Source organism: Coffea arabica, chromosome 7c (genome assembly GCF_036785885.1).
Source record: "Coffea arabica cultivar ET-39 chromosome 7c, Coffea Arabica ET-39 HiFi, whole genome shotgun sequence".
NCBI classification, from domain to species: domain Eukaryota; kingdom Viridiplantae; phylum Streptophyta; class Magnoliopsida; order Gentianales; family Rubiaceae; genus Coffea; species Coffea arabica.
Window position 1 is genome coordinate 24,341,094 of NC_092322.1, and position 72,089 is coordinate 24,413,182.

The 72,089-nt window shown below is 37.1% G+C and overlaps 2 protein-coding genes and 2 long non-coding RNA genes across 4 annotated transcripts in view; 1 reads left to right on the forward strand and 3 right to left on the reverse strand.

Moving 5' to 3' along the window:
• Positions 1-8,399: 8,399 nt before the first annotated feature.
• On the reverse strand, positions 8,400-12,556 carry LOC140010160 (uncharacterized). The gene is made up of 2 exons (XR_011817425.1): positions 8,962-12,556; positions 8,400-8,861 (listed from the first exon to the last, which is right to left on the reverse strand). It is a non-coding gene; the product is annotated as an uncharacterized lncRNA (long non-coding RNA).
• A 3,104-nt stretch (positions 12,557-15,660) lies between these two features.
• Positions 15,661-34,519, reverse strand: LOC113700066 (protein PSK SIMULATOR 1-like). The gene is made up of 13 exons (XM_072056654.1): positions 34,350-34,519; positions 32,391-32,746; positions 30,249-30,532; positions 30,072-30,164; positions 29,827-29,911; positions 26,932-27,025; positions 23,540-23,622; positions 22,602-22,671; positions 19,338-19,441; positions 16,992-17,108; positions 16,651-16,727; positions 16,503-16,547; positions 15,661-16,381 (listed from the first exon to the last, which is right to left on the reverse strand). Exons 2-13 carry the CDS (start codon positions 32,706-32,708, stop codon positions 16,060-16,062), a joined length of 1,692 nt encoding a protein of 563 aa, XP_071912755.1. The 5' UTR covers positions 32,709-32,746; positions 34,350-34,519; the 3' UTR covers positions 15,661-16,059.
• Positions 34,520-44,650: 10,131 nt separating this feature from the next.
• LOC140010241 (uncharacterized) lies at positions 44,651-51,214 on the forward strand. Its single transcript, XR_011817538.1, has 2 exons — positions 44,651-45,370; positions 45,821-51,214. It is a non-coding gene; the product is annotated as an uncharacterized lncRNA (long non-coding RNA).
• Positions 51,215-66,876: 15,662 nt separating this feature from the next.
• The window catches only part of LOC140010623 (uncharacterized), a 5,526-nt gene continuing 313 nt past the window's right edge, over positions 66,877-72,089 (reverse strand). The window contains exons 1-4 of the mRNA XM_072057928.1: positions 71,013-72,089; positions 69,225-70,966; positions 67,745-68,874; positions 66,877-67,573 (exon numbers count right to left, since the gene is read on the reverse strand). The exon at positions 71,013-72,089 is cut by the window's right edge and continues 313 nt beyond it. Of these exons, the coding sequence (XP_071914029.1) occupies positions 66,877-67,573; positions 67,745-68,874; positions 69,225-70,966; positions 71,013-72,089 (4,646 nt within the window). The remainder of the gene's footprint in view (positions 67,574-67,744; positions 68,875-69,224; positions 70,967-71,012) is intronic.

Sequence of the window (72,089 nt, forward strand, 5' to 3'; positions counted from 1 at the left end):
TATAGAACATTGCTTACCCTGAATTCCTAAGAAAAGGTCATTCACAATTTTTGCTGATTTAAAGGCTATCTTTTGATCTTTTCGCGGAAAGAAATAGGTCCCAGCCATAACTACCCCATATACTAGTGACCTTTTGCGCTCCCATATAGCTTTGGAAGTGAACACAAAATCCGTCACATGCCTCTCGAATCCGTCACGTGGCGCAAAACGTTCAAACAGAATATTTACGGCGACGCCCTGATCTGACCCCCGTAGCACGGACTCTTTCAATCCTATAATTTGACAAAATTTGGCCTTGTCGGAAGCAAACGGAAATACCAAGGCAGTTCCACGTGTGGGTAAATCAAGGAGGCCAGCTACTTTCTCGAGTGTTATAGTCATTTGCCTATTGCCCATTCTAAAAGCAGAACACTCTGGGTCCCACAGATGGACTAAAGCCTCAATCAAATAACTGTTGGATTTGATCTCCTTAAAGTCTCCAATTGGTCCTAAAAACTGGGCTACTTGATGCAGTTCACTAGGTAACATGAAGATGGGCCATTGTTGAACCTCAGTTGACGGTATTAACAATTGATAGATGCGGCGAGGGCAAGCCATCTAAAATGGAGAAAGTAGTTCGTCAATTACCTTACCTACGAGTCTCATTCCTCCAGTTATGCGATAACTTAAACGTGCAGTCCCTTGAAGGGTTAAATACCCATGGGACACAAAAGGGTTGGTTTTATTCCTAAAACGGGATTCCCTACGTGGCGTTCCCTTTCTAGGGTTTATGCATAATGCCATTTTATTAAAACAATAAAATATGCAATTTGAAATGAAACGTGACCTAAGGAACCCTTTATTTACCAGGGTAGGCCTAAAATGGTATGGCATTATGAATTTATGAACAAAATAAACGTGCAATAGCCTATCTACAAGGGTAGGTCCTAAAAGAAGGTCATGCCAGACCTTTTATGTTTGTGAATGCAAAAGACAAAAGACAAGGAAACGTGAGTTCAACACATAATCACATAACACATTTGGACAATTAGATAATATAAAAAAGCAATGAAGACAAATAAGGAAAGAGGGATGGGACCCCTCCCCTCGTGAATAGTGTTTCCTAATTTAGGGTAAGGTCGACTCTACCCTAGGCAATTCTAATATGGATGCATGAGGTTGGGGTTCGCTATTGCATCTAGACTCGATAAGCTCAGGTTCCCGAGCCTTCAGACTTGGAAACCAAGGGTCATCAATCCCAAGATTCTTTGTCGGTGGCTCGAGCGATTCCCCAAACACCGCTACGCACACATCGTGTCACGGCTACGTGTTTGAGTGAATCTATCAAAAATCCTCAACCTTCGACTAAAAGCTAAAGGCTATCAACCCAAAGCTTAAAGCGGAAGATTGAGTGACCCATCGGATCGTGCTACACACACATCGTGTCGTGATCACACGTCCAAGTGGGTCACCTAATCCTAATAGGGTGGACTGGCGTGACAAGCCACTAAAAGAAAAATACATGAAGGGTGAAAAAATTAAAGCGTATGCACGTATGCTAGTGCTCGTTTGGAGGGGAGGGATCAAGAACCAACGCGAGACTCTAGGGTGACACACCCCCCTAAATGCAATACAGGCGCAAAATAAACAAGTAAACATACATCCAATCAACCAATCATACATTCGTGAGCGAGGGAGTAGTTTGAGACGCGAGTGAGGCAAAGAGTCCTAAAAAAAAGAAAAAAAATGCAATCCTAATATCCAAAATGCAATGCATAAAAGGGGTAGAAAAAAGAAAAAAAATGGCTAAATCAAATGCTTGGACCCACTTAGGACATCCCCAGTGGAGTCGCCAAGTTGTCGCGCCCCACTTTTTGATGGTGTGTGTGTGTGGTGTGGAAGTAGTGTGTGTAGTGTGTGAACGTGTGTAGAAGTGAAAGCAAAGACCGTGGGATTGTAAAATGCGACGGTTTTGGTCAAGTAAAGTTCAAAAGGGTTTTATGTATGAAAAATGGAGTCGCCACTTGGTATAGAGTTAGGGTGTACCAAGTCACCCAAAAATGATTTTTGTTTTTGAATGAAAAAGTAAACAAACCCTTTTTGAAAACTTTTAGGTCTACGTAACCAAAAAAAGGGATCGGGGGTCACGTTTGGTAGGGGAGAAGGCAAAGGCGGAGCCTAAGGCACTCCCTTACCCTAGCCAAAGCTAGTTGCGTGACTTAGCCCCTCGTTTCCTAATTTTCTACTCAAGGTATGTATCGCATGTTGGATATGACTAAATGGATGCAAAACCTAGACCTAGGGGGACATCGGGGGGAAATTTCTCTTCAAAACTTGAGTGGTGCCATGAGTGACCCATCGGATCGTGCTACACACACATCGTGTCGTGATCACACGTCCAAGTGGGTCACCTAATCCTAATAGGGTGGAGTGGCGTGACAAGCCACTAAAAGAAAAATAAATGAAGGGTGAAAAAATTAAAGCGTATGCACGTATGCTAGTGCTCGTTTGGAGGGGAGGGATCAAGAACCAACGCGAGACTCTAGGGTGACACACCCCCCTAAATGCAATGCAGGCGCAAAATAAACAAGTAAACATACATCCAATCAACCAATCATACATTCGTGAGCGAGGGAGTAGTTTGAGACGCGAGTGAGGCAAAGAGTCCTAAAAAAAAGAAAAAAAATGCAATCCTAATATCCAAAATGCAATGCATAAAAGGGGTAGAAAAAAGAAAAAGAATGGCTAAATCAAATGCTTGGACCCACTTAGGACATCCCCAGTGGAGTCGCCAAGTTGTCGCGCCCCACTTTTTGATGGTGTGTGTGTGTGGTGTGGAAGTAGTGTGTGTAGTGTGTGAACGTGTGTAGAAGTGAAAGCAAAGACCGTGGGATTGTAAAATACAACGGTTTTGGTCAAGTAAAGTTCAAAAGGGTTTTATGTATGAAAAATGGAGTCGCCACTTGGTATAGAGTTAGGGTGTACCAAGTCACCCAAAAATGATTTTTGTTTTTGAATGAAAAAGTAAACAAACCCTTTTTGAAAACTTTTAGGTCTATGTAACCAAAAAAAGGGATCGGGGGTCACGTTTGGTAGGGGAGAAGGCAAAGGCGGAGCCTAAGGCACTCCCTTACCCTAGCCAAAGCTAGTTGCGTGACTTAGCCCCTCGTTTCCTAATTTTCTACTCAAGGTATGTATCGCATGTTGGATATGACTAAATGGATGCAAAACCTAGACCTAGGGGGACATCGGGGGGAAATTTCTCTTCAAAACTTGAGTGGTGCCAATCACATTAGTTGTGATGCCCAATAATGATCCTTTGGAGAGGTCACGTACAATCCTAAATGACGTAAAAATGAGTGGAATGAATGCATGCCATGTGAAAATGTGAGTTTGTGTGTAATGAAAAAGTAATAAAAATAAGGGTTAAAAACAAAAAAGCCCCCTGTGCTAAACCTAATACACAACTAAGCCCCCTATGGTTTCAAAATATGCAACGCGACATCTCGTGCTTTGAACTAAGTTGTAATACTGACGGAAATCGGTAAAATTAACGGGAACTGATGAAAGGACCAAAATTCCCTTGTATAATACCCAAAAGGCAATTGAGCGGACTCATTTCTTCCCTTCAAACCCTACGAAGAGAGAGAGAGGAAGTAAATCGAAGGAGACGAAGGAGACGGAATCAAGTAAGAAAATCGAAGGAGACGAAGATTTATTCCAGAAAATCGAAGGCAAATGGGTATGTATGCTATACTTCGTTCATGTTATAATTAATTAAAATTAGTTCATGCATGTTATAATTAGTTTACAATTTAGGATTACCCATCTCAGATTTTGAGGGCTGATGATGTTATTTACACCCGTATTTGGGTGTTTACCTTAGAAAATTCCTGATTTTGTGAGTTTTGAAACTGGTACTTTGGATTTAAAATGAAGATTTTTTGCTGTTTTGGGACTACGACTTTAGTTTTGAAGCCGAGATTTTTTTAAAAAATTTTGGGTGTTGGAACTAGGAGTCATGCAAATAATTTCTGAAATGTCCATTTTTTATGGGAGATTTTTGCTGATTTGGGACTGCAAGTTTGGATTTAAAGTTGAGATTTTTGTTGATATTTGGGTGTTGACTAGGTGACGCAAATAATTTCTGAAATTTCCATTTGTGATGGGAAATTTTTGCTGATTAGGGGTGTTGAGTAGGATCTGTTTCTGTTTGTGTGTGTTTGTGTGTTTGAGTACAACTCAGTCACTTGCTATTACAACAAGATATTTAACAAAGAATTGTAAGTAAAATTTCTATAATTGTTACTGTCTTCTCTGGTTTAGTGGTCCAGAATGCTATTAAAATTGGTTTTCTGTTTGTGCTTTTATGTTTATTTGGTTTTCTGTATATCAATGATGGAGACATAGTAGTTGGGAGACTAAAGCATATTTATTATATTTCTTGAAACATTCAACAGAAGAAGACAAGTCAGAGGAGACAGTAGATATACATATGTATTTTGATGGAAAATTTAGAGAATATCCTGCCCTCCACTACACAGGAACCCGTATGGCTATCTTTAAAAATAGACTTGAGGACCACATCTGCATAGTTAGCCTTTGCAGAATGTTTAAAAAAGTGGATGAGGATGCAACTAGAGTGACTTTCTGGTTTTGTGCTCCAGGAGTAGACTTAGATGGTGGTCTACATCCAATTAGGGACCATGATGATGTTAAATTAATGAATAAAGCACATTGGGGTTTGGCAACAAGGATAATATATGCCTGTAGTGGGGATGATCCTTTTGACTGTTTACTAGAACATGGTGGGGACAATGTGTTGGAGCCAAATTCGACAATGGATTCATCAACAACAATTAAAAATGCAGATGGGGTACATAACACCAAAATAGACAGCAGAGATGGTGGGGTACAAAAAAAAGATGATGGGGTTAGTAATTGCAATCCAAATAAGCCATTTAACACTGATGATGATGATGATGATGATGAGCCTGAATGGTTGAAGGAGGGGTTGGAAAAAAAAAGAGGATGAGGACATTTTCGCAAGTAAAAAAGATGTGGACAGAAGTAGTAAACCAAAAGGTGGGTCCATACTACATTCCACTCATTTTAAGCCTTATCACGTGTTCTCTTTCCCTGAGAAAGTGGCTATCAAGAGCCTTGCCAAAAGTGAAACTAGTAAGGAAAAAAAGTCTAGTAAAAATAAGAAGCAGTCTGCAGGGCCAGATAGCATTGGAGAAATTCCACCTCATATCTCATTTCAGAATTCATCTCAAGCTGCATCTCAAGCTGCTGACCAACACCCATCTCAGATTCCATCACAAGCTGAAGCAGGGAACAGTAAAAAGGCTAAGGAAAGTTCAATAGAAGAAGGAGCACCACATACACCCAAAGAGGATTGGCAAGAACCAGTAATTTCTGATGAAGAGTTGCTGGACAAGTGCGGATCTAATGATGAAGGCCATGAAGAATGTCATGACTTTAACCCTGAAGTGGAGTTTCTCAAGCCACATTTTGAGTTGAAGGTTGGGCAAAAGTTTTCCAATTTCAGAGTTTTTAGATATGTGTTGATCGAATGGTTGGTAAGAGAGGGATATGAGGTTGATTGGGTAAAAAATTACTCAAAAAAAATTATTACGAAGTGTGCAAAGGGCTGTTCTTGGAGGATTCGTGCAACACCAGTCCAAGGTGAAACTACTTTTCAAATTAAATCATTGAAGGGCCAGCATGTTTGTGCTAGAGATTACAACAACAAGCATGCAACAGCCAAGTATTTGAGCGTGAAGTACCAAGACAAGATAAGAGGTGACCCGCAGTGTGCTGCAATAGGATTTCAGAATGATATTAGAAGAGATCTAATGATTAACGTGTCCGTTGCCAAGATACGCAGAGCAAAGAGATGTGCAAAAGATGAGATGCTTGGCACGGATATGGAGCAATATCACCACCTTTGGAGTTATGCAGCTACAATTAGAGAGACAAATCCTGGTAGCACTGTCAAGATTAAGCTTGATACAGCAGAAGAAGGTTCACAAGGGACATTTCAAAGACTGTATTACTGTCTTTATGCTTGCAAACAGGGGTTCCTCAATGGCTGTCGACCAATAATTGGTCTTGATGGGTGTTTTTTGAAATATGCATTTGGTGGTCAGTTGTTGCCAGCAATTGGTAGAGATGGTAATGACAATATGGTTCCAATAGCTGTAGCAGTGGTAGAGGTAGAGAGGTATGACTCATGGAAGTGGTTTCTGGAACTACTAATGGCTGATCTGGGACTTGGTGTGGAAAACATACCCTGGACATTCATCTCAGATCGACAAAAAGGACTGGTCCATGCAGTGAATGAGTTATTTCCAAATTCTGAACACAGGTTTTGCTTGAGGCATATGTACCAAAATTTCAAACAGAAGTTCAAAGGAAAAGAGTTGAAGGACTTGTTCTGGGCAGCAGCAAGTGTTGGGAATGAAGTGGACTGGAAATTAGCAATGAATTCCCTTGAAAAAGCTTCAAAGGATGCACCTGAATGGCTGCAAAAAGTGCCAAGTGTTTTATGGAGCAGGTCACATTTTAGACAAAGTAGCAAATGCGATATTCTTGTGAACAATCTTTGTGAGTCATTTAATAACTGTATCTTAGAAGCTAGAGAGCTACCTGTCATAGGGATGCTTGAGTGGATTCGAAGAAGGCTCATGCAAAGGATTCAAGTGAAGAGGACTGGTATGCAGAAATTTCAAGGAAAAATATGTCCTAACATTGCAGAGAAGATTGATAGGAATCTGAAATTCAGTAGGCTGTGTATTCCCACATGGGATGGCAAGAACAAATATGAAATTGATTGTGGGCCCCGAAAATCTGTTGTGGTGGATCTGAAGGAAAAGACTTGCACATGTGGCTATTTCCAGCTTACAGGTTATCCTTGTGCTCATGCATGTGCTGCAATAGGAGCACGTAGATTGCCTTTGCTTGATTATGTGCATGCCTGCTACAGTAGAGAAAATTACTTGAAAACATATGAGCACACTATCACACCTGTCCCAAGTAATAAGTACTGGGTGAGATGTGAAGAACAACCCTCAAAACCTCCTGCAGTTCGAAGAATGCCTGGCAGACCCAAAAAGATCCGGCAAAGGGCAGCCGACGAGCCTAAAAAGGGTCAAGTCTCAACCAGAAAGGGTCTTGTGGTAACTTGCAAGAGATGTTTTCAGCCAAGACACAATTGAAGGACCTGCAAGAATGCCATTCATCCCAACTCTAAATTCTACAAGGTAACACAGCTTACAGATTTCATAGGCTAAGACTAATTGTTGTCCCAAATCATTTTAATTGAACATTAAAATGAAGTTGTTTTTTATAGGCTCCTGACACCAATGTAGCTTAATCAAGTTCAGAACTTCATTCATCAGCTCCTTCACCAATAGTACCCCCGCAACCAGTCCCAAATCAAGAACAAGCTGCACCTGTTGAAAAAAAAAATTGCAGGCCCGGGAAGCAGTATACGCAGCCAACAATTGCGAGTGTAGCAAAAAATGTGCCTGCTAGACAATCATGTTCTCAGGTTGGATTTCATGTAACGCAAAAGTGATTTAATGAAGCATTTTTCCTTCAAACATTCATATTTTCTACTTCAATTGCAGCCTGTGAGTGGAACAACTTCACTAGCAAAAGGACCCCTTCGTCCTACTGTTGCTGATGTTCTATACAATCTAAGATCCAAGAAAGCAAGAAGATGTTAGAGTTGAATTTTGAAGTGGACTGTATGTTTGTTGATTGCCTTTTTGTGTAGTTTTAAGGAATTAGTGGTTGATGTTAGAGTTGGTAGCAAACAGCTGGAATGTATGTTTCTGATGTATTTTGTCTACTCTGTTTGGAATTGTTATCAATTATTGCAAACTGGAAACTTTGATGTATTTTGATTGGATGCTGTTGGCTTCAGCAATTTGGAGGATTCTTTGCTGATGTTGGACACTTTAATGTACTTATTGACTGTTTTAATGGAGCATTATGATTATGGGCTGCAATGGTATATCTCAATTGCAGAAGAAGCTATTTCTGGGCAGTTTTTATGGGCTGGAATATTTCATGTCCTGTTTGTCTGGGCAGTTTTTGTTTGGTGGGATGTATTTTGTCTACTCTATTTGAAATTGTTATCGTTTCTGGAATGTATAGTGGGATATATTTCTGGAATGTTGGGTGGGATATATTTCTGGAATAGTTTATGGACTGAAAATTTTAATGTACTTTGGTGTACTTATTACTCAAAATTGGAATGCAGAAGACGTTATTGTGTGTGCTTATTGCTCAAAACTGTTTTTAATGCACAAATATGCTTACAAGTGTATATAATAGTTAGATGTTTGTTTCATTGTTTTAGGTAGGACATCTTTCGGAAAAACAGAAGAATAAAGTGCACATTTCCATGAACAAAACAAACTACCTGATTTTCTTCATTTCCATTCATAAGCTTCTTCATTGTCTTATTTTACAGACATTTTCATCAACAGAAGCAAAAGTGAAAAAATAGATACCATTAGACAATAGCTAACTAGTACTTTCAAGTTCTTCACTTCATCATTCAAGTTCTTCACTTCAAAATTCGAGTTCAAGCACGACAAATGTTCTTCAACCATTGGCCTCTCAAAAAAGTTTCCTCTGCCGGTTTCATCTCTATAGATGGGATTACACCATGAGAAAAATCTGCATTCATCCCTTTCACAAACAAAGTACAGCATCCCTTTGGATGCCTTTTCGGACTCAACAATCTTCACCTTTGCCTTTCTTCGACAGTCGCACAGCTTATATTGGTACCGTAGATTCCTAGCTCCACTATCCTCTCGAGAGCTTGAGGAAGACATGAGCAAATTTTTTAGCCAGTCATTTCCCTTCATCAGTAGATAAATCCCAATTTAGTTAACAACATTCTTACTTTAAACCCTAATAACAACAATTTGTTAGCCAAAACCCAAAATCAAATGCTTTTACCTTATGGGCTGCAATTTGTTAGCCAAGATTGTGTAGAAGTTCCTCGCAGGTTGACTTCGTATATAGAGGATGGCTTTACCTTTCAAACCTCCTGTGTGGTAATTTGATTTCTCCCAAAGGCTAGTTCAATTTCTCTCCATCAAGTAGAAATCGATTCTATACACAAGCATCGCTGGGAGGGAGTTTTATTGGGGGCTAAGGGGTACAATAGGAATATTTGCTAAAAATTAAGTATAAAGAATTTGTTTTTAGCTTCCAGTACATCAGTCCCGTTAATTTTACCGATTTCCGTCAGTGTTACAACTTAGTTCAAAGCACGAGGTGTCGCGTTGCATATTTTGAAACCATAGGGGGCTTAGTTGTGTATTAGGTTTAGCACAGGGGGCTTTTTTGTTTTTTACCCTAAAAATAATAGTGGGTAAGTGGAAATGTGCAAATGGATTTACAAAGTAAGGTGAGTAAAAATGACAATGTGAAAATAACATAAAGTGCATGTGTGCGAGTGATATTATAAAGTGTAAGTAGTTGAGTGAAAACGTGCAAAATTAAAGTAGTGTGAAGTGAGGATGTGGGAAAAAGGTTAGAATATAAAGTAGAAGTGTATGTGATAGCGAATGAGTAAAATGCATGAATCCTATAGGAATGCATCAAGACGGGAACGGGGAGTCCTAACTTTGTGACTTTAATTTTCCCTTTGATTAGAAGGGAGAACTAGCGTGCTAAGGCTATTTTGTAGCCACACTCGCTCGTTTCCCTTATCGAAAGGGGACTCTTCAAGTAAATGTACCCTTATAACTAGCATGAGGTGCAAAAATCCTAAAATGAGGGGAAAAGGGGTTCGAGGAGCATGCCAAATGATAAAACTAAGAAAAATGCATGACATGTAGTGAACATGCAAATATGCATTAACGAAAAAGGAAATCCCTAAGGGTCTAGCGTTGGACTAGCCCTTTCTATGAATTCCTAACGGGATAATTAGCCACAACTAGCATTGGACTAGTGTGGTGACGTACATTCATCCATCACATCCATCTATGACTATAGAAAGCAAGTAGGCATGTCAAACACTCATAAACACATAGCACATAACATTTTAGCATGCCCGACTAGATGCAAGAATCTAATAAAGCAAGTAACATATAACAACAAAAGCAAAGCAATCAAGCTAAAGGACCTATTACATTTGCTAGTTAGGCACACGTCTTCAATAGGTCTTCATCAAATGCTCCTCCAAGCCCTATCTATTACAAGCCAAGAGGTGTACACATACCCCATAAAGAATAACTTAAATAAAAAGCAAAAGTAAATGACATAAATAAAAGGAATTAAGGAAAGGCTAGGAAAGCAAAGTAGACATGCAATTTTCACTTATCACGTTGGATCACGTAGGAGATGCAAGAGGATAAAAGAGATTATACCTCCCCCCTTTGTGGTGCTAATAAAGTGGGCAAGACTTAAATTGGGCTAAAGTCACCAAGTAACGGGATAACTCGGGCTAAAACCATTCAAAGCAAAGGATTAATGCACCAATTTAATAGTAAATTATAATCAAACAAAAACAAGTTAGACCAATCAATCATCAAAATCATCTCCAAATGCAATCAAATAATGCATGGTTACCAAGAAAGAGAGATTACCAACCAAGTCCTAAAGTAAACACTCATAATGACTCATTTGTATACATTAACAATCGCTCAAACCCGATCAAACATTACATTTCAAGGGTCCAAGAGTGAATAAGGGTCAATGAATGATTTACCTTGCATTTTAAGACCCAATAGCAACCATTAATCAACCAATTAATTCAATCGAAACATTTAAGAAATTCAAAGGTCCCAAGAGCCAAGAAAGGATCAAGCAATGGTTCAAATGCAAATATTTTAGGGCCTAATTGCAAGAAATCAGCACATATTTGGGCCTTTGAAGAAATGATTGAAAAATTAGGGGTTAAAGCATAAATTTCAGAATTATTTCATGCATGCAACGTAAAAGATTTTTGCATTTTGAAGCTTTCTGCAACTAAACACATGCCGGCTGCATTCATTTCTTTTCTTCGCATACAGATTTCAACCACTTTGATCGAAAAAAATTTTAACCAAAACATTAAAGCTTGAATCTACAACCAGAGAAGCAGCAACAATCAGCTCTCAACCATGCGAAAACTTAAATAGGGATCATACAAGAATGCAAATTTTCCTTAAGAGACTATTTTTCTTCACTACTGATTCTTCACTGCAATTTAGCAGCTTTTTATCCCACATCCCTAATCTATAAACCAACCAAACATTTGCCAACTTAGCACCACAAAAGGCAAGGTGATCAGGTCAAAATCCCACTCAAAACTCCAAGCAGAAACGTCCAAAGTTTTTGACAAAAATTCAGAACTCAACTGGAAGACAGCTTCTTGAACAAACAGTGAGTTAGAGAGAAAGAAAATGGGGAAACGAAAATGCAATGAAAATCCCAAACAAGCTTAGCTAAGAAGGCCTGAATCTAGTCAACTTCCACGCACTATCTTCCTATTTACAACCAAAAACAGATTGAACGTAGTGAATTAAAGACACAAGCGTTCAACAAACAGGAAAATGCAGCAGGGTTCAACTTTCGTTTTTATTGCTGATTGCTGGGTTTTTATTGTGAATGCGCAAGTTTTCCTTTGCTATAACTAAAATCTGGATCAAACATCTTTCTCTAACTTCAAACAAACAAAATTACAGCAAACCGACATTCACATGCACACAGACACATTCTGCAGCAATTTCATCCTACTCCAATCGAAATTCAGCAACAGCGCAAGGAAGTATAAACGTTTACTAACTCCTAACCCAGAACCTCGAGAAAAACACCTAAAACCTGAATCGCAAGAACATACAGACTAACAGGGACAACACTTGCAACACATGGGCCATACTCCTTTGATTTCTCAGGGAAAAAAGAAAAAGAAAAAAAAAACACGAAAGCTACCAGCTTTTGATTCATAAATTTCGGGTTTTCATGTCCAGAAATTCAAATAAAGCACCCGACTTTACACAACAATTCATCATCCAAATATGAGCAAGAACCCAGAATCTCTGGCTATGCAAACTAGATTTCATATGAACTGAAAATAGACAAGAGAACGGGTGGAAAGCTACCTGTTGACCACCTTTGGGTTTGAAGCTTCAGCTTGGGTGATGAAGAAATCGATTGCAGATTCTGATGAAGTCGCTGCTTGGGTTTCTCTCGGTCTCCCTCCTGGTTGCGGCTTCCTCTTCCGGCTGCTCTCCCCCAGACTCTTAAAGCTCTCTCTTTTACTCTTTCCACCGTCAAAACCCTCAGCTTTCTGTTTCTTTCTCTCTTAAAAAAAAACAGTCTTCCTCTCTGTTTGATTTCTTTGCCCAGAAAGCTCTTCCTTTTCCGTTCTTTTCTCTAGCTATCTCCCTCTTCGCTTTTCACTCAGCCCGTCCCCTCTCTTTTGCTCTCGGTCTTCCTCTCACTCGATCTCCCTCAGCCTTTCATTTCCTGTTTTCTTTTTTTTTTTACAGCCGTTAACTCCTCTCCCAACCTCGCTTTTTTTCGCTCTCTCTCGCTTCCCCAGTTTTCTTTTAGCCGTCCACTCTCTCCAAAACCTCTCTTGCGGCTGCTGTTTCCCTTCCCTTTTATAGGACTCCCTAATCCATAAACCCTCACCCGAATGGTGAGGATGAAAGGTTTTATCATCTGAAAAATCCAGCCATCCGATGGTATGTTCCTGTCCTTGCATGCTGCGTTTCCGCAGCTTGCATGCTGCGGGTCCTCCTCCTTTTTTTTTTTTTTTTAGTAATTTAACAAAATGGTAAGAAAATTAAATGAAAACCAACATTCTAATTAACATCGGATAAAAATGAATAAACTAGAAATAAAAAACAGCAAAAATGGCAATTTTTCATTTTTCTTTTCATTTTTCATCATTTTTTTTAAATTAGTAGATAAAATAAATGCTTGTAAACTAATTAAAATAGAATAAGAGACACGAAACAGGAATCAACCAAAATAAATCTAAAATCGAAACAAATAAATCCAGAATTAATTAAAAAAAATGAAATTCGAAACGAAAAAATTTGGTGTCTACACTCACTTCATTTTTCATTAATCGCACTCACACTCACACTATAATTTTTATCATATGGTTTTCATTGATTAGATTATATGATACAATAAATGATAGGTGTACAATTAATAAAAGGTCGAGTGAGATTCATATTTTCCTTCTTTGTTCATGTCTTAATAATACCTTACGTGACAGAGAATTTGGAACCATCTCAAAAAGCCCTTTCTAACCACTGTAACAAAGAATCAACCTCAACCAAATGATTTTTTTTTCTACAACACCTTTGCCCCATTTTATATTAAGTTTTTGAATCTGAACTTACTGGGACAAGCAATCCGAGGCATATCTCCTCCGAGACCATAGGTCGCTTACAAAGATTTTTAAAAATCATTACCAACACAACTCTCACATCAGTAGCCGAATTCGAACACACGACTTTTTGTGAGGAAGTAACCCCTCCTTGCCAATTGAGTCAACTTGTTTTGGTTGTATTATCAATTACTACAAATATCAAAAAACCAAAAACTAAATACTCTTGGTGACAACTTAAAGAACCATTTATTTCCAAAAAAAAATCAGTACTCGCTACAAAAAATACTTGTAGTGGCACCTTTACACTAGATGCTCAAATGTTAGTCTACAATAGGTTGTGGAATGAAAGCAAGCCAAGAGACACTAGCAAACCGATCCTCATGTTAGTCTTTTCGTTCCGGAGCATTCTACCTAACAAGCCCCTTTAGAATATTCCTTTCAAAAAAGAAAGAGTCCCTTTTGATTAGAATGCAATTTTTATCGCTATGGTGAGACATTCAAGCATAAATATTAAGCCTAGACTCACCAATTTGAATGAGAAAATAAAAATTTGTGATAGAAAAGAATTCAAAAAAAAAAGCACACAAGCAACTCGTTGATTTTTTGATAGCCAAATAAGGAATTCATCTGTTTAACACATATCTATCTTGTTAATTTACAGAAAACAATTTCCAAATGTCTCAACCACGTTTGTGCATCTAACACCCCTCCTCTCCCAACAAATCAATTATACCCGAATTTCAGTAAAATTGACTCAAAAAATCCAAATATTTGGAATTTATAGTACCCAAAGATCCAAGTGTAAGTTCACAGGTTTTTTGATGTATGTAAGTTCACATGTATTTCTTTTTCAGTTGGTTTTGTTAAAAGATTTGGATAGGGAGAAGCCACGTATTTTTTAGGAAAATAACTCTAGTAATGTTTCAAGGTAAGTCAGTTTCCATTCATTGAGTAAAACGTTCCCAAAACTGGAAAATTTGAAAAATACTTTGAATAATATTAATGTGCAGGAAGGTTCTTCTATCAAAGAGATGTCTTCAAAATAGTGAGAGATGATCAATTAAGCGTTAGTGTGAGATAGATTAATTCTTTACTGTACTTTAGTCACTGTCTCATCGACATTTATAAAGAGACCTTTAGTGAAGTAAAATTCAAACTTCAAGAACTTTTAGGGTAGAGGTATATTTTGAGCACAAAGTCAAACTACTATAAAATCTGTTTGTGCCTTTTTAACATTTTCGATAGGTCAATTTTTACTCAATTTTGTGCTTTGGTCGCTTTATAATGCTTTACTATCTTTTTTAGTTAAGTGTTATTCCTTAGGTCTTTTTGATCTGTAAAAATTGATTAAATTTGGTATTGATTGTTTGATTTGTAGTTAAATTGGCTATTAATTATTTGATTTACTTATCACTTTAGCTGTTTGATTTTTTTTTTTTTTTTTAAAAGGAAAATTTGAGAAGGTCATTGCTTTGCAACGGTTGGTAGATACAGGAGCAACGGCTACTAAATTGCCATTGCTTTTAAGCCAACTGCAATGGCTAAACAGCCGTTGCGATTAAGTGATAAGTCACAAAGTTCACTCCTAGTCTGATTGGACCCTAATGTTTGACCCTTTTTTTTTTTAATGATTCTAATCGGAATCCTTGAATCAGAACGAAGGATTTTTCATTCCGATTTTATTTTTAGAGAATCAGAACTGAAACTTTTACATAAGGAATACCATTCGATCCGACCTGATTTCCCATTCAAAATGGAACCAAGGTAATATCAAAGTTGATTGGCAAGGAACATATCGTTTTGAAATGACAAAAATAGTTATACCTTTGACACTTCATCTCTTTTTCTCCTCAATTCTGCTCATTCTTCTTCTGCAAAACGTTATCCAATAATAATTAGATCTTGACAAAAGCTTTTGCTTGCTCTTCTTTCTTCTCTCAGCAGCTCCAATTACCCTTCAACACACAGCCGAGGGAAACCATCCAAATCCTTCTAAGACGTTTGCTAAACAAGACTTTCTACTGTCTCCATCAAGCCATTGGGAATTTATGGATCTTTTCCCGGAAGTTGAAATTTCATATTTCTCTAAACTTTATCAATATCCTCTTATTTAACATGAAATTGTTAAGAAGAGTTTCCTCTTGGTTTAGAGGAACATATTCTCTTGAATTACCGAATTATACACGCAGAGTCGTTATGTTTCTTCTCCTAGAAAAAGATTTTCAGTGTCTTTAATCACAACTTAGTTTTTTTTTTTTTTTTGTTTTTTGGGGGTGGGGTGGTGGAGAGGAGGAGGAAGGTTTTTCGTATTCCTCAAATTATATACAAATCTCACCAATGTATTTTCATCTGAATCATACAGAAAAACTCCGACAGAGAAAATACAGCAGCAGGGGAGCTCTGAGGTTTTTTGGCAACAGTATCTGTACAGGAGGATGTCTTTTTCCCTAGTTTGGTACAAATACAATGGGAGGTTGAGTTGCTTCTGTTGATGCTCCCACTCCCAACCCCCATGAAAGTTTATATCAGCAATAAAATACCTTATCGTTCTTTCTAAACTCCCCTCTGACATCTAGTTTGTCCTCTTTGTTGAGCATAAAATGGATGGAAAAATGTTTCACGAAGTCGTATTCACAGGGATTTGTTCTGTTGCAAAATACCTGATGTTTTTGCTTGTTTTGTTGAGCTCTTGTGACCTGTCCATAAGGAGGTCATAGTCACTCAGTCCCTTCATCTGTCTGTTGTTGCTCACGGGCCGCCCCATCTTCTGAAACTTCAACACTTGACTTTGGCAATGTACTAAGAGCATCTTTCTGTATGGACTGTTGATCACTTTGCTCAAGGGTTGGATTACATTGGGATTTGGTAGACAACGTCGAATTGCCGCCACTAACACTAATTTTGGACTGGCTTACCAAATAATTGAGCCACAACAGTAATTCAAATATATAAGCTTCTGTCTTCTGCCTGTCTGCATGATGGAGTGTCTCAATCTGAACAATATCATTTGGTGCAACAGATTGACGATTTAATTCAGATCTGAAGAATAAGACCCATTGCTCCATCAGTTCAGGAAGATAATAACGGCTAATAGGTACCTTATGCATTGAGGTAGAAAGAAGGATCATTTTGACAAGGTTAAACAAATGTTATCACTCACCCTGTGTTTGCCCACTCTCCAACCCAACCAAAACCGTGGTGTGCCCTTTTCAAATGATTGCAGAAAGAGATCAGAAACATCACCAAGAAAAACAGAAGAAAACACCATACATAACAAAAATTGTGTCTTTTAAACTATGAAATCTTACTTAGCAGTGTTTGTCGCAACAGGAACGAGCCACTGTAAAGTTTTTTCCATCTCAGCTTTTATTTCTGAAACTGCAAGCTGCAGAAGAAAATCCAGGAGCTTGAGAAACATCTAAATTCAGTAATCATCAAACAAAAGTAATAAAAAAATAGACTATTAGCAACTGAAACGATAGCAATAAAACAAACTGGCACTAATACACAGAAAATGTGCCTGATTGGTCAAACAAAGAAGAAGATATAGTTGAAGTAACTAATTGAACAGTATCTGCTCAGGACTTGTGGCAAAAAACTTAGTTCAAATGCAGGCCAAGTTCTGCAGGAGTACTCGAAAGTACAATACCTGCTTCTTAACATGGAAAGAATGCAGTTTGGACCGCAGTGGAGTTTTTATACTAGGTGGCAAGCTCTGATACAAAATTTCTCTTGCATTTGGTGGCATAGGACTTGATCGTGCTACCTGCTCATATAAGAAACATGTTCAGTTAAATTGTTCTGGAACCAATCAAATTTCCATAATTGAATAGCACAAATGATACCAGCAGTTAGGAATAGACATAGAAAACAGATAATTCTTCTGTGCTTAAATGTAAAATTTTTGAAAGGATTTCACTATTGCGGAGTGTCAGGATGTACGATGACAGAAGTAGGTACCAAAGTCACTGCATACCAATTATCCCCACTTTCCCCACCCCCCCCCCTTTCCCAAGAAAAAGGAAAGCAGAAACATGTCCCACAGGGTTATTTACACCAATTGCCACAGCTTTTATTCGAGTACTGGGAATGATGTTTACAAACACCAACTTCTTGCATGCCCCTATTATGTACCATGTCCAATACACATGCTTGCCAGTTGTTTTGAGGCAAGAGGTCAAAAACGGTGTGTGAATTTCATTACCCAGAAGACGTTAACATCATTAATTTGTTGGAATAGATTTCTAGATAATCAACTTTAGAAGTTTGAAAAACACACACATGGCCATTAGAAATAAACTTCTCATATGAAACTAGGAATAAAAATTAAAGCAACAGAGGTGTGGTCTTTGGAAATAGGCTTCTCATGTCATATTAGAAAAACAAAAATGAAGAAAAGAGAGCAGCCTGTCCTTCAAACCGCCTATTCTAGAAGGTGAGCCACTCCAGGGTCCATGCTACTCCTCCCCCTGTCTTCTCCTAAACCAAAAGTTTTCCATTCATTCTACGCTATATTAGGTTCACATCTTCTTCCCAACCCCATTTTGTTTTCATCAAGTCACCTCTCTTCTCAGAGATTGAGGTATTACTGAAGGAGTTGTTCAACAGCAGTTGAACAAGAGAGATGAGGGATTGATGACATCAATGGAAAAAGAGATGCAAACTTCCTTAGTCATAAAGCAAAGAGGAGAGGTGAGGATGGTGGTGATGGAAGCTAAGATTGGAATTTTTTAGACATACTTCTTCCTTTTAATTGGTCCTCAAGCCAGTGGCATATTTTGATTGATCTTTAGGAGATTGACTTCAAAGTCAGATTTCCTGGAGATCAATCTCTCCAATTCAGGAAACAAAATTGAAAAGATCAGTATTATTTTTGTTATTTCAAGAAAAACAACAATAGAGAAATTTTGTAATTAAGCCATGTCCCACAACTAGAAAAGATAAGGACTAGTAACAAGCTATTTTTCCAACACCTTACATTTTAGAATAGTACAAAATAGATATCTGTTCATAAATGATCTCAGGGAATAGGATAGTAACACATATACCTAAAAGGATCTTGTCCTGCTACATTTTTTATTTGTAGACAAGGATTCATACATTGTGTTGGTGGCTTCCCTTCCCATGTAGCATGTCTAGTGGGGATGATTTTGCTTTTCCCATTCTATAGTCCTATCACTTAAATTCTATGAGCTACCAACTTAGCACATTGTAACCAAGAAAATACAAGATCCTTTTAAACCCATGAAAACCAAGAAACTAACCCATTTTTGCAAGAATGAACTCAACTAAAAAGAAACAATTTTACAAGCTCTTCATCCATTATTTATCACGTCTGAAGAAAATAAGAGATCTTCAACATTCAAGTCACCACTCAAGCAGAATAAGAAAGGCCCTTGTGATAAATATAAGGGTTAAATGCAATTTATCCCCTAATTCTCACTTTGCCCCCTAACCTTCATTTTTTATCACTTAGCATAATAGAGGGGTATTTTTGTCTCTTAGGGGGTTAAGTGACAAAAATTGAAGATTAGGAGGTAAAGTGGGAATCAAGGTATATTTTATGGAGACAGATTGTCATTAACTCTAAATATAATTCAACATTAAAGTGCAGGTTTAAATATTGTTTGTTGTTTAGTTCAATATACAAACTTTTCAACATGCCAACCTATAGTGTGCACTTAAGACCCAAGAAGGTGTCAATGCCCATCATGGATAAGCACCCCAAGTATCCAGAAACTTTGGGAGATGAAAAATCCTTGGACTTGCTAAGTTATTCAAGTAGGAAGTGCAGGTAACCTTCAACCAACCAAACTATGAGCTCCTTCAAATCATCCATGCTGGTTTAAAGCATGTTTTGAGAAACTAAAACCATGCAAAAATCTCTACAATGACCAGCAGAACAGAGCCCAAACTCAGCAATATGGTAAAAATTCAATAAGTAGAGAATGAAAACTAGAAGTAGCCACCAGTGAGAAAATGTGCATGCACTTACAATTGAATCAATCATGAGAATGATATTAGCATAATGCAATGCAAGGCCAGATGGTCCCAATCTTTGTTGGCTTCCCATATCTTTAACATCAGGTATATCCTCATCTGCAGGAATATCATCAGGACATTGTCAGAAGGGATCAATATAAATTTGTTTTCTCAGAGAAAGAAGTCATAAGTCAAGACAGACTTCAATGAACTTCCACACTGTAAATGATGAGAGAGAAGATATAGGGAATTTTCCATCCAATGTAAAAAATTTTTTGAGATGAAAGAATCATTTTTTAGCACTGTTACAAATAGAAAGTCATAAATGCTTAATATTAGGACTTTACTCAATTCTACCTTTCTTAATCCAATGGTAAAAATTTCCCTAATCTAACCTAACCTTCTGCAAGCTTGACCCTGCTATATTTCATGTCAAGGGGCCAAAAGAATGACTGCCACCTGCTACCAATAGTCTTTCTTTGGGCTTAAGAGTAGTTTCCAATTTTTGTCCTTACCTTAATAACCAACATCAACTAAAACATTAGTATATTGATTTTAGTCGTTCACCAACACACGCTGCAACTTCAGATTTGCCACTTCAGCTCATATGAACTTCCATTTCAAGTAGTTCTTACATAATCAATTGAAAGTAGTACTTCTTCAAAAGTTCCTTATGTTACAAGATAAATTCTATAAAACAACCTGATGTCTTATTTCATTCTCCCCCTCCTCCCCCACACACAGACAATTAAAAAAAAAAAGAAACAAAAAGATTGACTGGACATGAATATTAACAAAAAAATTAAAAGGCCAAATAGCACCATCAGAATAATTGGCAACACATGGAACTGAAAGACTAGTCAATAAAAGTTTAATGCGAGTTAAAATTTTGTGGACACTATCTATTGCCGTGTATGAAGCACTCAGAAAGAATAAATTATTCTACAAACATTCCACTCGAGGAGAGGGGAAGCACAAAGGTTGAATGAACTTCTATGCCGAGGCTTTAGCAATCTCAAAGGAAGTGCAGCATTAGTGGCGCGGGGGTACTTGAACAAAAATAGGGTGTAATTGGACCAAAATGTCCTATTTGTACTGTTAAGACTTAATGCTAAGCAGGAATATATTTCTTGAAAGTAGAACTTATCTTGCAAAGATATCAAAAAACCACTGTTTTGAAAAATTGTTCACCCAATCAGAAAATCGCAAGGTCTGCAATTTCAAACCTTGGAACAACCATAATCAGACAGCCACTTTGACGTCTTACTATTATCCATTGGAACATAGTTATAACATGTTAAAATCACTAGTATGAAAAGAAATGAAAACGAACCCATAAAATAAAATTAAATCACATTGGTTGGGATAAAAACCTAGAAAGAAAATTAAGAAAAACTTTCACAACTACTAAACCTCAAGAATTTACCATGGAAATATTTCATGTACAAGGGACATTCTAACAATAGTTTCAAAGCCTTCCACCTGTAGTATATAAAGGACTAGAAGATTTGGAACACTAGTTTGGATACTTGCATATCACAAATAAATACTAGAACTCTTAACCACAATGAACTAATACAAGCACATTGTTAAGAATCAGAAGATTACTATCACATTTTAAGATTGCGATATTTAGTTTAAAGTTATGCCATAAACCACTAGTGGTCATATATATCAATATTTTAAAAGCAAGGCTCCCACATCTCAAAATGTGAAAATATTGTTTGCCATAAAATCATCTAATGATGGCCACATATTATTAAAAGTAAAGAAAGTAAAAAGGGGAACCAAGACACATGAACGGACGATTAATTAAAGGTACTCCAATCCTCCTGAGCAAATTTGATTTCACCAAGCTTCCTTATGATAATCAACTTAAGGGTTTAAGGGCTTTACCAGCCCAGAAAGAAGCCTCTGACAATTTAAACAGTATGCCTGATTGGGTCAGTCTGGAAACTAAAACAATATACAACACGTCACTTGTATATATTTCTCCAAAATCAGAGAAGAATACTTAACTGAACATCACTAAGTAAATACCCACATGTATTTCTTTGATAAAGACTCAAAGGTGACTCCACATGTTTCAAAACTGAATACTAAAGCGATTTTTACAACAAATTACATCTACGGGAAGAAGTGAAATTTGAGTTTCCCATGATAGTTACAGGCACTGCCAACTTTCCGACCCTTTTCAGCTTTTAAACATTTAAGTAGAAACTTGAAGATCCAAGTGACACCATCTAGCCGATCACTGATGCGCAACCATCCCCCTACCATGGATCATATTAGGTGAGATTGGAAGGATTAATAGCACTTGGGGTCACCTATAGCTCAGCAACTATCATCAAGTTACGTCAGTCCTATGACACTTATGCTTTATGTACTTCCACTTATCAACTAAATAACTTTTTTCTTTCCATCAAGCTGGTAATGAGATGCAAACTAAAACCTGAAGCTTGAATTGGTTTCTCAGAACTTTTTTAATGATGCATGTTACTGTTGTAAGTAACCTATTTGGCAATTAATCAGTATGCCATCTCATTATGCTGCCTTACCACAAGGAACACTCTGGGAATAATACAATGGATTCAATAGCTTAAGAAAATTGCAATAGAATATATGCAATATGTATGAATGGAAAAATAAAAAGAGTTTCCTATGTAAATTTAAACTGGATTTTTGTTATTGAAATTTGCAAGGGATACAAAAAGGAAGAAATTTGAAAACATAAAAATTGCCACATAGACTTTAAACTCATTAATTAAGTAAATAGAAATTTGTAAAGCATATCCAAATTTTAAAAAATGATTCAACTTCAACAATTAGTAGATAAAGTATAAGTATGACAAAAGGAAAACAAATTGCAAAGATCGATCAGTAAGGGGAAGAAAGTTTCCACGTTATACATTATTATAAGCAAGGATACAAATTAAGATTAACAGGTCAATAAAACTACAACCAAAAGGCTTAAAGGAAGCATAAGGATGATATCAGGATTTAGAAGGATGACAGCAACAAAGTTAAAGTAAGGGGATGGAATGGTTCAAGTATCTGTAACAATTTTACATTTTTGTTAGCGTAAGCTGTTTAATGACTTGTAGGTTTTACATATTCTGCTCTTTTCCTTCTTTTCAGGGAAGGGCAAGTACTTCCATCAAGGAATACCATGCTTTTACTTGTCTAGCTTAAGCAAAGGGCTGTTATAAAAAGATCAAGAATATTAGCTTCTCTATCCCATTAAAAACAAAGTAACTTTCAGGCATTCAGATTATACCTGTGTTTCCAAAGACATTAGTTATCTCTCGATTCAAAGAGAGGACAATATCCACAAGCTTCTCCATCACCTGCATTCATGGTTTTAAAAGACTTTGTATTCAATTCTGTTCTTCATGAATAAAAACTAGCCTGTCCAACATGTATGAACATCAATCTGCTATGGATATCTTTCTATGCATACAATATACTTCAATTATTCAGGCAATTAGAGTACAATGGCATTAAGAATGGCAGTCCTTTCTGTTAAAGACAGTAATATCCTGGCAGAAAAATGAGGCTGGAGGAGCTTTCAGGAAATGTGTGGGGAGTGTAGTGTCTATCTCAGATAATCTCAATTGCACTACATATAACTTAGGTACAGCAAGCATTACTCACAACTCCAGAAACAATGAAGAATAGACTGTGATATTATGAATATATCTTTGTCTATTCTGAGTGTCGGTTTCACCACATCTGTTTATTCGGATAAAGATCACCAGACATTTTTTTCAAACTAAATCATATGTAAACACTGTTTAGCTTCTTTTAAACAGAAAAATTGGTTGAAACTTAACAGCAGTTTAATAACTTCAAGTGGGTAAAGGCATGGTTATGAAAGTTTCTTCTTTTAAGACAGATTGCTTAAAAATGTAATCAATAAAGTCAAAAAGTGTTATTTAGACCAAGTAAGAACTAGTTTGGTGTAACTCAGCTTTTCCCGGAAACTGGTTCACTGGAGAATCACCATTACTTGATGGATTCAACCAAATCAAATCTAGTTGGATGAACCAATGCTTGATCTACCAAAGTTCTGAAGCACAGAGTTGATGGATGATGGTGAATTCTCTCAGCCTATGCGGCTTAAGAAAAGCCACAAGTTCTAGGAGGCAGGACCATTTTTCACCCTCTGCTTTTAGCAAAAATATTTGTAAAATTAGTAATCAAGAAAAGAAATACCTCTTCCAGACTTCTCGACCAGAGAGTCTTTCTCTTTAAATTTTTCACAAGCTTCTTTTGGTTTTTAATTGCAGGGCTGTTACCTGTTACAAAAGTATCATTAACCAAACATTACTAAAATTTCTTTTACCATCTCTCAAATACAAATCAGAAAGTATCCAAAGTGAGTCATCAAGAACCTACTAGGTAAAAAGATTTTCAGCATCATGAACAATTAATTCAAACGTCAATACGACAAAGAGAAGAGAAACAAAAGAAAATTAATGATATGCTAAGTTAAATACCTTAGAAAACTTTGAATCAATTCAATTATGAAATTGATGCAAAGCCATTTCATTGGCAATTGTATGCATCTCTTTCATAGGTCTTTTGTGTTTAACAACTCCCAAAAGTTTTAGGTGATTCATACATCATGAAAACTCTAAATATTACCCAGAACTAGGCTTTTGTTGATTTGTGGATGAGAACCAAAATTTTCTCATATATGGGCTAGTAGAAGGAAGAAGGGAACAACAGCCACACGATACTGTCTACCTTAACCTTTCTTTGTTGACAATACTAAAGATAATATGGACATCTTAAGTTGAAAACACCTGGTAATGATGCTGATATATGCATGCATTCAAACAGCCATATGTCTCAACTTTTACATAGCCATATAGCTGACTCATTAGGACAAATTTAAAGGATGCAGAAATTTGTAGGTAAATTCATAAAATTTGTTTGTGTTTGCCACTGAAAATGGGGGAGAGAATGATATTACCAAATTAAAATCCAGTAAATAAGATACGGGAGTGTAATTTCATAGTTTGTAGATGCCAAATCCTAAGTTTGATAATTAACCCAATCCTACTAAAATATATCCAAGGAACCAATATATAATAGGCAACAACTTGCAAAGAAACCATGGAATTTCTAGTGGCAAGAATTCTCTCCAATTTAGTCTTAATATTTCTACAGAACAAAGACTTCAGAGAGAAATCACGAGCCCCGTGCAGTGTACATGCCATAGTATACTCCTAAAGGAATTTTATAGAATATACTCACACATTGAGAATGGTCGTTAAAATACAAGCATCTAAAAAAATCATGTCAATTTCATGGTACAGCTGCCACATCATACATGATTCTTGCAATCAACAAAACAACCAAAACAACATTCAAAAAAAAAAAGATTAATTATTATTTGATATCACATCTGCCATTGATATATAAAAGGAGACCCAAAAAATTGATGAACAAATGAAGAAGAGAGTGAAAAGAAACACAAAGATTCAGTAAAAGAAGGTTTGAAAACTGATCTTGAAAGATTCTCATACAAGACTGATGATAGCATGGATATTTTGAATAATGGTTCTGAGTCCTTGTCAATCTTTCTTAAGTGAAATCAAAGGTAAAATCTTGAAGTGGTTTCATCGCCTAAGTTTTTGAGGATGAACTAGAAAGCCAATGGCAAACTCCCAAAAGGGCCAGGAAAAGCAGAAGAAAGAATGGATATGCCTCATGAAGAAAGTCATGGTCTTTGCCTATGAAAAGGCCATAAGAAATTCTCATGGTCATTTAAGGGTTTTAAACAAGAAGAAAAATAAATCACTCCTAAACAAAGCTCAATAAAAAATAAAATAAAAATCCTTCAAGCTATTTACTTGTTAATTAGTTTTTCGAATAACACCCAAGCTTAATTTCAGTCATTTACTATACGAGTTTAAATCATAAAGCTTGCTAGTTTTTCCAGTCTGGTGAAAATCCTCTTCAAATGTCCGCTTACTTGCCCAGTATTGATATTGATAGTGTCATAACAAATTTACATGTTCAAACATTTTACTTCACTTGATCTCATTTGTCAAGTTCATCCAATGCTTATTAAAATGCTAACATTTATAATTAGCCAGCTATTAACAGGTAAACATGTTAACAAATAGTAATTTTTAAATATTTCATAAGAAAGATAAACTCGTACAAGTTTACTATATGCAAAAAAAAAAAAAAAAAAAAAAAATCTGGGAACAAAGGCAACAGAACCAGAACCAAAAAATGGCAGGGTAAGTTGTATTACCCTGCAAAGTTTCAATCTTTCATTAGTTTTTTTTTTTTTTTTTCATTTCTCTCATTTCTTTTCTTTCTCTTTCCTATGATGAGATCGGTTCTTTATGTCTAGGTAAATACAATTTCCTATCACAATATGACAGGCATGTCACCATTTTAAACATATATTCTCCTTCTAAATTATTATTTTTCTCTTTCTTCAATGCTGCCTACCTTTGACTTAGATTACATAATTGCATCCAAATCTAAAATTTTTCTAACTTTCTACTTTATGGGGTGATCCAGTTAAACTAGCATAAAATCACATCATAGGAGATTTATTGGGTATTAAAGTGATCTTTCAGATTTTTTTCGTCATCAAACATATGTATTATGTAGCTTCGCTCATGTACACATGGAGAAATTATCTGACACTCACCAAATCAGAAGATACTTAAGGGGAGACTAAATTGTAAAACAATCTCAACAAATCATTTTCTGCTTGCATAACTTATAATCAAACATGAACTCAAACTTGACTCCAGTTCCAATTACTCTTTTTCACTTGTCAATTGAGCTTGAGCTTGAGCTCAGTATGCTTCAAGCTTCATTTCAATCAATAACTGAGATAAGCTCAACTATCCAATGCTTCATCCGATTCAGCTCATTTTCAACTACATTAGTACCGAAATAAAGTAAATGTGATGAAGAGAAGAGAAGTCTCTTTGAAAACTATAATCATTATATAGTTTGTCTTCCAAGTCAATTAAAAACTAGTAACACAGAAATCACATTGTAAAATTAAGTTGGAATCCAAGATGATATAAATTTATCTCACTATCAATTTGAAAATGGAACAATATGACTAGTCCTAAATTCATTTGATATTTCAAATTATGTAGGATTGAAATATTTTGTTGTCAGAGACGCCATGTGAATAGAAAACTGTTCCTGATTTGGAAACAGTGCACCCCCCCGACACACACACAGAGCCCCCCTCCCCAAAAGAAAAGCCCTTGGGTGTCCCCCAAATAACATAAGAAAATTGCCTCAACCAAACAGATGTAAGGCTTCTCCTACGTCATCAGCCTAGCACCCCAAGATCATGACTCTCAGATCCATGTTTACAAGTTCTATTTTCAAAATCTTCTCGGACAACCCAAACGGGTTAACTTAAGCAAAAAATTAAGTCAACCACATCTATTAGTGCCTTATTAAGCTGAAAGGAAGCAAGGAATCAATTACACATTCATTTAGTGCAGTTATGATTAAGCATTGCTCAGCTATCATCAAAGACCATTTTAAGAATGAAGTGTTGCATAACAGAAACCATTAATAACATGCAAAAGAGAGAACATAATGTGCACCTCTTGGACCGGCACTTGATATGCATGCTTCTAGACGCTTATGCTGGTAATCTTGCTCTAATCTATCCAGTGCATGCAGCTCTTGGTATAACTCCTGGAGACAAAAAAGTTTATAAATTTTCTTTGTTCTTTGAAATATATGACATTGTTAAAACTTCAAAACATAGTTATTGCACCTTTGAAAGTAAAATATTCAATCAAGTCATGTAGAGATTGTCATAATAAAAGCAAGCAATCTAGATTTTATCAGATAATTGACAAAGAGAATTTTCAGAACACAGAACAAGAGTTGTAACATTACTAAAAGAAAAAGGTACATGTTATTACAAATAAGCATCTGCAGATGGAAGATACGACACCCAATTAAAAGCAAGATATCATCTCCCATCCCCCCGGAAAACAATATTTATCCATGCACAACAATGGTTTAATCTCACTTTGCAATCTGCAACCTATCTGCAAGCTTCTAACACCATCCAAATACTTAAGGGAGCAAAAGAAAATTGAAGTATGGTTCAATGGATCATGCAAATACAAAGGAGAAGATACAGCAGTTGTTGGTGATAGTTTTGAATTTTCCTAATTTATAGATTTAACTGTCCTTTGGCATAATGAACAACTCAGGATGTTTAATTTGTAAAAATTGGCATTATGTCACCAACATTGTAATTCAATTTTGTTAAAGGATTTTGGGTTTCAACTAACAACTTTTGACTAGGATTCAGTAGGAACTGAAGAGTCATTTAAGCTCCATGTATTTAAGTGACCATTTTTATAAATTTTATTGAGTTTGGGGAAGGTTTGGGTGATAGGTAGCTACTGTTGACCTTGACATTTAAGTGACTCGAACGATTGCCAGTGATGGTTTGAGAACTCCAATGCCACATTTGATAACTTTAGGGTGGCTTGTTCTATATTCTTCCGGTAGCATTGGCCGGAAATCGTCAAAAACCATCTTCTCCCTGCCCTGTACAGCAGCAGTAGTCAGGATTTGATGTGGCGCTTGAGGGAAAATGGGAGGATTCTGTGGCTGTTTTGGGGCTGTGGTGGAAAAAGAGGGGAAGAAGAACAAACAACTAATAGCCCAATAAACTCACTCTTTGTTCATCAATTTCCCTGTGCCTAGAATATTATAGGGAGCATTAGGATTTATGAGCTATAAACTTTCCTAAGATTTCTTTTTCCTATTGCAAATAGGAAGATAAACTCAGCTATAGAACTTCCCTCAACAATGACGACTCCAATTAGTTACCTAATACAGGGATGACTAAAATAATGACAAAACGACAAAATTGTAGGATATTTCCTGCAGACATTTAAAAGACCAAAATATCCTTCAGGCTCAAAATTCAAGAAACCACTAAAAACTCAGAAAACAAGGTTACTACTAAGATGACGCCTAAAAGAAAAAAGAGAGACTAAACTGAAGAGTTGTCCTAATAGTTATTCTCATAAGAATGCCAAATTGGAGCTTGAGAAAAGCTGTGAAATTATCTACTCTTGGTTTTCGTTGAGCTCTTTGTTGACTGCATCTATACATATATAATTCTGTAAATCTCTTGGTTTTCGTTGACCTCTTAGTTTTTTTACACTTTACAAGCAAAATCTTTTGCCCCAAAAAAAATAATTACACGTACATCTTCACTCTTGGCCATGAACCCCCCCCCCCCCTGGATTTTTTATTTACTCAACTCCTCTATTTTCTATTCGATATTAAGAAGAAAGGAAGGGAAAAAATAGAAGTTACTAACTTGAATCCAATTATAAAAGCTACAGTAAATGAAAGTCATAGTAAATAAAAAGGAATACAAAAATTTCTAAACTCTATTTCAAATCGAAGTACAGTATTTTATTTTTCAGTTAACTATCTTGTAAAAAACATATTGTACAATTTCCATTTTCTTTTTTTCCAATTATTCCAATCACTGTCTGGCTTCCTCACTTAGCCAAACACAGGGCACATAGTTTAAAGGAATTGGTTTTCCATTTTTTCACAAGATTCCCAGAACCAAAAAGTACAGTACTTGTTTATTGGAGGAAAACAAAAAAAAACACATTTTATGAGCACAACAATGTGCTAATGGATATGAGATATCAATTAAATACTAGCAACAGAAATCGAGAGTCTATCACAATTTCTAATTGGCTGACAGTAATTCTGCTCAATTCAAATAATTCTTTTGAATTCTGCTTTCCACTAAACCAAGTACAGGATAGACAGTTTATAGGAATTTCATTTTCCATAATTTAACTAGATTCCTAGAGCAAAAAAGTCCAGTATTTGTTTATTGATGGAAATACAGAAGCAACTTGAATTAGCACAAGAATGTGTCAATGAATTTTCAAAAAAAGTCCAGTGTTTGTTTCTGCTTTGCAAGAGGTACTCAACGAGCTTTATGCTGCTCGTAGAGTAGGTCGGTTGGCAGCATAAATCTTTCTTCATTCTAGTCCATCCAAAACCTTCCCATTTAGTTAAAATTCATTAGTGACTTTGTTAAAATCAATATATGTTAGTGTTGTCTTCTTCCTCCAGTTTTACACCCCACTCTACTTAACTAGTGTGATAGTTAACATGCATCTGATTCTCGTAAAATTTCCTTGTATTTAATGCCCAAAGGTGCAACTATCACCTCCTGATGCATCTGATCAGTTTCCGAAGTATTGTCCGTATACAATGTAAAGATCATCATTCTATGTTAAGAGTTTTCTATTAATGAATACCACCACCCTAAAAGGCACTTTTTTGATATAGTTCACCCACGCTTTGCAAGGATAACCCTAACACCCCAAGGGGCAAAAGAAAAAAAAATTAATCCAATCTAATCTATGAGAATATAAAAGAAAATTAAGTACAGTCTGAAACAAAAATTAAAATGTAACAGTTATGGTACTAACAGCAGTATTCTGGACCAAGATCATTAACTGCTGCATTATGGACTCAGCTTCTTCCCGCATCTGCTTCTGAGGATCTCTGCTATGTCTGAACATTTTAGATAAACCAAGTGAAAACTCGAGGAAAACAAGTGCTGAATTTGTTGACGAGTATAAACACACAGATAAGTAGCATAGAAGACAAACTAGAATTTGTTGAAAACTTAAGGCAGAATTAAAAAACTACGAAAAACAAATAAACAAATTACTTGGCAAAGTAGCGGTCTAGGTTGTGCCACTGAGAATCCCTACATCGATTTCCAAAACGAACAACTTCACCTGCAAAAATTTTCAGCTCCTCCCTGTATAGAAAGTCTTCCTATTAATTAGATGCTATGTTCTTGAACACTAGATAATACAAAAACATCCAAAAGATGCTCAACAACCTCTTGTCAGTGGCAACAATCTTTAGCAGTTCATCCATATTTGCTGACACTAAATTTTGTACGCCTTCTGAAGGAAGAATTACTTCCTTTAACAGTTTTATGCTCCTTCTTGAAAGTCCCTGCATGATATTTGACCCTTTAACAATTGTGTTGGCAACCTCAAATGCCAAAATCGAAAGTTCATTGTTCTTTGCTGATGCGCCAGTAAGAAATGCACTGCCTGGATTCAAATTAGCCATGCTGCTTCCAAGCGTGTCAAATACTTCAGCAGCCTTTTCTGAAACCTGTAAATCAACTTTTCCTGAATAAGCAATCTCCATGGACTGACTGCTTTTCCTGATTAAATCAACTTTTTCAAGACATTTTATGTTTGGTTAGAATTGGCATTCATCAGAAACTAATTGATTAGCTACTAAATTGATTCGTCAAGAGTATGAGGGAACTTCAAAATTAAGCTCTACCATTAGAGAAACGAAACCACCAAAATGCAGGATTTCAGCATCCTCTTCCACACTCACTCTTTTTCTGTCTTCTATGTTTTTGTTTTTTTCAATCTCGTATGCTATCTGTTCAATATTTTTGAACATCAACAGTATAGAAAGATTGCTCAATAATTATTTATCAATTTTTTTATATTTGGAAAGTAATTTTTTGGGAAAATTTGCTATTCTTTCGCAGCGAGCCAAGTATCCAATAAATTTACTAGAAGCTGTTGAGTCCCCCATATATTCCAAGACGTAACTCCAAAAATTGTTCCAGTATTCGTGATCAAACCAGTCAATTATGCAAACAGTGGAAATGAGAATTTCGAGTTGAATGTTAAGCCAATTTCCTCAGACAGTTCTACTGCTTCCACAATCAGACTTTTTATCACAAACATTACTGTCCGAATTCTTATCACTTCTATTGCAGCTGCAAAACTTTTTTTTTCTTAATCACAATAATTTCAAGTCTGAAATGGTAGTCGACAGTAGTGACATCATAATTCCCCCAGCAATAGCAGTTCTGAGGTTCAGAAATCTAAGATAAATCATATCTGCCACCACCATTAACATGATAGAAAGGTGTTTTTGGAATTACAATATGCTTTTTGTTTTCGCAAAATAAATGGAATCATCCTTATAAAATGAAGTAAAATTCCAATCATATCAAAATTTTATGTCAAATTCTTTGTCATGACTTCCATATTTTACTGTGAAAACTTCAAGACATAGCTGAACAATCTTCATTTTTGATGCACAAATAACAACTGAAAATGCAAAATTTTTGAAAATTGTTATCTCAATAGTTAATAAAGGATACTATCTTTGCTTGTTTACCCACCATTTTGTCTTTCAACATGCACATTTAGTGCAAAAGATAGCTAACCTCTGTCCAGAGCCATGTGATACACCATTCTGGAGCTATGCATCATGGTAAACTACATTTCCAAGAATTATCTTTTCAGATTCCGTCAACATATTCTAATGCCTCAAACATTACCTGTATACTCGCTAAACAAGTCAAGGTTCTCAAATTTAATAATGCAGTATCCCTCTCATACACATGTTTACATTTTACATCTCAAAAGTCCTATCACCTGTCTACCTTTACATGCTTTGGATGACAAATGAACAAATCATTGCACTAACAGTATTGTCATCTTAAGGCTTATTAGTTATCACCCAAGAGTACTAGGAATCCCAGGTGGTTATAAATACTCTCTCTACTTTTAAATATTGTAAATGATCACTTGAAAAAAGAGTAAAAACAATAAGGCATAATTCAATTCCATGCTCAATGCCACAATTTTCTTGTAGTCCACTCCAGGCTTACATCCATGCCTTCAATTGGATCCTTTACTCTTCAAAATGAACTCCATAAAGTATTGATGCTTTAATAATTCTGCTATGAAAAATTGATAGACTAGCCAGAATGCTACTTCTATATTACATGGAGTGATATCATCTAAACCAGTCCCATAGTCCCCAAGGAGCCAATTAAGATATTCGATTCACATTCAATACACAAGCCATGAAACAACAATTTACCAATTATGCTTCAACTCAGAAAAATATCAAGAAGAGAAAACAACATTTTGAAAGAGAAAAATAAAAACATAAATAAAAAGATATCCACAGCAATATAAATTTATGAATATACCCTAGCCCTCCGGGACCTGGATTTTTGCAATGAACTTCTTCGAAACCTGGGAATGCCATCATAAAATTCGTCATCACTGCTGCCATACCCACTGCCTAGTCTGGGCGATACCACTTCTTCTTCTTGTGAATATTGCTTCTTCTCCACCTTCTCCAATACTGATTGTGGTGCTGTCACCGGCTTACTAGGCTGTTGCTTTTGTGTTTGTGCATATACATTCGATTGCGAATCATATTGCTTTGGGATTTCTTTATAAGTACTTGCATAAGGATTTGTGTACTTTTTCCCATGTGAACTCTTGGACGACCGTCCTCCCATTTTACTTCTCTGCACCGATGCTTCAAATTTCACACAACCTAAAGAGGGAAAATAATCAGGGAAAAAAAATGAATCAGTGAGCACAAAAAAAAGAGAATTCTCGAAAAAAAACTCCTATATATTTTAAATACACAAAAATGGAAAATATGTAACCTTAAAAGGAGCCCTAAAGCTTCAAGAATTAAAATTTAGCTGAGAATTATAACAAAATACAAAAAAAAAAAAAAAAAAAAAAAGGATTCCGGAAACTCTGTGCGTTAAAAATAGAGAATCCTGTAAATGAAGAGAGGTTTTCGAGACAAGAAGACACAAGTATTGCAAATACACAAAATTGGAAATTGTGGAACTTGATAAAACAAAAAAAGAGCTTTTAAGCTTCCAAAATTAAAATTCATGCAAGACTTATAACAGAATGTTAATGTGGAATATAGAGGAACTCAGGAAACATAACTCAGCGCATACAAAACAGAGAACCCTGTTAACGAGATGGGGGCACTGAGACAAGAGGTCATAATGATTGCAAATATACAAAATTGGAAAACATGAAATTAGAAAGCTCTTAAGCTTCAAAAACTAAAATTCACATGAGATTATAACAGACAAAAAATAGAAAATTATGGAAACTTAACTTAGGGCCTACAAAAACAGAGAATTCTGTCAATGAAGAGAGGTTTTGAGTCAAGCAGTTCTAACTATTTCAACTAAATAAATTGGAAAATACATTAAGAGAGAGCTCTTAAGCTTCAAAAATTACAATTAATGCGAGTTATAATAAAGAAAAACAAAATTCTGACTAAAAATAGCTCAACGCATACAAAAATAGAAAATTCTGGAAATCAAGAGAGGTTTTGAGTCAACCAGTCTTAATTATTGCAGACACACAAATTTGGAAAATATGAAATAAAATATACAGAAGAGCTCTTAAGCTTCGAAAATCCAAATTCACGCAAAAATTACAACATAATAGAAAAAATAAAATTCTGGAAAAACCTCAGGGGGTTCAAAAAAATTATCTGGAAAGTGAGTGATTTAGACAATCTAAGTCATAATGATTGCAAATACACGAAATGATCATTATGGAATTAAAGAAAGAGCTCTTAAGGTTCCACAATTGAAATCCACGCAAAAATCAAAACATAACAAATATAACAATTCTAAGAAAAGCATAGAGAAACAGAAAATTCTGGAAATGAAAAGAGTTCTTCAGACAAGAAGCCTAAATTACAGCAAATAAAGAAAATTCGGAAACATGAAGTTCTTAAGCTTAGAAAATTAAAATTCATCCACGAGGTCATGCCAAAATTAAGACCAAAAAAATAAATAATAATAACAATAAGTGCTGAAATTGCAGAGAATAGAAGATGCTCTTAAGCTTCCACAATTGAAATCCATGCGAGAATCATAGCATCACAAATAAATACAATTCTATGAAAAGCATAAAGAAACAGAATATTCTGGAAATGAAGAGAGTTCTTGAGACGTGAAGCTAAAATTATGACAAATAAAGAAAATCGGAGATATGAAGCTCTTAAGCTTAGAATATTAAAATTCATCCACAAGATTATGCCACAATTAAGACCAAAAAATTAAAAAATACTGAAATTGCAGAGAAGAGAATATCAAAGGTGCGAGTATACTCACTGTGTAAAACTGAGACGAATGGAGATATTTTTGGGGAAGAGGAAAGGAGGAGCTTAAGGATGACGACGACGGTCCAACGCCGACTGATGGCGATGTTGATCAAGTCGTAGTCCAAAGTGAAGAGGTAGCAAAAGGCCAACGAGTCAACAACATCGGCGCCAAATTGGCATTTCTACTTTTAAGAGCTACGTATTTCATCAACTCTACGGGCTCTGTTGCGTTTTTCTTTTTGGGTTAATTACATTTACCTCCCCTGAAGTTTGACCATATTACCAATCAATCCCTATAATTTGTCTAAATAACGGTCTCACCCTTTGAATGATCAAACATTTAACAAAAACCCACTTACTGCTGAAAATGCCCTTATTGAGGCCATGTTGCATTAAAAAAAGAACATATTTTTATTTTATTAATCTTGAAGCAATCCAAAAAAATAGAAAAAAATTTTGCTTATTATTTTATAAAAATCATATCTTTGCTTCCATAAATAGTTTTGAATCAATAATTATTTTAAATCTTAAAAATGAATATTAAAAATTAGATAAATTGAAAGAAAAATAAAAAAAAGAAGAAATTATTTTAATTCCTGAAGTATGGTTCTAATTGAGGAAAACATGCTTTGTGCTCTCCGCAGCATGCCTTGAATCACAAATTCGAACCACACTTGAGGATTGAAAATAATTGCTTCTTTTTTATTTTTCTTTCAATTTATCTAATTTTTAATATTCATTTTTAAGATTTAAAATAATTATTGATTTTATGGAAGCAAATATATGGTTTTTATAAAATAATAAGTAAAAACTTTTTTCTATTTTTTTTGGATTGCTTCAAGGTTAATAAAATAAAAATATGTTCTTTTTTTAATGCAACATGGCCTCAATAAGGGCATTTTTGGCATTAAGGGGGTTTTTGTTAAATGTTTGATCATTCAAAGGGTGAGACCGTTATTTGGACAAATTATAGGGATTGATTGATAATATGGTCAAACTTCAGGGGAGGTAAATGTAATTAACCCTTTCTTTTTTTGTTTGGTGCTTTTAATAAATAGTACAAGCATACAACCAATAGTTGGAAATTTTTGTCCTGGTCAAACAATCTATGCTAAAAATTTTAATAGTAGTACGAGATCACAACCAATTTTTGGAAATTTTTTGTCCTGGTCAAACTATTTATACTAAATTCCTTTTTTAGTAGGAGATAAAGGTTATTGTTACAAGAAGTCCGAGACAATGGTGCGAGTTTTCAAATTCTTTTGTTTATATTATGGAGGTTAAAATTGTGTTCAGTTTTGGACTATTTATTTATATTACGGATATTTTATAAAAAAAATATCAAGTTTTATGCTATTGGAGTCAAGAGAGTTAGGTTTGAAATGATATTCACATTTGGCATGATTTATTTGTTAACTAAACTTCAATAAGTTTTTACTGAGTGAAGGATGATTCAAACTCTTTCAGTTATTTAGTCTAAACTAGCAACAGGATTCAAACTAGAGTTTTCCTTGCTAAATCATGAAATTTTTTGTGTTAATTGGGAGGTCGAAACATGATAAGTTTAGAATTTGACTTGTCAAACAAACCTTTTTACCCAAATTGCATTTATTCCATCCGAACTTTGCAATTGTTCGAATTCCATTAAAACCTGACACGTATCTCTTTAATTGGCCAAGGTTTTCTTACATCAGGTCCAATATTTTGATGGAGCAAAATTTCGTTACTATTTATATTTCTCACCATTTCTTATACGGAGCAAAACTTCGTTCACTATTACTATTTCTCACCTTCTCTTATACCCACACTTTTTTATATCAGTTCCAATATCACTATGAAGTCGGGCATAGAAGATGAGCGACAACCAAAGTACAGGATTAACAATGACAAATAGGTAAAAGAATTGTTGTACTCTTTTACTTAGATCTCAATAGAAATCTCAAAAGTTTAACAGAAACATGTAGATTCTTGGAATTTATGTGTAAAACCCATGGGTAGGGGGTTTTTACTTTCGTAAAACCATAAAAAAAAAAGTTCAAAATATATTTTTTTATGAACCAAAATGTTTCGATTTTGGTGTATGATCATTATGTGTTCATGCAAACAAGTTTATTTCTTGTTGGTTTTGAAACTTTTGTATTATACTGTAAGCAACCCTTATGTTATTTGTATGTGTTTGTAAGTAAAAGTTGTAAAATATAGTATGCAAAATAGGAATGTTTTTAATCCTGATTAACCATTTCTCCAGTAATATAGGAACGGTTTTCATTGTCTTCAAATTTGGTTAATTTTTAAAATACTTTTTTTGTGTCACAGGATGGAATTGGAGATTAATTTTGGTTGCAATGATGATTTGAATTTGTGTTCTAATGGTTCAATTGAAGGTCCAATTCAAGATTCCGATTGCAATGATGGTTCAATTTTGTGTTCTAATGGTCCAAATTTGCGCAACATTCCTCGTGAGCCTTGTGAAGGCATGACGTTTGATAATTTAGATGAAGCTCAAGCATGTTACAAGACATATTCAGCTTGGAAAGGTTTTAGTATACGGAAGAATCACACTCGACATTCCCGTAAAGATAAAACACTGATTGGAGTTGATTATGTTTGTTCAAGAGAAGGGAAAAGAAAAACTACAAAAAAGGATGACGATCAAACTGGTGTAGTTCATGCAATAACTAGAGTAGGATACAAGGCTATAATGAGTTTAAAATTAAATGAAGAAGAAAAGTGGGTAGTGAGCAGATTTTTCGATCAACATAACCACGATTTAACAACACCGAGAAGTACGTGGCTTCTCTGTGGGCATTGAACTATAACACCTACTCAAAAAAGTCTTGTCATTATACTTAATGAAGTTGGTGTGCCCACAAGAAAAATAATGCCATTCTTGGGTGAGCAAATGTGGTGGTGAAAGTAATGTTGGTTGCACTTCATCTGATATTCAATCCTACTTAGGCAATGAAAGGCAAAAATTACTTAAAGAAGGGGATGCACAGAGAATGCACATGTATTTTCAAGAAACTCAAGCTAAAAGTCTAGGGTTCTTTTATGCCATTGAAGTAGATAAAAATAAATGTATGCAGAATTGCTTTTGGGCAAACACAAGATCAAGATTAGCTTATACATATTTTGGAGATGCTGTGACTTTTGATGCTACATATTTGACAAATCGTTATGGCATGCCTTTTGTTCCTTTTTACTGGAGTGAATCACCATTATCAATCAGTTATGTTTGGTTGTGCCTTACTTGTGAATGAAACTTTTGAGTCATATGTATGGTTTCTTAGAACTTGGTTATATGCAATGGGTAGGTGTACTCCGGTATGTCTACCACACAAAGAAGCGAAAGTATGAATAAATTTTTCAAGGGTTTTGTCCGTTCTAGTATGTTGGTTAGTGATTTTGTCTATCAATATGAGAAGGCACTGAATTCAAGATATCTTAAAGAGAAGGAAAAAGATGTCAAGACAAAGAACTCTAACCCCATTATGAAAACTTGTTATGGTATTGAAGTTGAGGTAGCAAAAATCTACACAAGAAAAATGTTTTTGAAATTCCAGGATGGACTTTTTCTTAGCCAAAATTATAAGGGGTCGAAGTCTGGCATTGATGAAACAAGAAAGATATACAATGTAGTGCATATTGGAATGGAAAATCCAGCCTATGTTGTTAATCTTGATATTTCACAAAATAAAGCTACTTGCACATGTCATATGTTTGAATTTTGTGGAATTCTGTGCAGGCATATTCTCGCAATATTTGTGACAAAATCTATGGTTGCTTCCTTCCCTAAACAGTATATCTTGGATGGATGGACCATTCAAGCTAAAACTCATGATATTTGGGATGTCCCTGGGGTTAACTTAGAAGAAGAACCCTTTACATACATGAGAAAAAATCTGATAATAGAATTTTTAGAGGTTTTGGAGTTGGGATATGGTTCAAGAGAAAAGTATAATTATCTTAATTGGGCTGTAAAAAGGTTCGTGGAGATCTCTTAGCTATGGATAGTAAGAATGAAGAGCAAATAGGATGTGATTTGGCTACTAATGTTGTTCAAGAAAGTAATGATCTTCAAGTGAGTAGCCATATTACGTTTGAGTTGAAAAATCCAATTCAAGTTACTTCAAGAGGCTGCCCTAAATCTTTGAGAGAGAAACATCCTAAAGAAAGTCCATTTGGGAAGAAAAGAAATGTAGTAATTGTCTAGAGTTGGGACGCAATAAATTGGTTGTCCTGCCAAGAAACAAAAACGGTTAACATGACTTCTCTATATATGTTCTTATTACTTTGTATCTTTCAATATAACTTTTAATTTTGTTTTTTTTTTGTCCAGAGATCATGAAAGTAGTGGATTATCCACCTTGAATTCTTCATTGACTTTAAATCAGGTATAGAAAATGATACATTACTCATAGAAGTTGATGTGCCTTTGTTTATTTATGTCTTCAATGTTAGTTAACTATATAGGGACAAGAGCACTTGGTCTGACTATCCTTGAGACTTCCTCGACTTAATTCTCAAGTTAATGTAAGGTACTATTTTTGTTCTCTTATTCTGAATGTAGTCAGTGCTTTGTTTGATAGCATTGTTGTGATATCTTTTTTTCATCATGATTAGGAACTTCTAATTGAGGCTTCAAATGAAACATTTACAAGTGTACTACCAGAGGTTGGAGTGCTGTGCTAGAGACCCAAGCTCTATACGGGACTTTTTGATTAATTTGTGTATTTGGTGTACAATTGTTAAACACCTATTATTTTGGAAAGAGAATTCGGTCATGTGCTCCACTGACATCTTTAATTTTCTATTATTCTCAATTTATCTATAACTATTGGGTGATTTTTTATTTTCTACAAAACAGGAAATTATATTTGGCATCTAAAATGAAATTTAAGAATAAGTTAATAAAACCAGTAAGCAATAGTCTTAAATAAGCAGTAGGAACAATTTTGTTTCCAATGTAAAAATAATACTCTGGTGTTACCTTTTAAATTTCTGTTCAAGTTATAGTGAAATTTAGAAATTTTTTATAAATTTTTTCATGTGTTTTTTTGGGAAAGAAAAAATGACAACAAAATATTGTTTCCTTTAAATTTAATGAAAACCAAAAAAAGGGAGAGAGGGAGAGAGAAAAGAGAACACTTTTCTCTGGAGGATGAACCTTAGGAAAACGTTTAAGAGGTTTAGAAGTCCGTTAGATGGTAGACAAAGTTTTTGTCCACACATGCAAATAAGTTTTTAGTTAAAATAGTCTTTGAATGCAATAGGGAGACAGGTGTTGCGTTTGGCATGGGATCTGAACATGTCTTCAGTTCGGATGATCCGAACCAACTTTTATCTCATCCCATATATACACGTGTATGAATGTGCATACATTTGTTAGATTTGCAAAGGAAACATGGTAAAAGTAGTTACTCACATATTGCATTTGTTTCTTTTGGATAAAATATAGTAAACCCATGTGGTTAGGGAAATGGACACGCAACCCCCTCATTGTTTAGAAATACCCACTTAACCCCCCTTGTGCTTTGGACTTCTTTGGATTTTATTGGCTAATCAACTCGGATGTTAGTGACCAATTGGGAAGCTAGCGAGTGACATTGATGCGACCTAATGATCGCTTGTGACTGGAAGAGATTCATTTATGGAATAAGATACTAGTTTTCATTCCAATTTTACCTTCCATGTCTCTTACAAATGAAACCTACCATAGTTGTAGTTCTGCAAATAGCAAATTGTAGTGTAAAAGTAGTGTAGTAGAATCTGGAGTTGGGACAAATTGTAGTGTAAAAAATATGTAGAAAATAAGGGAGTTGGGTACAATAGTAGATTTTGTCATGTCCAATATATTGCCACATCCTGACTTCAATTGCATGTAATGAAGTACACATTTAGGTTTCAATTAAGAAGAATGAATGAAACTACTTTTGTTGCAAGACATCGAAAAAATACATGACAAAATAATTGAAAGACCTGAGATTTCACTGCAATGAACTTGTCAAATTAAGTCATGTTTAGCAAAGATATGACCAGCAATACTACCATCCACAACTTAAAAAACGCGGCATATTGTCACAACCATACCACAATGGTATCAGCCTACCATAACATGGCCAAAAATTTTAGTTTTCTAATTTCAATAAATATTACAATCCAATCCCAAAAAGGTTCACCAGTAATACTACCACAAGTGCCACAACAAAGTAGCATATTGCCACATTCATACCATAATGATATCAGGTAACAAAAACATAGCAAAAAATCTGAGTTTTCTAGTTAACACAAGCAGTATATTCAACCAACAAAAGGGAGATAACTGCAGTTCATTTTCTTGGTCTCTTGGATCCACAATGTCATAGACTTGACATCCTTGCAGCTAGTTGCTTCCTCTTTGAGGATCTACTTTGCTAGCTTTCTTGGTTGACATCTCTTATAGGCTGACTTGGTTCCTGCAGATAAGTCCTCAAGGTTAGTATGTAAGTAGATCGTAGCACCCAAAAATAGGCAATTGAGAACTAGTACCTATGAAAGAGTAGTAGCAATAGTACTTGAGACACTAGCTTGAGCTACAGAAGTTATGGATGTTGTAGTTGAAGCTGTTGGACCAGCTTTAGGTGCTTATAGTTCAAACCAAAATGAATTAGTGTATAAGTAGCAACAAAACAAAGTAAAGAATTGATTTGGTTTTGAAATGTTACATTACTTTGTAAAGTTTGGACTTAGAATGAATTGCAAATTTGCAAGTTCTTATGTTATGTCCAGATTTTAAACACCTTTAGCAATAAACTGCAAGATCCTTCCTACTTGCTTTCTGCTAATTTGTAGGCTCTTTTGAACCTTTCTTCCTCTGCTTCTTTGGCCTACTATGTTGTTTTTGCACCAATGATAGGTTCAAATATTGCATTTTGCTATCCACTCAAAACTGTTTCGAAGGAATATGACCAATTGTGAAGTTGTACGCCCTTAAATATGCTTCCCTATGGTAACAAATATTAACATATTGCTCAAGTAATTTACAAAGATGAGATACAGTGTAAATCACTCCAAATGCTCTTACCTGCTGACTAGGACTCTAATTGAGCTAAAATAAGTTTGGTCAATCTAAAAACGCTGAAAAGGGAGTCTTTCAAGAATATTTAGTTTCATATTTTTCTTAAGGCAAATGAAGTTTTTGTCACGCCCCACTTTTGATGGTGGTGTGTGGAAGTAGTGAACGTGTGTGAAAGTGAAAAGAAAAGACCGTGCGATTGTGAAATGTGACGGTTTGGTCAAATAAAGTTCAAAAAGGGCTTTGGATGAAAAACGGAGTCGCCACTTGGTATAGAGTTAGGGTGTACCAAGTCACCCAAAAATGATTTTTGTTTTTTGAACGAAAAAGTAAATAAAACCCTTTTTAAAACTTTTAGATCTACGTAACCAAAGAAAGGAATCGGGGGTCACATTTGATAAGGGAGAAGGCAAAGGTGGAACCTAAGGCACTCCCCTACCCTAGCAAGAGCTAGTTGCGTGACTTAGCCCCACGTTTCCTAATTTTTCTACCCAAGGTATGTATCGCGTGTTGGATATGACTATATGAATGCAAAAACCTAGACCTAGGGGGACATGGGGGAAATTTCTCTTCAAAGGTTGAGTGGTGCCAATCACATTAATTGTGAAGCCCAATAATGATCCTTTGGAGAGGTCACACATAATCCTAAATGACGTAAAAATGAGTGAAATGAATGCATGCCATGTGAAAATGTGAGTTTGTGTGAAGTGAAAAAGTGATAAAAACAAGAGTGTGTAAGTGGAAGTGTGCAAATGGATGTACAAGATAAGGCGAGTAAAGTAATAATGTGAAAATGTATGTGAGATAACACAAAGTGCATGTGTGCGATTGATATTATAAAGTGTAAGTAGTTGAGTGAAAACGTGCAAATTTAAAGTAGTGTGAAGTGAGAATGTGGAAAGAGGGTTAGAATATAAAGTAGAAGTGTATGTGATAGCGAATGAGTAAAATGCATGAATCCTATAGGAATGCATCAAGACGGGAACGGGGAGTCCTAACTTTGTGACTTTAATTTTTCCTTTGATTAGAAGGAAGAACTAGCGTGCTAAGGCTATTTTGTAGCCACACTCGCTCGTTTCCCTTATCGAAAGGGGACTCTTCAAGTAAATGTACCCTATAACCAGCATGAGGTGCAAAAATCCTAAAATGAAGGGAAAAGGGGTTCGAGGAGCATGCCAAATGATAAAACTAAGAAAAAATGCATGAAATGTAGTGAACATGCAAATATGCACTAACAAAAGGGGGACGGCCTATTGGGTCTAGCGTTGGACTAGCCCATTCTATGAATTCCTACTAGCGTTGGACTAGTGGAAACATACATTCATCCATCACATTCATTCATGGCTATGGAAAGCGAGTAGACATGCCAAACACTCGTAAACACGTAGCACATAACACTTAGCATGCTCGACTAGACGCAAAAGCCTAATAAAGCAAATTAACACATAGCCACAAAAGCAAGCAATCAAGCTAATGGACCTATTACATTTGCTAGCTAGGCACACGTCTTCAATAGGTCTTCATCAAGTGCTTTCCAAACCCTATCTATTACAAGCCAAGAGGTGTACACATACCCCATAAAGAATAATTTAAATAAAAAGCAAAAGTAAATGAAAGGAATTAAAGAAAAACAAAGGAAGCAAGTAGACATGCAATTTTCACGTAGCACGTTGGATCACATAGGAGAGACAAAAAAAAAAGATAAAAGAAGTTATACCTCCCTTGAGTTGGAGCTCTAATGGGGTGAAGTCACTTATTTATCCTCCAAAATAAAAGAAATGGTCAAGGTACCAATTTATTAAGAAAAATTAAAGAAATGTGCAAAACAAAGCTCATTTGATCGTAAAGCCTCTAAAGTCATGACTTAAGCGCAATTGAAACAAAACATGGTAGTTAATTGAAGCAAACAAGCAATGAAGTTGCACAAATTAAAATTACCAAGGACCAAATTGATGAAATTATTTAATTGATTGAGTCCTAGTGGAACAAGGAGAGACTTGGGGGGCCAAAAGGGAAATTTTTCAGAGATTTTCCATGCAGACCATGCAAGCTGCGAAGGAATTTTTGTTTCTATAACTAACATTTTTCTGCAATTCTAAACTAGCTGCATTTCCTCATAACCTGCGACTCTAACAAGCAAAGCCATCCAAATCCTCTAGCATAACTTGCCAACATCAACTCAGTCAACTAGCGTTTAAACAGAAATTTTGGAGCAAAATATGCAAAGAAAAGAAAAGAAACAACGAGAGGATGGGGGGAAACATTTCTGCAATGGTAGACCGGCCCTGCTTGCTGCAGTTTTACATTCCAATCAAAACTCATTGACATGGAACAACTCAAACCAAGACCAACACCCATGACAGCAATAAAATTTGACAGCAACAAGGATTCAATCTCCAAGTTTAACATCAAAATGTAATGACAAACACAGAAATGAAAAGAAAAATAGAAATGGAAGGAAGCTTGCTCAGAATGATTCACTTTATTCTTATCAATTTGAGTTCTCAGCTAGGCTACGGTACATCAGCTCCAATAATCAATTTCGAGTAGAAAGCTTTCCGCAACAACATTAACCACCAGATATATATAAACAAAGGGTTTGACAGGAAAACCAAACCCCACTGGACTGCTATAGAGGACAAAAGACAGCAAAGAGAGACTCGAGTAACAAAACAGCCGTGAATATCAATGTAAGCTTACAAAGGGGAATGGGATTTAGAACTAACAAGGAACAATGATTGTAGACACCAAATTTTTGGTGTAATTTCATTTACTTTTTATTTTTAGTTTTTTATTTGTAGTGTTAGTTTTATTCGTTTTTTTAGTTTTAGTTTCTAGTTTTATTTTTGTTTTTAAGTTTTTAGCATAGAATTTCTTGAAAAAAAAAGGAAAAAAAGGAAAGGGAAAAGCATTCAAAAAAATACGATTTAGTTGTTTGTAACTTAAATCCAATGCTTTCTTGGAAGGACAAAGGAAAAAAAAGTGAAAAATGATGAAAATGGAAATTGAAAAATCACAACTTTGTTGTTTATTATTTTTGATTGTTTATTTTTGTTTGATATTACTTAAATTGTTGTTTTTGTTTTAATTTTATTATTTGTAATTAAATTACTAATTTAAAAAAAAAAAGTAGCCAATACGCGGCATAAAAGCTGCGTTTTTGCCGCAGCTTGAAAACCAGATTTCAGGAGGTCCTTCGGAGGGGTAAAAATTTAGCATAAGAGGCCAGGTGTCTAGGACACCTGGAGGGGAGGATGAATCTAGAAGGGGTTGGCTAGGTTTTAGCTGAGAAGGAGAGAGAGAGAGGTAAGGGGGAGACGGCAAAAGAAACGAGAAAGAAACCAGAAATGGGAGGCGGTGGGTTTTTCTGGGCAGAAAAAAGAACAAAAAGAAAAGGCAGCCGAGAAGAGGATTTTGAGAGTCGAGTGACGGCTAGGTCTGGGGATAGAGAGAGAGGTAAGGATTGACGGCTGCAAAAACGAAAGCAAAAGAGAAACAAAAACAGAGGGGGCCGAGAGAGGTTTCAGCAAAAAAATAAAGCCGAGAAAAACAAAGAAAGAGGGGGCGGACAGAGAGAGTGAGAGGAAACGGCAGATGAAAAGGAACCAAAAAAAATCTGAAAAGGGAAAAGAAAAAGAACAAGGGAGAAAGACTAAGCAAGGCCGAAGGGAGGAAACAAGGGAGACATCGGCGAAGGAAAAAAGGGAAGAGGGAACAAGAAAATTCGTGGAGAGCTTCAGGGGATAGAACAGAACAGGGGCAAGAATCTGAAATTTTGGGGAAAGTTTTCGGCTAAAAACAGAGGAGAGTTTCAGCAAGAGCAGAGAGAAATCTGGAAATTGGAGGGGTTTCCTTCGGAGGATTCGAACGATAGCCATAGCAAGGAAAGGTCACAGCCGCTGCCACAACCGAAATTATCCACCGCCTCCGCTGCAATTTGCTATTATCGCCTGAAAAATCCTCGCCAAGGACGCACTGTAAGTCTTACTTTCAAATGCAAATTCTGGAAATCCCCAACCCCAAGCATGTTTCTGTGAATTGGTTTTTACGGCTTTCTTGATTGACCGCCCATTTTCTTTTGTTTTTGATTGTAAATGCGCTATGGGTCGATTGGACTGTACTTTTTGGGTTGCTGATGGAATTTTGGGGGCGGGTTCTTGAGTCAATAGAGCAAAAATTTACCGAAAGTTTTCATGCTCGTTTAGTGTTCGATAAAATGTCTGAAAAGAAATCTGGAACCAAAAGGGAAGATTTCACGCTTTTTCTATTCAAGAGGGACTCTGGACAGTTCAAAACTGGCCAGAATACATGAGTTTGCTGGTCGGGAAGAGAAAGAGAAGCCATGAATTTTTGAAATTGATTTTGTTCAATTTTGCTGTTTTTGCATTCCATAATGATGTGATGTTGTTGCCGTGTAAATTTGTCAGATTTTCTGAAGTATCCGAAGTTGCAAAAACGTTTCCATCTCATTTGCCTGGAAGAAGAAAGCTCCCGCGAAGTTTGGAGCATAAATTTCTGAATTTTTGCAATCGACCCCAGACCTTTGGTGAAATCACATTAAAGCCCACATAACTTTCAGATCTTATTCAATTAAGTCATGATTTAAACATAAATTGACCCCTGGACGTTGCTTTTCTTTAATTTCGACCCCAAAGTCTTCATGATTCTTCCAATTAAGTCCCTATTTTGTTGTGATTGAACCCCCAAGTGCCCCCCTTATTCTGATATGGCCCAAAATTTAGGAAAATTGAACTAATTTTATCCTTTTAAGTTTAATCATTTGTTTGCATATTTTATGTGCCTTTTTGGATAGATTAATTCTTGATTTTAGGTCATAATTGTGGCTTAATAATTTTAGTTGATTTGCTAATCTTGTTGGGTATAGTTTGGATTTAGGTTGTGGGCAATAATATTTGTTTGGATTTGTAAAAGTGGATTTAATTTGTTTTGTTTGGGTTTCTGGTTTGGGTTAGGGAGGTAAAGCCCACTCTTTTGGTTGAGTTTGTTTGATTGATAAGTAGAAGCCAGCCCATATGTAGCCTCTGGGCTTTGCGGCAGGCTGAAGGGATCTTTGGCCCAAAAAATAGACAAAAGTTGGCCCAATGGCTTGGTCCATTAAGAAACCAGAGAACGAATTTGCAGATCAGCCCCTGTACTTTTCTTTAATTTCACTAGGGCCCTACAAACTTTCAATGCTGTCAATTGGGTCCCTAAAGTAATTGCAAATAGGTCCCTGAACTTTATTTTTCTTTAATTTTGACCTCCAAACTTTGTTAATTTGTGCAATCAAGTCCTTTCTTCTTTTGACTTCTTGAATGTGAGTTGTTTACATGATTCAATTGATTCAATTTCAAGTTTACCATTTTATTTTTTATAATTATTTGTTAAATAAAGTGATGCCTTGACTCGTTTATTATTTTGGAGGGTAAATAAGTAATTTCACTCCATTAGAGCCCCGACTCAAGGGAGGTATACCCTAATCCCTTATTTCTTACTACATTTGACTCTACGTGCCCTATGTGACTTTATGTGTTTAAATTGCATGCCTCTTAAATGTTTTATTATTATTATTATTTCATTTATTTATTCATTGATTTTAGTTTGTATATTTCTTTTAGTTCAGTTTTGATCATTCGAAAGGCACTTGAATGCCAAAGTTGTAATAGTTAGAGATTTAATCATTTTATTCCTTTTCCCCCTTTTTAGATTGAAGTAGGGTCTCCCTAATGTAATAGATAGGGCTTTCTTTGCTTTGTTTGCTTGGTGTGATATGCATGCTTGTGTTCTATGTGTGACCGTTTTCTTAGGGCCTTGCATCTAGTCGAGCATGCTAAGTGTTATGTGCTACGTGTTTATGAGTGTTTGACATGTCTACTCGCTTTCCATAGCCATGAATGAATGTGATGGATGAATGTACGTTTCCATTAGTCCAACGCTAGTAGGAATTCATAGAATGGGCTAGTCCAACGCTAGACCCCTAGGGATTTCCCCTCGTTAGTACATGTTTGCATGTTCATTACATGTCATGCATTCTTTTTAGTTTTATCATTTTGCATGCCCCTCGAACCCCTTTTCCTTCCATTTTAGGATTTTTGCATTTCATGCTAGTTATAGGGTTCATTTGCTTGAGAGTCCCCTTAAATATGGGATATAGACGAGTGTGGCTTTTTCTAAGCCTTAGCACGCTTGTATTCCCTCTATAAAAGGGCAAATTGAGTCACGATTTAGGTCTCCCCGTACCCAATATGCATGAATTCCCTAGACTCATGCATTTTTAAATCCACACTACTATTTTATACCCTCATCGCACTTTCATTTTTCCTCCCATTTTGCACACGTGCACCTTTATGTTTCTTCACTTGCACACGAACACTTTTATCATCACTTGCACACATGCACTTCATATTATCATTTCACATACCGTACCTTGCCCACTCACGTGCACATTTTTATTTACATATTTATTGTTTTTTATTACTTTTTCAAACTCATGTTCTCACACTGCATACATGCATTCCATTCATTTGCATCCCACTCGCATTATTCGTGACTTCTTCAAAGGATCGTTATTGGGCTTCACAATTAATGTGATTGGCACCACTCAACCTTTGAAGAGAAATTTCCCCCAATACTCCTAGGTCTAGGGTTTGCATTCATGTAGTGCATCCAAATGTAATAAATTCTTTGGTTAAAACAAGAAAATCTTTGATTAAATCATGCAACTAGCCTTGGCTAGGTCAAAGGGGTGCCTTGGATTTTATCCTTGCCTTCCCCTTTGTCAAATGTGACTCCCGAACCTTTTTCTTTGGTTTACGTGGACTAGGAGTCGTTTAAAAGGGGTTTTTTACTACTTTTTCCTATTTTTTTTAAAAATTCATTTTTTTGGTGACTTGGTACACCTTAATCCATTACCAAGTGGCGACTCCAATTTTTATTTCAAAAACCCTTTTTAAACTATAATTTTGGGTCAAATCGTCGCATTCTCAACCCCCCATTTAGACCCATTTTTTCTTTTAAAATCACAATTCATTTTCCAATCACAAAAAATACATTTTTAAACCATTTATTTATTTATCAAAAAATGGGGCGCGACAGTTGGCGACTCCACTGGGGACATTTGAGAGTCCGAGCAAATTTGATTTAATCAACCTTTTTCTTCTTTTAACCTTGGCATATATCACATTTGGGTGTTTTAGGGTTGCATTTTTTCTTTTTAGGATTTTACATTTCGCGCGTATTAATTACTCCCTCACTCACGCATGTATGATTGGTTGATTGGATGAATGTTTACTTGTTTATCTCGCGCTTGCATTGCATTTAGGGGGGGCGTGTCACCCTAGAGTCTCGCGTTGGTTCTTGATCCCTCCCCTCCAAACGAGCACTAGCATACGAGCATACGTTTTAATTTTTTCATCCTTCCTTTATTTTTCTTTAGTGGCTTGTCACGCCACTCCACCCTACTAGGATTAGGCGACCCATTTGGATATGTGATCGTGACACGACGTGTGCGTAGCATGATCCGAGGGGTCACTCAATCTTCCGCTTTAAACTTTGGGTTAATAGCCTTTAGTTTTTAGTCGAAGGTTGAGGATTTCTTTAGATTCACCTGGACATGTAGCCGTGACACGACGTGTGCGTAGCAATGTCTAGGGAATCGCTCGAGCCACCGACAAAGAACCTTGGAATTGATGACCCTTGGTTTCTAAGTCTGAAGGCTCGGGGACCTGAGCTTATCGAGTTTAGATGCATTAGCGAACCCCAACCTCATGCATCCATATTAGAATTGCCTAGGGTAGAGTCGACCTTACCCTATTAGGGACACGATTCACGAGGGGAGGGATCCAACCCCTCTTTCCTTATCTGCTTTTGTTGCTTTATTGGCCAACGTGTTATGTGATTATGTGCTGAACTAACGTTTCCTTGTTTCTTGTCTTTTTGCATTCACAAACGTTAGGAAATAAGAGGTCTGGCATGATCCTCTTTTAGGACCTACCCTTATAGATAGGCTATTGCACGTTTAGAAATTTCATAAATTAATAATGCCATACCATTTTAGGCTTACCCTGGCAAATAAAGGGTTCCTTAGGTCACGTTTCATTTCGAATTGCATTTTTCCTGCTTTAATAAATGGCATCATGCATAAACCTTAGAAAGGGAATGCCACATAGGGAATCCCGTGTTTAGGAATAAGCCACCTTTTGTTTCGGATACTTAATCCAGTGAAACTTGCACGTTTACATTTTGTACCATCCAAAGGGGTAGTGCACAAGGTAAGGTAGGATCCGATCATTTTCATAGAGTGATCTTTGGAATATGAGCATCTAATAATCACTTTTTGGCCATTTTATCAAAAATTGGTAAAAATCCCTTGCGTGAAGGACATTAATTTGAAGAAATTCACAAATGATTCCTCCTACTGAGACGATAAACAAATTGAGGCCAAAATTTGATTTTTAGAAGGTCATAGACTAATGCACCTCAATAATTTTGAAATAACCAATGGTCGGACAATTCAACCAATCTAGTTTGCCAATTCATTCAATAAATCGTCAATTCATTTGACCAATTTACCCTTTTTAGGGTCATCTGGTCGATTTTGAACAAATCGTCAATTCATTTGACCAATTTACCCTTTTTAGGGTCATTCGGCCGATTTTTGAATAAATCACTAATTCAATTTCATTCATTTGGCCAATTTATCCATTTTTAGGGCAACCGAGCCGCTTTTGAATAAATTAAGTTTCGTTCAATCTATTTGATCAATTTACCCTTTTTAGGGCGATCTGGTGAATTTTGAATAAATTCTCGATTTCATTCAATTCATTTAACCAATTTCATTTTTTAGGATGATCCGGTCTATTTTGAATAAAATTCTCAATTTCATTCGATCAAGTTCCTTTTTTAGGATAATTCGGTCAATTTTGAGTAAGTTTTTAAATTTCACTCAATTCATTTGACTTGTTTCCCTTTTTAGGGTAATCCGGTCGATTTTTAATAAATTGTCCATTTCATTTGACCAATTAGGATTTCAATGTCGAATTTCAAAATGGAAAACCTAGTCGATTTTGAGAAAAACATCCATTGCATTTAGCCGTTTGATCAGTTGGAGTTTTGACCCATGCTTCACTGAGAAAATTTGTCAATGAATTCCAATCTCTTTGATAGGAAGTTCGTCAAGGTCAAACCCGTGCATTTGTGATCAATTCATTCGGACATTGTCCTTATTTTGACAAATGTCTTTCGTCTCTCCAATTGACCAAATTCTTCAAAATTATTTTTCACTCAATGAGTTGATCAGATCCATCAGGTATGGTATAGTGCCTACCCTAGAGGATTGCATTTTCATGCTAGGTCTACCCTTGGCACAAAAGGGTTCCCCATAGGACATGCATACCAATTTTATAGTCTTGATTACTAACTCTAGTATTTTTCTTTTGTTTTTCCCCCTCCCCTGCATTCATAAAAAAAAATGTGTTTCAATAAGGTGAAAATATTTTTCTATATCTGATGATAATTTGGATCTAATAAAGTGCCAAAATTGCAAGTATTGTGTGATTTTTGGGCAGATCCTACAATGAAAACATAAATGGTCTATCTGGAAGCTCTACGCTAAAACCTCTGAGAGATTTTGTAATTGTTTTCCAAAGGAAATTCTGTTTATTTGATTTGTTGGTACATTTTGTTCCAAAAGAAAAGGAGGCGAAAGTGTATATGTTGAGCTCTTTACGAGTTTCTCTCTTCTCATTTGTATCATAATTGAATGAGAAATTTTGTTTCAAACTTTTTCATCAGCAATAAATTTTTTTGGATAATTATTGTTTTGTGTATATGTATGTACATTTCATTCTTTATTCTTACTCATTGGAGATTTCATGATGAATTTTGAGAAATAAAACCAAATTGAGATTTTTTTTTTCAACCTCCACCCTGAATTTCACAAATGTATACTTTCTAAAATCCTTATGTACATTAGATTGGTGATCCGAGCTATACAATAAGAGTGCTCAGACAAAAAAAGGTGAATGATCATTCCAAAGGCCTCATGAGATACATTTTCTCCTTCACTGTACAATTCACTGTACAATTCATATTTTGCCCATTTCATTCAACCCCAAAATAAAATCAGTCACATTGATTGATAATTTGCAAATTGGGGCAATCTTTGCTTGAAAAGTGTCCACTGTGTCTAATTATATTCAATTCACATCTAAGTGAAAGGAAAAATGTACATTATACTTGTTTGTTTTGAAAATTTGGAATGATACTTTGAGCATTCGTTTCTCCACCTATACACATTTTATCATTTGCTCCCTCATTCGAGTCTTTGAAAGAATAATTTCGTTTCAAATAAGATCCCTAATGATCACTACCCTTCATTGGAAAATTTTCAAATATTAAAAGAGGAATGGATTTTCAATGACCATTTCGCTACTTTGGTTGTCATGAGGTGAGGTGTAAGAATGATACTTTGGCCGTCATTTCAACAACCTAAACACTGATCATCCCTTGCATCCTCATTTGAGCTAAAATTGGTGGTTCTTTTCGAGTGCACATATGATCGCACCCCACTTTGGGGAAGGAGATTGGGAAATTTTGAAAAAAAAGGAAAAAGAAAAAAAAAAGGGAAAGGGAACCGCGAATTGGGAAAATTTGATTCTACCTAGGTTTCAATTTTGAAAAGAAAAGAAAAGAGGAAAAAGGACAAGTTCTGTCCGGCGGATCACTTATGTTTCATAGATATGAATGAGCAAGAGTCTTCCTCAGTCAATTAATTCAGGTACATGCAAGAAATTTCGCATTAATGAAAGTTTCCTTTCAGAGTTATTGTAAGGAACGAATTAAAAGTCAGGCCCTCTTCTTTTCCGATCAAGCATTCTATCCCTAATTATCCCTTTTAAGCCTTCAGAATAAAATACTTCATTTGGCAACCCATGAGAATCGCAAACCCCACACTGGGGCAAGTTTGAGTTGAAAAAAGAAAAATTTCAAGAAGTGAAAAAGTGATAATGCCGCAAAATCAAAAAGCAAAAGAAGAAAAGAGAATCTCAGTTCAAAAAATAAACAGGGGCAAATTTTGTGAAAGTTCAAAAAAAAATGGCAGAAGGCCGAAAAATCGAAAGAAAATGAAAGAGAAAAAGCCTCAATTGAGCACAAACTCTGAGGCAAGTCTTGATTTAGCCCTAAAATAGGGTTGGCGCAACAATGCGATCTCAGATTACTTAAACCACTCTTGAAATCTGCCTCAAGCCTTAACTTTTCTCAGCACCTCACCTGACCCCATTACAAAAGCCGAAAGTCCTGACTTCTGTTCTTTGCAATGGCCCTGTCAAGAAAATTTTTGATACCGGAAAATTTTAGCTGTATTTCTGAATTGCTTGGGTATGGGGTTGACGCTACTCACCATGTGAAAACTCACCAAGTTGAGGGAAAGGAAAAAAGGCAAAAAGCAAAGCAAGAAAAGTAAATGCAAGAAAATGCAGAAAAATTCGACGCTGAAGTCCCTGGTGGGTGATGAGAAAAATGCAAACAAAGTCTGAGATCTTTTGAGTTCAAAATAGGGGCAATTTTGGAAAAATGCGATCTTCGGTGCAATGTCCTTGAAAGTTTTATTCTTTAGCTATCGTTTTCAAGCCAAATTACAAGCTAATAAAGTCCATCGTTGACTTATTCTTTCATGACAATCCAAAGTGAGGATCATGCTCATAAAAAATTCATCAAATCATTTGTGATCATAAGGGTATAAACCGTTTCCACATGTTTAGCTATCACCTCTGTCCATATGTTACAAGCCTAGAAAACTTGTATGTTGACTAAGTTTTCTTGAAAAATAAGGGTGACAAACTCTTTGCTTTCACTAAGATGTGGTATTGAAGGGATTACATACAATTTGGGCACAAAAAATAAAATCCTGACCTCTCATTTTCCTTAGCCACCTCAAAATCAGAAATAAAGTCATTTGATTGATCTTGAAGATAAGCCAACTGGAAATTGTGACCCATTACCCAAAACACCAATGCCAAGGTGAGGAAGAAATCTTCTGTAATCTGATTTTATTTCAAGAAATTCATCATGAAATTTTCTTTTAGGAAACATAGTTTCTTACAGTGTTCAAATAAATGGAAAGTCATCCAGACAAGTTTTTGCAATTAAATGGCCCATACTGGGGCAAAATTTTATTTGTGAGATTTCATGAAATAAGCCCACACTGGGGGCAAATTTTTTATATAGTCCATTTGAGGATTTCGTCAAATCAATCACACTACTCTTTCTATGAATAGTAGTTGCAATATTTTGAAATTCAAGTGCATGTCATACTTTGGTAAGCCCCTGTGCAGGTATCCATGGTTGAAATCAACGAAAGAGGATCTGGTGATGTGGAAGGCCGATGTCGAGGAAAGAGAAGAAAGAAGGGAAAAGGGTCCTACACTGGGGCAAATTATTTTGAAAAAATTCTCTCAGAAAAATCCGAAAAAATCAGGAAAAGAAAGAAAAATCAAAAATCGGAAAAATCATCAAAAAAATCATCATCAGAAAGGTCAAAAATCAAAAAACTCAAGTTTAACTTCTTGCTTCTTGACAAATCAAATTCAAACATTCCAAAAATCAAGTTGGGCCTGAGTTTCGTGCGGCCAACATTCCAAAAATCACGTTGGGCCTGGATTTTGTGCCGCCAACATTCCAAAAATCAAGTTGGGCCTGAGTTTCGTGCCGCCCACATTCCAAAGATCAAATTGGGCCTGGATTTCGTGCCGCCAACTTCACAACATTGCGTTGGAGCTGGGTTTTATCCCGCCAACCTCGGCAGAACCGGGTTCTATCCCGCTTACCGATTATATTACGTTGAACCTGGGTTTTATCCCGCCAACCTCGGCAGAACGGGTTCTATCCCACTGACCGATTATATTACGTTGGAGCTGGGTTTTATCGCGCCAACCTCGGCAGAACTGGGTTCTATCCCGCTGACCGATTATATTACGTTGGAGCTTGGTTTTATCCCGCCAACCTCGGCAGAACTGGGTTCTATCCCGCTGACCGATTATATCACGTTGGAGCTGGGTTTTATCCCGCCAACCTCGGGATAGAACTGGTAGGCTCGGCTTTAATCCCACTGACCAATTCATCACACTGGGGCAAATCTTTGGATAATTTTTTCAAAACAAGTCTTATGCAGTTCTTCATTTTACATCTCATTTTCATTGCTACTAGAGCTGGGTTTGTCCCGCCAGTAAGCATTTCATTCTCATTGCTATTGGAGCTGGGTTTGTCCCGCCAGTAAGCATTTTATTTTCATTTCTACTGGAGCTGGGTCTGTCCCGCCAGTAAGCATTTCATTTTCACAGCCACTGGAGCATGAGGTTAGTCCCGCCAGTGTGCATTTCATTTTCATTGCCGCTAGCCGTGGGTCAGTCCCGCTAGTGTGCATTTCATTTTCATTTTCACTAAACGTGGGTCTATCCCATTTACATTTTTATTCGGGTCAGTCCCATGATTTTCATTTTATTCGGGCCAGTCCCATGATTTTCGTTTTATTCGGGTCAGTCCCATGATTTAAAGCTTATTCGGGTCAGTCCCATGATTTTCATTTTATTCGGGTCAGTCCCGTTTTAAATTCTTGTTCGGGTCAGTCCCGTTTAAATTTCTGTTCGGGTTAGTGCCGTTTAAATTCCAATTCGGGTCAGTCCCGTTTAAATTCTGTTCGGGTCAGTCCCGTTTAAATTTCTCTTCGGGTCAGTCCCGTTCAAATTCCTGTTCGGGTCAGTCTCGTTTAAATTCTTGTTTGGGTCAGTCCCGTTCCCGTTTAAATTTCTGTTCGGATCAATCCCGTTTAAATTCTGTTCGGGTCAGTCGCGTTTAAATTCTTGTTCGGGTCAGTCCCGTCTAAATTCCTGTTCGGGTCAGTCCCGTTTAAATTTCTGTCTCGGGTCAGTCCCGATTTTAAAATTTCCTGTCAGGGGTCAGTCCCCATCGTTTGAGACGTTCACCGCCGAATAATGCAGGTAAATATTTGGTGTCTATTTCTTTGTCTCAAGTTTTTTCAAAACTCAGACAAAGAGGGGCAAACTGTAGACACCAAATTTTTGGTGTAATTTCATTTACTTTTTATTTTTAGTTTTTTATTTGTAGTGTTAGTTTTATTCGTTTTTTTTAGTTTTAGTTTTAGTTTCATTTTTGTTTTTAAGTTTTTAGCATAGAATTTCTTGAAAAAAAAGGAAAAAAAGGAAAGGGAAAAGCATTCAAAAAAATATGATTTAGTTGTTTGTAACTTAAATCCAATGCTTTCTTGGAAGGAAAAAGGAAAAAAAAGTGAAAAATGATGAAAATGGAAATTGAAAAATCACAACTTTGTTGTTTATTATTTTTGATTGTTTATTTTTGTTTGATATTACTTAAATTGTTGTTTTTTTTAATTTTATTATTTGTAATTAAATTACTAATTTCAAAAAAAAAAAGTAGCCAATACGCGGCATAAAAGCTGCGTTTTTGCCGCAGCTTGAAAACCAGATTTCAGGAGGTCCTTCGGGGGGTAAAAATTTAGCATAAGAGACCAGGTGTCTAGGACACCTGGAGGGGAGGATGAATCTAGAAGGGGTTGGCTAGGTTTTAGCTGAGAAGGAGAGAGAGAGAGGTAAGGGGGAGACGGCAAAAGAAACGAGAAAGAAACCAGAAAGGGGAGGCAGCGGGTTTTTCTGGGCAGAAAAAAGAACAAAAAGAAAAGGCAGCCGAGAAGAGGATTTTGAGAGTCGAGTGACGGCTAGGTCTGGGGATAGAGAGAGAGGTAAGGATTGACGGCTGCAAAAACGAAAGCAAAAGAGAAACAAAAACAGAGGAGGCCGAGAGAGGTTTCAGCAAAAAAATAAAGTCGAGAAAAACAAAGAAAGAGGGGGCGGACAGAGAGAGTGAGAGGAAACGGCGGATGAAAAGGAACCAAAAAAAATCTGAAAAGGGAAAAGAAAAAGAACAAGGGAGAAAGACTAAGCAAGGCCGAAGGGAGGAAACAAGGGAGACATCGGCGAAGGAAAAAAGGGAAGAGGGAACAAGAAAATTCGTGGAGAGCTTCAGGGGATAGAACAGAACAGGGGCAAGAATCTGAAATTTTGGGGAAAAGTTTTCGGCTAAAAACAGAGGAGAGTTTCAGCAAGAGCAGAGAGAAATTTGGAAATTGGAGGGGTTTCCTTCGGAGGATTCGAACGATAGCCATAGCAAGGAAAGGTCACAGCCGCTGCCACCACCGAAATTATCCACCGCCACCGCTGCAATTTGCTATTATCGCCTGAAAAATCCTCGCCAAGGACGCACTGTAAGTCTTACTTTCAAATGCAAATTCTGGAAATCCCCAACCCCAAGCATGTTTCTGTGAATTGGTTTTTACGGCTTTCTTGATTGACCGCCCATTTTCTTTTGTTTTTGATTGTAAATGCGCTATGGGTCGATTGGACTGTACTTTTTGGGTTGCTGATGGAATTTTGGGGGCGGGTTCTTGAGTCAATAGAGCAAAAATTTACCGAAAGTTTTCATGCTCGTTTAGTGTTCGATAAAATGTCTGAAAAGAAATCTGGAACCAAAAGGGAAGATTTCACGCTTTTTCTGTTCAAGAGGGACTCTGGCCAGTCCAAAACTGGCCAGAATACATGAGTTTGCTGGTCGGGAAGAGAAAGAGAAGCCATGAATTTTTGAAATTGATTTTGTTCAATTTTGCTGTTTTTGCATTCCATAATGATGTGATGTTGTTGCCGTGTAAATTTGTCGGATTTTCTGAAGTATCCGAAGTTGCAAAAACGTTTCCATCTCATTTGCCTGGAAGAAGAAAGCTCCCGCGAAGTTTGGAGCATAAATTTCTGAATTTTTGCAATCGACCCCAGACCTTTGGTGAAATCACATTAAAGCCCACATAACTTCCAGATCTTATTCAATTAAGTCATGATTTAAACATAAATTGACCCCTGGACGTTGCTTTTCTTTAATTTCGACCCCAAAGTCTTCATGATTCTTCCAATTAAGTCCCTATTTTGTTGTGATTGAACCCCCAAGTGCCCCCCTTATTCTGATATGGCCCAAAATTTAGGAAAATTAAACTAATTTTATCCTTTTAAGTTTAATCCTTTGTTTGCATATTTTATGTGCCTTTTTGGATAGATTAATTCTTGATTTTAGGTCATAATTGTGGCTTAATAATTTTAGTTGATTTGCTAATCTTGTTGGGTATAGTTTGGATTTAGGTTGTGGGCAATAATATTTGTTTGGATTTGTAAAAGTGGATTTAATTTGTTTTGTTTGGGTTTCTGGTTTGGGTTAGGGAGGTAAAGCCCACTTTTTTGGTTGAGTTTGTTTGATTGATAAGTAGAAGCCAGCCCATATGTAGCCTCTGGGCTTTGCGGCAGGCTGAAGGGATCTTTGGCCCAAAAAATAGACAAAAGTTGGCCCAATGGCTTGGTCCATTAAGAAACCAGAGAACGAATTTGCAGATCAGCCCCTGTACTTTTCTTTAATTTCACTAGGGCCCTACAAACTTTCAATGCTGTCAATTGGGTCCCTAAAGTAATTGCAAATAGGTCCCTGAACTTTATTTTTCTTTAATTTTGACCTCCAAACTTTGTTAATTTGTGCAATCAAGTCCTTTCTTCTTTTGACTTCTTGAATGTGAGTTGTTTACATGATTCAATTGATTCAATTTCAAGTTTACCATTTTATTTTTTATGATTATTTGTTAAATAAAGTGATGCCTTGACTCGTTTATTATTTTGGAGGGTAAATAAGTAATTTCACTCCATTAGAGCCCCGACTCAAGGGAGGTATACCCTAATCCCTTATTTCTTACTACATTTGACTCTACGTGCCCTATGTGACTTTATGTGTTTAAATTGCATGCCTCTTAAATGTTTTATTATTATTATTATTTCATTTATTTATTCATTGATTTTAGTTTGTATATTTCTTTTAGTTCAGTTTTGATCATTCGAAAGGCACTTGAATGCCAAAGTTGTAATAGTTAGAGATTTAATCATTTTATTCCTTTTCCCCATTTTTAGATTGAAGTAGGGTCTCCCTAATGTAATAGATAGGGCTTTCTTTGCTTTGTTTGCTTGGTGTGATATGCATGCTTGTGTTCTATGTGTGACCGTTTTCTTAGGGCCTTGCATCTAGTCGAGCATGCTAAGTGTTATGTGCTACGTGTTTATGAGTGTTTGACATGTCTACTCGCTTTCCATAGCCATGAATGAATGTGATGGATGAATGTACGTTTCCACTAGTCCAACGCTAGTAGGAATTCATAGAATGGGCTAGTCCAACGCTAGACCCCTAGGGATTTCCCCTCGTTAGTACATGTTTGCATGTTCATTACATGTCATGCATTCTTTTTAGTTTTATCATTTTGCATGCCCCTCGAACCCCTTTTCCCTCCATTTTAGGATTTTTGCATTTCATGCTAGTTATAGGGTTCATTTGCTTGAGAGTCCCTTTAAATATGAGATATAGACGAGTGTGGCTTTTTCTAAGCTTTAGCACGCTTGTATTCCCTCTATAAAAGGGCAAATTGAGTCACGATTTAGGTCTCCCTGTACCCAATATGCATGAATTCCCTAGACTCATGCATTTTTAAATCCACTCTACTATTTTATACCCTCATCGCACTTTCATTTTTCCTCCCATTTTGCACACGTGCACCTTTATGTTTCTTCACTTGCACACGAACACTTTTATCATCACTTGCACACATGCACTTCATATTATCATTTCACATACCGTACCTTGCCCACTCACGTGCACATTTTCATTTACATATTTATTGTTTTTTATTACTTTTTCAAACTAATGTCCTCACACTGCATACATGCATTCCATTCATTTGCATCCCACTCGCATTATTCGTGACTTCTTCAAAGGATCGTTATTGGGCTTCACAATTAATGTGATTGGCACCACTCAACCTTTGAAGAGAAATTTCCCCAAATACTCCTAGATCTTGGGTTTGCATTCATGTAGTGCATCCAAATGTAATAAATTCTTTGGTTAAAACAAGAAAATCTTTGATTAAATCATGCAACTAGCCTTGGCTAGGTCAAAGGGGTGCCTTGGATTTTATCCTTGCCTTCCCCTTTGTCAAATGTGACTCCCGAACCTTTTTCTTTGGTTTACGTGGACTAGGAGTCGTTTAAAAGGGGTTTTTTTACTACTTTTTCCTATTTTTTTTAAAAATTCATTTTTTTTGGTGACTTGGTACACCTTAACCCATTACCAAGTGGCGACTCCAATTTTTATTTCAAAAACCCTTTTTAAACTATAATTTTAGGTCAAATCGTCGCATTCTCAACCCCCCATTTAGACCCATTTTTTCTTTTAAAATCACAATTCATTTTTCAATCACAAAAAATACATTTTTAAACTATTTATTTATTTATCAAAAAATGGGGCGCGACAATGATGCAGCTGTAACACTGGCTCTAACATCTCACCATCTTTGGCCCATAAAAAAAACCAGATCTTCCGAACATCAGGTACTACCACAAAGAAAAACCCACGGTCCATATTCCTTCCATTATTGGAAGCAGCAAAATGCAAAGCTGATGGCTTCTTAGGTTCACAAGCTTTCAATCACACAAATTCGGAGCACACATTATAATCTACGCACAGCTACAAGATTTGACCTTTTTACTCACAAATGAAGCAACAATTTTTGATGAACATGAAATGAAACTGCGGCGGAAAGTAGGCAGCAAAACAATAAATCTTCCCCAGGCCTGGTCACGAAATACATGCTTGAAGATTTCAAGAGTAGGTGTTTAAAGAAACTTACAGTGCTCGGGCTTCCCTAATGAAGATCCGCGACTGCAGATGGCGCGAGGATTATCAGTTCCAGTGGCTTTCTTCGCTCTCAGCCGCAAAAGCTTTTCTTCCCTTGAACCGTGGCTCTCTTTCTTTTCTTTGGCCGAAGCCCTTCCCCTCTAATCTTTCTTTGCTCCAGTTTTCCTTTTAGATTTTTAGCCGCCCACTTCATCAGGCTTCGCTTTCAGCCTTCACCTCATTTTTCATCAACGGTCACTTGGATTCTATCTCTGACCTCCATTTCAGCCGTCCCTCATTTTTTTTAAAGCTGAAGTCTTGCTACTGCAGGTGCTATTTTCTGATGGGTTTCAGCAGCAAACTTGAGTAGCGGCCCCTCTCCCTCCGAAATCTCCAAGCTTTTGCCCAGCCGTGATTCCCTCCTATGGTTTCTTTCTTGCTCTCCAGATTTCCCTCTTCTCAACCCTCAGCCCGTAACCCTAGCTGTCATAAGACTCTTCCTTTTTGCCGCAGCTTTTTCCCAGATTTCCAGCCGTCATCCAAACTTTTTCGCCGTTCCTTTTTCGTTTCAGCCCTTACTTTTAGCCGCCCACTCTCGTGCTTTGCTTCTTCGTTCTCTGTTTCTGCCTTCCCTCTCTCAATCTCACTTCCCTCTCAGCCAGAAAACTCTCGCTCACCCTCAGCTCTCTCCTGTCCTGCCCGTAGGTTTCTTTCCCTTAATCAGCCGCCCCCTCACTCTTTCTGTATGCCCCCCTCTAAAGCTGTGTTTTCTGTTCTATTTATACCAAGCTAGCAACCCTAAAACCCTCATCTATCCTCTCCAAAAATTGCAGCTAAAGGGGCTGCCCAATTCTCTGTTTGCAAGCTGCGACAATACGCAGCTTGCATGCTGCGTATCTCTTTTTTTTTTTTTTTGAAAGAAAAGAAAATAATTAAACTAAATTGTCAATAAGATTAAGTAAAGTAAAAAAAAACAACAATTTAAGCAAAACGTTTTTCTTTTTCCATCATTTTCTCTTTTCTAAATGAACCAAACAATCAATAAACAAAAATAAAATATAAATTAAGTAAAATTGACTAAAAATAGATAAATAAAACAAAATTGCTATTTTTCTTTTTTTTTCTTTTTCTTTTTTTCAAGAAATTCTATGCTAAAACTTAAAAATAAAAATAAAACTAGAAACTAAAAACTAAAAAACGAACACGACAAATAAAAAACTAAAAATAAAAAGTAAATGAAATTACTCCAAAAATTTGGTGTCTACAGTTTGCCCCTCTCTGTCTGAGTTTTGGAAAAATTTGAGACAAAGAAGTAGACACCAAATACTTACCTGCGTTATTCGGCTGCGAATTACTCAAACGATGGGGACTGACCCCTGACAGGAAATTTTAAAATCGGGACTGACCCGAGACAGAAATTTAAACGGGATTGACCCGAACAGGAATTTAGACGGGACTGACCCAAACAGAAATTTAAACGGGACTGACCCGAACAAGAATTTAAACGGGACTGACCCGAACAGAAATTAAACGGGACTGACCCGAACAGAAATTTAAAACAGGACTGACCCGAACAATAATTTAAACGGGACTGACCCGAACAGAAATTTAAAATGAGACTGACCCGAACAGTAATTTAAACGGGACTGACCCGAACAGAATTTAAACAGGACTGACCCGAACAGAAATGTAAATGGGATAGACCCACGGGGTAGACCCGGACGGAAATGTAAATGGAGTGCTCACTGGTGGGACTGACCCATGTTCAGTGGTAAATGAAAATGAAGTGCTCACTAGTGGGACTGACCCACGGCTAGCGGCAATACAAAAGGAAATGCTCATTAGTGGGACTGACCCATGGCTAGCGGCAGAACAAAAGGAAATGCTCACTAGTGGGACTGATCCGAATAAAATTTAAAATCATGGGACGCATGCTAGTGGGACTGACCCACGGCTAGCGGCGGGGAAAATGAAATGCACACTAGTGGGACTGACCCACGGCTAGCGGCAATGAAAATGAAATGCACACTGGCGGGACTAACCTCACGCTCCAGTGGCTGTGAAAATGAAATGTCTTGACAATCGGACAGTGGAATCAAACCCGAGTCTGCCGTGATGAACTTGATTTGATTTTTTGATTTTTGATTTTTGATTTTTCGATTTTTTCGATTTTTTTGATTTTTGATTTTTCTCTTTTTCTGATCTTTTGAGAGAATCTTTTCAAAATTTGCCCCAGTATGATGAATTGGTCAGTGGGATTAAACCCGAGCCTGCCTCAGTTGCACAGAATTCAAGCCCAATCGGGATGTTGGCGGCATAAAGTCCAGGCCCAACGTGATGTTTGGAATGTTGGCGGCACAAAGTCCAGGCCCAACGTGATGTTTGGAATGTTGGCGGCACTAAATCCAGGCCCAACTTGATGTTTGGAATGTTGGCGGAACAAAGTCTAGACCCAACGTGATGTTTGTGGAGTTGGCGGCACAAAATCCAGGCCCAACGTGATCTTTGGAATGTTGGCGGCATGAAAACCAGGCCCAACCTGATAATTGGAATGTTGGTGGCACAAATTCCAGGCCCAACGTGATGTTGTGAATGTTGACGGCACTAAATCCAGGCCCAACGTGAACTTTGTGAAGTTGGCAGCACCAAGTCCAGGCCCAACTTGATATTTGGAATGTTGGCGGCACGAAATCCAGGCCCAACTTGATATTTGGAATGTTGGCGGCACAAAGTTCAGGTCCAACATGATTTTTGTGAAGTTGGCGGCACGAAATCCAGGCCCAACTTGATATTGTGAACAAGAAATTGAATTTGATTTGTCAAGAAACAAGCAATTAAATTTGATTTTCCAAGAAACAAGAATTTGAACTTGATTTTTGACTTTTGAATTTTTTTTTGAATTTTTCTGATTTTTCGAGAGAATCTTTTTCAAAATAATTTGCCCTAGTGTAGGGCCCTTTTCCTTTCTTTCTTCTCTTTTTCCGGCATCGGTCTTCCACATCACCAAATGCTCTTTCGTCGATTTCAACTATGAATACCTGCACAGGGGGCTTACCAAAATATGACATGCACTCAAATTTCCATGAAAAGAGCAGCGTGATTGATTTGAAAAATGCATTATTTGATTCTTTGAACGAAATCCTCAATTGGACTACAAAAATATTTGCCCCTGTGTGGGTTTATTCTCACGAATTCTCATAACAAAAAATTGCCCCAGTATGGGCCATTTAATTGCAAAAACTTGTTTGGATGACTTTCCATTTGTTTAAACACTATAAGAACTATGTTTCCTAAAAGAAAATTTCATGATGAATTTCTTGAAATAATACCAAATTACAGAAGATTTCTTCCTCACTTTTAGCATCTGTGCTTTGGGTAACGGGTCACCACTTCTTGTTGGCTCATCTTTCAAGACCAATCAAGTGACTTTATTTCTGATTTTGAGATGGCCAAGGAAAATGAGAGGTCAAGATTTGTCTGGTTTTTTGTGCCCAAATTGTATGTAATCCCTTCAATACCACATCTTAGTGAAAGCAAAAAGTTTGTCACCCATATTTCTTAAGAAAACTTAGTCAACACATAGGTTTTGTATGCTTGCAACAGAGGGGTAGAAACGATAGCTAAACATGCGAAAACTGGTTATACCCCCATGATCACAAATGATTGATGGATTTCTTATGAGCATAATACTCACTTTGGGTTGTCATGAAGGAATAAGTCAACGATGGACTTTGTTAGCTTGTAATGTGGCTTGAAAACGATAGCTAAAGAATAAAACTTTCAAGAACATAGCACCGAAGATCGCATTTTCTCAAAATTGCCCCTATTTTGAACTTAAAGATCCCAGACTTTGTTTGCATTTTTCTCATCACTCATCAGGGACTTCAACGTCGAATTTTTCTGCATTTTCTTGCATTTACTTTTCTTGCTTTGCTTTTTGCCTCTTTTCCCTTTCCCTCAACTTGGTAGGTTTTCACATGGTGAGTAGCGTCAACCCCATACCCAAGCAATTCAGAAATACAGCTAAAATTTTCCGACATCAGAAATTTTCTTGTCAGGGCCGTTGTAAAGAACAGAAGTCAGGACTTTCAGCTTTTGTAATGGGGTCTGGTGGGGTGTTTAGAAAAGTTAAGGCTTGAAGCCAAATTTCAAGAGTGGTTTAAGTAATCTGAGATCGCATTGTTGTGCCAACCCTATTTTAGGGCTAAATCGGAATTTGCCTCAGTTTATGCTTAATTGAGACTTTTTCACTTTCATTTTCTTTCTTCTTTTGACTTTTCGGCATTTTGCCATTCTTTGAAACTTTCACAAAATTTGCCCCAATTTATTTTTGAACTGAGGTTCTCTTTTCTTCTTTTGCTTTTGATTTTGTGGCTTTTCACTTTTCACTTCTTGAAACTTTCCTTTTCAACTCAAACTTGCCCCAGTGTGGGGTTTGCGATTCTCAGGGGTTGCCAAATGAAGTATTTTATTCTGAAGGCTCAAAAGGGAAACTAGGGATAGAACGTTTGATTGGAAAAGAAGAGGGCCTGACTTTTATTCCATTCCTTACAATAACTCTGAAAGGAAACTTTCATTAATGGGAAATTTCTGGCATGTATCTGAATTAATTGACTGAGGAAGACCCTTGTTCATCCATATTTGTGAAATATAGGCGGTCCGTGTGGACAAATCTCTTCATTTTCTTCTTTTTTTTTTCAAAATTGGAACCCAAGTGGAATCAAATTTTCCCAATTTGCGGTTCCCTTTCCCCTTTTCTTTTTCCTTTTTTTCAAAATTCCCCAATCTCTTTCCCCAATGTGGGGTGCGATCATATGTGCACTTGAAAAGAACTTACAAATTTTTTTTTGCTCAAATGAGGATGCAAGGGATAAATGGTGTTTAGGTTGTAGAAACGATGGCCAAAGTATCATTCTTACGCCTCATGACAACCAAGTAAACGAATTGCTTATTGAGAATCCATTCCCTTTTGAAAATCTTCCCAATGTAGGGTAGTGATCATTAAGGCTCTTATTTGAAGCGAAATTATTCTTTCAAAGGCTCAAATGGGAGAGCAAATGATAAAATGTGTATAGGTAGAGAAAAGAATGCTCGAAGTATCATTCCAAATTTTTAAAACAAACAAGAATAATGCACATTTTTGCTTTCACTTAGATGTGAGTTGAATATAATTAGACACAGCGGACATTTTCAAGCCAAGGTTGCCCCAATTTGCCATTTATCAATCAATGTGACTGATTTTATTTTGGGGTTAAATGAAGGAGAAAAGGTATCTCTTTGGGCCTTTCGAGTGACCATTCACCTCTTTTTCTGAGCATTCTTATTGTATGGCTCGGATCACCAAGTGTACATGAGGATTTTAGAAAGTATACACTTGTGAAATTCAGGCTAGAGATTGAAAAAAACCTCAATTTGGTCTTATTTTTCAAAATTCATCATGAACTCTCCAATGAGTAAGAATAAAGAATGAAATGTTCATAAATATACACAAAACAATAATTGTCCAAAAAATTTTATTGCTGAAAAAATTTGAAACAAAATTTCCCGTTCAATTATAATACAAATGAGAAGAGAGAAACTTGTAAAGAGCTCCACATATATACACTTTTTGTCTCCTTTTCTTTTGGAACAAAATGTATTAACAAATCAAATATACAAAATTTTCCTTTGGAAAACAATTACAACATCTCTCAGAGGCTTTAGCGTAGAGCTTCCAGATAAATCATTTATGTTTTCATTGTAGGATCTGCCCAAGAATCAAATAACACTTGCAGTTTTGACACTTTATTAGGTCGGAAGTGCCATCCGATATAGAAAAATATTTCCCTTTTATTGAAGTGTTTTTTATGAATGCAGGGGAGGGGGGAAAACAAAAGAAAAACACCCTGAGTTAGTAAGAAAAAATATAAAATCGGTATGCATGTCCTATGGGGGGGACCCTTTTTGTGCCAAAGGTAGGCCTAGCATGAAAATGCAATCCTCTAGGGTAGGCACTATACCATACTTGACGGATCTGATCAACTCATTGAGTGAAAAATAATTTTGAAGAATTTGGTCAATTGGAGAGACGAAAGACATTTGTCAAAATAAGGACAATGTCCGAATGGATTGATCACTTTTGATCGATACAAGAATTGGCAAAAACGCACGGGTTTGACCTTGACAAACTTCCTATCGAAGAGATTGGAATTCGTTGACAAATTTTCTCAGTAAAGCACGGGTCAAAAACCCCAACTGATCAAATGGCTGGATGCAATGGATGGTTTTCTCAAAATCGACTAGGTTTCTCAATTTGAAATTCGACACTGAAACCCTGATTGGTCAAATGGGTTTGAATGAAATTGACCATTTATTTAAAATCGACCGGATTACCCTAAAAAGGGAAACGGGTCAAATGAATTGAGTGACATTTGATAACTTACTCAAAATTGACCGGATCATCCTAAAAAAGGAACTTGGTCAAACGAATTGAATGAAATCGAGAATTTATTCAAAGTTGACCAGATCGCCCTAAAAGGGTAAATTTGACAAATGAATCGGACGAAATTGATGATTTATTGAAAATCGACAAAATTGCCCTAACTATTTTTTTTTAAATAAAAGGGGAAAACCCCCGATCATTTATTTATTGTAAAGGATAAAACCAAGAAGGTGGAAAAAATCCCAACCTTCAATACATGCCGGAGAACCAGGATTACTATTCCTACACAGTAAATCTGCGAATGTATGGATAACCTATTGCATCCAAATTAATCAGCGACCGAACTCTACTTGGAAGCTGCTGAAAAGATTGGAAAGTAACATATGGACTCTCCCGAGATAACGCTGCTAAGCTGTCTGCCACGGCATTCGCCTCACGATGAATATGTGTAATGGACCCCTTCACCTTGCCCAGTAACAAGCGAATTTGACCTAAGACGCTACACAACGGCCACTTACCAACAGATTGACTCTGAACCAACCTTACCAACACTAAGGAATCCACCTCTACCAAAATATCTGACAACCCTGTTCCCATACACCACTGCAGCCCAGTAAACAATGCTAAGCCCTCCGCATATACCACCTCATATTCCCCGAATTCCTTATAACAAGCACCAAGCATCTTCCCTTCAGAATCACGTATCACCCCACCACCTTTAGCCAACCCATTGATCACACTTGCATCTGTGTTAAGTTTGAACGACCCTCGAGGCGGCTTCATCCATGATATAGCCTTCAGACAGAAAGATTTAGCTGGTTTGATCCGGAAGTAACGTGCAAAATACGTATCCATATCTCCCTCCAACTGCACTCTGTTTAGCATACATGCCGCCCCCTTAGCAACCAACCACCCATTGGCGTTGAAAATAACTTTGGAATAGACAGGGTGAATATTTCCAAACCGAGCATCTTTTCTACTACGCCATAGAAATCATAACACTACTACCGGTATTACACACCGAACATGATCCAATCGGCCATTGCTAGAAGATTGAAACCACACCACTAGCAGTGAAGAAACACATGAGAATGAACGCCACGGAATTCCGCAAGCCAGAAACAAATGCTGCCAAACAGCACTTGCTAACCTGCCATGTAAAAAAATATGATTCAAAGATTCCACCGCATTACCACAGCAATCACATTTGGAAACCATGGCCATTCCTCTAGACCGGAGCTTGTCGTCCAGAGGGAGGAAATCAGACAAAACCCTCCAAGCTAAGTACGACATTTTTAATGGGAGCAACGGACACCAAACTCCACGGCAAACCAAAGACATGTTACGTCGCTGTCGAACTAGTTCCCAGGCTGACGACACAGAAAATGTACCATCAGCGGAAGGAGCCCAAATTAACTCGTCCTTAAGTTTCGGATCAACAAGTGTTTGGGAAATAATATTAACAATAGATCGAGGAAGGACCTGGAGGAGACGATCAGTATTCCACCCCGTAGAGGTATAAAACTCAGCTACCAAAAAGTGAGGAGGCGCACCAGTAACCTGTCTGCTAAGAGGTTCATTGAAAAGCCATCGATCATACCACAAATCGATGAATCCTTCACCAAGCCGCCAACGAATATTATCCTCAGTGATAGCCCAAACCAAACAGACCCTCTTCCATGTTGCCGACCCCACAGCAGCCGAAACCAAACATGGATGCTGCTCGCCAATGTACTTACGGTGCATAAATCTGGCCCAAAGAGAGCTCTTTTGACGTATTGTCCACCATAATTTCATTGCAAAAGCCCTCTCTAAATCCAATAGAGATCGAAACCCCAACCCCCCTTCTTCAACTGGAAAGCATACTTTTTCCCAAGAGAACCAATGAATTCTCCTACCATCCTTGCCATCCCACAAAAAAGCGTTAAACAGTTTGCCCAATCTAAGAAAGATGCCCTTAGGCGGTTTAGTAACCTGCAAGAGGTAAAGAGGCATTGAACTCAACACATGACGAATCAAGATGAGTTTCCCCCCAGCAGACAGAAACCGGGAACTCCAATGATGAAGCTTCGCTCTCACGGAGGCAATTACTCCATCAAATAAGACACTTTTACTACGACCAAGAGAAAGTGGAACTCCCAAATATTTGACAGGCCAAGGCTGCCCTTGAAATCCCGTAACTTGCTGAATTAATTGGATAACCTCCGAAGGGAGCTTCGACGAACACAGAAAACGACTCTTGGAGAGATTAATTTTTTGGCCAGAAAGAGTTTGATATTCCTGTAGAAAGGACGACACAGCCACTCAGTCGATGCCCGGGTGAAGATAATCACGTCATCGGCAAACGCAAGAAACGGGACCAGCCCTCCCTTAGACAAAAATCTAAACGCTGGAGTGCTAGTAAACAGCCGCTGAAGACCCCTTCCAAGAAATTCCGAGACAAAAAGGAAAAGAGTGGACGATAACGGATCCCCCTGACGAACCCCTCTAGTCGACTTGAAAAAGCCGGTGAGTTCCCCATTAACCAGGACAGAAAACTAGACGTTGGATATTAACCGAAAAATCAGATCCACTACACCTTCTTTAAAACCAAATTCTCGAAGCATATATAATAAAAACCCCCAGTCCACCCTGTCGTATGCCTTCTCCATATCCAACTTCAAGATTACGTTAGGGTGACGCAGTTTCCTGTCCAAATCCAGAATTAATTCCTGAGCTAGCAAAACATTATCTTGTATTCCCCTGCCCGGGATAAAGCCAGTCTGAAACTCTAAAATCAACCTAGGAAGGAGCTGGTTGATACGGGTGGACAAAATCTTAGAAATGATCTTTGCACTAACATTAGCTAAACTTATTGGTCGGAAATCTTTCCACTCACATGCACCTTCCCTCTTGGGAAGTAAAATGATCATCGTACTGGAAAATCCGCGGGGCATTGTGGCACCAGCAAAAAAATCCTGCACCCCGTCCATGAAGTCATCTCTTATACACTCCCAACAACTTTGATAAAAACCCCCTCCAAACCCATCAGGCCCCGCAGCACTCTGAGGGTCCATTGAGCACACCACCGTATAAACTTCATCCACCGATGGAGATTTCAGCAGCATGTCATTCTCCTCTTGTGTAAGCTTAGGCAGCTCAAGTGACGGTCTGCTCCCAGAACAAACATCGCGGTCTGCTGTGAACAAAGAGGAGAAAAAATCAGTCGCTGACAGCTTAATATCCTCGATACTATCAAACCAACTGTCCCCGGTGCCCCTAATCCATGCAATAAAATTAGAGCTGCGTTTCTGCTTAACCGTTGCATGGAAAAAAGAGGTATTCGGGTCGCCCTCTTTGATCCATTTGATCGCTGCCTTTTGTCTCCAGAATTCACATTCTAACGCTAGCTCCCGAGAATGAATTGCCCGTGCCTCATGTACTGCCGACCTAGACAACATGTCCCTATTTTGATCATGCAACAATTCCTTGGCCAATAGGTTATCCGCAGCCACTTTGACCCGTTGAGAGACATTCCCAAAAACATCCACATTCCATCCAGCTAAAACTCTCTTAACCACCTTCAATTTATTAAAAAATTTCTGCATTCCAATTCCAGCAACAGGCTGAGCCCAAGCAGACCGTACTGTTTGTTGAAAAGTAGGATGACTCCGCCAAACATTAAGAAATCGAAAGGAAGACCGCCGCGTTGTCATACTTCCTCCCTTAACCAGCAACGGACAATGGTCAGACCGCCCTCTCTGAAGATGAGCAACTCGAGTCAACTCAATAGAAGACAGCCAAACAGTATTAACGACCTCTCGATCAAGCCGCTGCCACATACGCCCATTTGTCCATGTGTAGGCAGACCTATCAAACTGAACTGGAAATAGTCCACTCCGATTTAATGCAGAATTAAATTCTTCCAAATCACGAATATTCAGGGCTGAACCTCCAATCCTTTCCTCCGCAGAAGAAATAACGTTGTAATCCCCTACGGCCATCCATGGAAGCGTAACAGACGTTGAAAATTGCTCCAGAGCCTCCCATAACTGTCGCCTACCAATTCTATTACACCTCGCGTAAACAGTCGAAATAAAAATGGAAGAACCAGAGGGGAAAGACACATGTATATGGACCACCTGATCCGCAGCTTCTACAAAAGAATATCGCGCATCTGAACTCCAGAATATCCAAATTTTGTTATGCACGAAGGACTGGACAAAATCAAAACCCAAGAACAGCTGCACACTCTCCAAATGGGAGATATTAGCTAATGGTTCCAAGAGAATCAGTAAACGAATATCGTTTGATCTACAAGTGCAACGAATATGCCGCAACGACTCCTTATTCGCAGCACCACGAATGTTCCACACTATAAACTTAATCGGATCTAACATTATGAGACCGAAGGTTATAAGGAGCAGATGAAGTCTTACCTTCTCGTTTCCTGGTCTGCCTACCACGAGTCTTGTGACCTTGGACCAAATTTTGCAGCAATTGAGTGTCGGTATCATCCAGAGGTGCTCCAGGGACAACCGGGTCACCGCATAACTTAGATGCTGTGATTCTGCTGGCCGGCCGATCCCCAAAATTTTTTAACTCAACCAAAGAAATACTTTTCACCCCTAACTGACCTTCAGAGTTATAGCACACTAGACGAGCATGACCTTCATGCCGTCGAGGAGAGAGTGAACAAGCCCGCTCATGCTGCAGCATTGAAGGCACAGACTTAGTCAACAAAATATCATCTCGGCCGAAAGAAGAGATTGTGTCCGACGGTACAGAGATATCATTCTGTGTATCTGCAGCACCCCCCCGATATGAATCAGGGAGAACGGGATCATGAGCATGAACATTAGCCTGAGTAGGGCTACCCCTAATAGGGTTAGACGATGATGATGGAATAACAGCAATAGAGACATCTGCAGCGGGATTACTGTTTTCCCGCACTTGTACCCTTGGGACTATCACAACCCCCGAGTCCACCACAGGAAGAGATTCATCAACAGCCGGTCCTCCCTTTGGTTGAAAAACTTGTCTGACTTGAGTCGAAGCTGATGGTCTAGCACGTCGCACAGGCCGCAATTCCGGATGTTTCTGATGACAGGTACTTTCAACATGACCAATTGACGAGCAAAAAATGCAATACGAAGGATATTCTTCATACTCAATTTTCTGCCAAAAACCCCACTGGTCATCCCCGATCCAAATCCTGGATCTTGGAGAATGCAATACATCGACTTCCAACAATATACGCGCTACAGACGGACGCTTCAGCGAAGCCGTAGCTTCATCCACTTTTAATGGGCGGCCAAGTAAGTTACCCAGCTTAAGCAGAAATTGCTTTTCAAAAAACGGCAATGGAAGACCTGGGAAATTGACCCAAACTGGCGCGATGGACGACTCTGCTCCCGGTTTAAAATCGATTGTCCATTTCGACAGGGACATATGAAATTTGCCAATGTACCAAGACTTGCGACACCAGAGTCTGGTGTAATCCTCCTCCACGGAAG

Coding starts and splice junctions, on each gene's coding strand:
- LOC113700066 (XM_072056654.1), bottom strand. CDS start 32,708: ATGGGAGGACGGTCGTCCAAGAGTTCACATGGGAAAAAGTACACAAAT. Junction 17,109..19,337: donor TTCTCATGATTGATTCAATT/GTAAGTGCATGC, acceptor TTATATGAGCAG/GTAGCACGATCAAGTCCTAT. Junction 16,728..16,991: donor CTTTCCATGTTAAGAAGCAG/GTATTGTACTTT, acceptor TTTCTTCTGCAG/CTTGCAGTTTCAGAAATAAA.